The sequence below is a fragment of the Rattus norvegicus genome, chromosome 13 (genome assembly GCF_036323735.1).
Source record: "Rattus norvegicus strain BN/NHsdMcwi chromosome 13, GRCr8, whole genome shotgun sequence".
NCBI lineage: Eukaryota > Metazoa > Chordata > Mammalia > Rodentia > Muridae > Rattus > Rattus norvegicus.
The window spans coordinates 48034579-48104835 of record NC_086031.1 but is presented as its reverse complement, the minus strand read 5'-3'; the positions used below and the strand labels follow the sequence as shown (position 1 = coordinate 48104835).

Below are 70257 nucleotides of genomic sequence, written 5' to 3'. Positions count from 1 at the left end.
CAGAAATGTTTCTTAGATTTCCTATCTCCTGGTCCACTCAAAAGGATCATCTCCCTCATTGCTATTGATGAAGCGCTCATGTGACTTCACCATACACGGAGGTGAAAAAAAAAAAAAAAGCATGTTCTCTTCTTGCTGAACCAAGTTCAGAAGCTTCTGGGCCTCAGGAGCACCGGGGGTGTGGACTGATAAGCAGTGTGCCAGCTGCTTTTAGAGCAGACTGTGCTAGGCACACTTGCCCCCACTACTCCTTACGTGGAGAGCCCGGGCTAGGTACACTCCTGGTGAGAACGGACAGCTGGGACCTTTATGACTGGCTCCCTTCATCCTCCTCCCAAGAGTTTTCTGCGAAGCCCCACGGAGCTCGGGTCTCCAGGGCCTTCGGGACCGTTTTCCTGTGCTCATTACTGGCTGCCGGTGAATCCAAAATGACCTCTAATCACACAAGTAGTGAAACACACGCCCTCTATAGCTGGAGAGCAATTTGTCTTTGTGGTTCTATGTAATAGAACCTTTTTTACCCCCAAGAAACTGCTTGGCTGTGTGCCCTCTTCCAAACACACACCATTCAGTGCCGTAGGTTCTGCTGAGTTAGGGGAGAACAAAGAGGTGCTGGTTGCTCTCCCACATGCCTGGAGTGACAGGCTTATACCGTGCTGGGCAGGAGAGCCGTAGCATAAGAGAAGTGTGTAACCTGGGGCACACTTGAAGATACTTTTTGTGTCTTTCCCACTTTCCCCCCCTGCCCCCAGCAACAGATGGAAGTCAAATAAGTCAGCCCCAAAGAATCAGGCGGGCTCAGCTGCAGAGAAGGCCGGCTGGCCTTTACTGGTGTTGGGAGAGGTAGGGCCACCTGCAGGGATGGCAGCTGGTGGAGGCCCAGGGCTAGGAGAGGTGAGAGACATAGGAGCATGTGTGCCCACAGGGGCCTCCTGAGCACCTCATGTTTGGTTCGCACAGCCTCTCCATGGCCTCCCCACAACCACTCAGAAGACAGAGTTCACGGACATTTTCTGGTTGAAGAATCCGAAGCCCCCATCATTTCTGAGGGGTCAGGATCTCAGGGCTTCCCAGTGCATTCTCTTTATGTTCCTCCCAGTTGACTGTTGACCTGGGGAAGTCATGTACGACTCCTTGGGAGGGTCAGCCTTCCTCATAGACATCTGCAGTTTCTTTAGTATCCTTCTTCCCATTTGGGGGAAAGCCCCTAGGAGCCTAGTTATGGTGGAAAATGAGTGAATGCCTAGGGCTAGGCCAGTGGGCAAAGGCAGGTCAGAAGACTGGGGGAACCAGCAGGAGCCCAAGGCATTCAGGTGTGAGTGAAGTGGGTCACCTTGGGAGTAGACAGGGTCCACCCTTATGAGAGAGGGGTGGGTCTCAGGGCTGCCCTTGTGTGCCAGGAAAGCAGGATCTAAGCCTGTGGCTACCTGATTGCCAAAGTGTTTAGTTAGCTGAGGTAAGAGGGTGGTGAGAAGTTTCAATTGTAAGCCGTACCAGAGAGAGGATAGCTGCTGTTTCTGTGAGTTCTGCTGAAAAGAGAGGAGGTGGGGAGGAGGAGTGGGGGAGGGGCAGGTGAGTGTCCTAGCTAGGAGGAAGCCGACTTCTCCTCTCCCAAAGTCCCTTCTGTATAGGGCACCCACCTCCCTCTCAGGAAGAACACAGGTTGGGCTCTCTGCATGGCTTCTCAGAGGATTGTAAACCCAGCCAGGAAAGTCCTTCCTCTTCCCTTCTGCCCCCACCCCCACTCCCGTCCCCCAATGAGGGACAGAGTTTATTTCTCCAAATCCTTTGGGGGTCACTTCCTTCTGCCTTTGTCACTTGGGTTTACTGATAGACAAAAAGAAACTTCCTTGGATGGGGGGGTCCTACTAGGTGCCCTGCCCTGGGCTGGATGAACCGTGTCCTTCCACTACTGAGGCATCCTGCCTGGCGAATGCTCGACAAGGGAATGAGCATCACCTTCCAGGACTGGAGGGAAAGGGAAGGCTATCAACGAAGCCACGGACAAAGTGTGTAGAGCTGAGAAAGCACCAGGTCCTCTAGGAGCGGCTGCGGATGAAAAGGGAAATTTGAAATGGAGAAGGCCAGGGCCATTTGCAAAGTCCCTTCACCAACTTTAACCCTCCTAGCCCAGGGACCCCAGTCTGAAGGTGTTCTCCCCATTCCGTGGTGTGGGGAAACCAAGACTCAGAAGGGTTCCATGACACAGGCATGGCAGAGACAGGGTGTAACCCGCCTCGTCTTCTTACCATGGCTCCTCTTTCCGGGAAGCCAGGCTAGTGATGGCCTGCAGAGGGTGAAAGGGATGACAAAGGATCCTGGAAGGCTAAGAGGAAAGGACCCCCTAAGGCAGACCTTGGAGCACTCAGTGATTCTGTCTGAGTCCATGTGCTCTTCCCGGAACTCGTTCATTACCGTCTCTGCCGCTAACAGCTGTAACGGTTACTAGGAAGTGTTCCCTCCGAGCCAGGAGCGAAATAATGTAGAAAGAAGGAGCATATGTGCTACGCCCTCCCAGCCCCCCCCCCCCCCTTAGTCCTCAATGGAATCAATAAATCTAACATGTCCATTGCTATTTCTCAAATGAGGAAATCGGGATCCAGAGAAAATGGCCAAGACCTCACAGCGAGGGGCAGAACCAGCATCCTCGAAGTTTACACACAGCCACATGCATGAACATTAACACTATCCTACTGCCAGCCCCAGCCCCACCCACCCCCAACACTAGTCCCAAGACGTCTGGGAAGAAAGGCACTGCTCCTGACCTTTTATATATTGAGACTGTGTGTTCATAGCCAAGACAAACCAGCCACATTCTTGCTCATACTCTGTCAGGAGGAGCCACTACCTTCCTATAAACCTGGCTCCCCTCCGTCACTGTGCGAGGGTGGGGTGGGGTGTGGTGAGGTTTCCATACAGCTGATGTTCCGCCAGGCAGAACCTGAGTTTGAGGAAGTGGACAGAGGAAGTGGGTCTTAGCGGAGGGGGGTTGTGTGTGGGTAAGCAGTGTGGTAGGTATAGAGGACAGTTTTGGAAGGCACTGGGACTTTTCCTTCCCACAAGCCCCTCCCTTAGACAACCAAGTTCCCCAAGCCATCACGGGCTGAGCGCTCTGGTTAGGTCGTGCTCTTCCCACTTGCCTTCCGTGTATCTCCTATCCTGTCAGCAAAATATCCTTTTCTCTCCGCCTCTTGGAATCTTTTTACCACACACAGCTCCCACGGCCTTTCCACCCACGGCTTTCGGGTGCATGGCATAGGGACAGAGTTTGAACCGGATACTGTCATCGGTTTCTCTGGTGTTGGGACTGGCTACCCACGTTCTAGCAAGGCCTGGGTACCCTAGCTGCCCTCTCAGAAGTTTCTCTGGTTCTGCTCCCCCATACCCCTGTCTCACACCTCTCCTCTATCTGCCCATAGGCCAGGCCTTTCCACCTGACTTGGCTGGGGCAGGTGGGGAGGGAAGCCTGTCTTTACCCAGGGGAGGTGGCACCCTGTTGTTTTTGTTTGAGGACCGGGTTTCCACTGGTCGGTGGTTGTTTTAAAGACTCAGGAGCAAACGCCCCCAGCTCTCCGGTAAAACCACACTCCCAAGCCCACTTGGGACTGCGGTGAACTGCCTTGCCACCTGGAGGCAACACAGCCAAACCCGAGATGCTGTCCCACCGGTGCCAGGCTGCGAAGGGTGTCCGGCTAGGGAGGATGACGAGCTGGAGAGGGTGACCTGTTGGAGAGGGTACCGGGTTCAGGGGTGGGGGTGGGGTGCTCCCCGTCTGCTCCGGCCGCGTCACCGCGGTCTCTGCACCTCCCCCGCGCCGCTGACGTGGCGCCGCGCGTCACGCAATCCTCGGGGAAGCGCTGCCCTTATTTGGGTGCAGACCCGCTGCGGCGACGGCGGCGGGGCGGGGAAGCTGCGTAGCCCTGGCCGCCCTGCGCAGCCCCGCCTCCCTGTCCCAGCCAGGGCGGGGAGGGCGCGCAGCCAGCCACGTCTTGAGAAGGGACGCTGGCTCCGTGTCACCTCTGGGCCGGGAGGAGGGCAGACAGCCTTCCCAGGCGTTATCTCCCATCTCCAGGGTTTCTCATGAAATGTCAAAGCTAGGTGGAAACGCAGATGGCCAGTCACAGATGCCTTAATCCCCTGAGACCGGAAGGCTGGGACGCCAGGGCCATTGTGAGCTGGTGCAAAGGGCAGGCGCGCATTTAAACTAATCCCAGTGCCAACACTTCTCAGTTTCCTCCAAAAAGCAAAGCAGATATCATACTCAGTGTTTGTGAGGATATAGATGCCCCACCCGCCTTGGTGTTAAAAGTTTCCTAAGCTGTGCGTGCTGTTCAGTCTCCCAGTGGTCACTAGGCCATCGGGAGGAACCTGGCCTGGTACTCATCTTAAGGTAGAAGCCAGTGTTGACACCTACCTACCAATCTGTGTGTCTGGGGCCTTGTCCAGTTGCTCTGAGGATGACCTCATCGAAAGCTCAAACTTTGTCAACAATGTCATCTGGTGTTGGCCTCCTTTTTTCTCAGGGTTGTTTGGGGCTAGAGAGCAAGTGGTAAGCAAGCTTGTGACAACTCTTCCAGTTTAGCCAGGAAGAGGATGAGAGCTGTCATTGTCTCCAAGCAGTCATGGTGAACAACAGGCACTGTGTACCACACACCTGTGTTTTACTGCTAACTTCCAAATGCAACTCAAACTCTTAACCTAAGCCCTAACAAGCCTTTTCCTGTAGGACTCCAGCTGCTGTCGGCGCCCTCATTCCAACACCCTTGCTAGGTCTGAACTGTCTGCTCTAGGCTTTGCTGACCTTGTTCTGTCCAAGCACTGTCCCCTGTGTAGTGTGGCTCTCCCTTCTTGGGAATTTGGAGTGTCCAGAAGAGAAGACATTTCTTTCAAAATTAAAGCCCTCCACCTCCGGCCATGTTTAGAGGGGGGGGGGTTGCATCCTCTTTCCTTGATCCCTTTCATCTAAAACAGGGACAAAGGTGCTCAGATCACATGGACCAATGATTGATTTATGACCCAACTGCAAATGGCAATGAGTCACAGGGCCAGAGAGACAGAGCAGGGAGATCTCAGTCTCCTCCCCACACAAAGGATCTGTTGGGCGGCCAAGACAAAGACGGTACAGTGGACAAACAGGCACCTCCCTTTGGAGGTGGCTGTCCTCATTTAAAGAGAGGTCCTTGAGGATGACACCTAATCACATGTACTTAAAGGGTGAAGTATGTGTCAGGTCAGCTGTTCCTAAATACTGGGTGAGGTTGGCCTAATATCTCTTTCTAAACTGGATAGGAGAGTCCAGTACTACTCCTCAGGATAGTTCAAGTTCCCCACCCTGCCCCTGAGAGTGGAGCAGAGGGCAACACCAGTTGCCTCTGGCTGGAACTCCTGTTTTCCCCAAGGCAGCTCAGTTTAGGAGCATTGCTGCAGCTGTTCTGGAAGACAGGGCCTCACTAGCCTCTTCTCAAACTTTTGACCGTCCAACCTCAGCTTCCCGCCTGCTGTGATCCCAGGAGAACACCATTCTACCTGGACACTTGGTCATCTGCAGCACATCAGAACATAGCACCTTGGCGGGAGAGGCGGGGCGGTAGAAAGGTTGATTCAGCGAGGGTGCAAACACCTAGGGAAGGAGTGGTGGTGGGCTCCTGCGTTCTCAAAGCCTCCATCTTCCTCCTTGATATGTGGGCGGAGTAAAGTAGGTTCCTCTGGTTTTCACCTGCCTGGATTATGACTCTCACGAGACAACACCAAGTCTCCCTAAGGATCCATTGAGATGATCCAATGCTGCAAGGAATCGGTTCACAGGCAAAGAGCTCTTCTCCTGTGCAGGGCTGCCAGGAGGCTGGTGTGCAGGGTAAGGATGGGTATGGTCTTCCTCAGACTTAAAGTTACTTCTGCCTTTGGATTTGTAATGCTATCACCAAACCATGACCAAAGCAATTTGATGGAGAAAGGGCTTACACTTATTTGGCTTACACCTCCATGTCATAGTCCACCACTGAAGGGAGTCAGGACAGGAACTCACACAGGGCGGGAACTTGGAGGCAGGAGCTGATGCAGAGCCCGTGGAGGGATGCTGCTTACTGACTTGCTCCTCGTGGCTTGCTCAGCCTGCTCTCTTATGGAATCTAGGACCACCAGCCCAGGCATGGTATCATTCACAATGGGCTGAGCCCTCTCGCATCAATCACTAGTTAAGAAAATGCCTTAGAGCCATTAGAGTTCTTAGGCAGACATTTTCTCAATTGAGGTTCCTTCCTTGTGCATGACTCTAGCTTCTGTCGAGTCAGCACAAACACTTGGCTAGCGCACTTGCTGACAGTAGCCTTTACTTTGGATTCAGAAGCTGGGCAAAAAGAGACTCTTTCTAGGAGCTTACCTGTCCCCACCATGATCCTTACACACTTCAGACCTGGAGGCTCAGTGGAAACACTATAGGTGTCAGTCAAATGCTTCTGTCCGTTCAACTTAGCTATGTGTTTTCCCTTGCTTTGCCCATGTCTTTGGCTGGAAGAAAGCAGTTGCACACTTGGGGCACCAGGCTGTTGCCACCTCTTCCTGAGCCAAGAAGGAGGGAGGAGAACTCTGGGCTAGAAAAGTCCTCCAGAAGAGATGTTAGTTTATTACCCCAGCCATTGTCCTGATTCTGATTCCTCCTGACAGCATTACGGTCCCCATCAGTGGTTAAAGCCCAATTAAGGAGGACACCAAAAGCCAGCTGAGGGTGGCTTTAGATTCTTTTGCTCTGATATTCCAATCGGGGAAGAGAGTTGCACATGAATTCCTTTTGGGGTTTGGGTCCATGCAAGTCACAGTATATGTGTGAAGGTCTGAGGAAAACGTACAGGAGCGAGTTCTTTCCTTCTGCCATGTGGGTCCCAGGTATAGAACTCAGTTTATCGTGCTTGGTCGCAAGCACCTTCACCCCCACTGACCCAAGTAGTTTAAAGCTTTTTAGTTTTAGGGTGTGTGTGTGTGTGTGTGTGTGTGTGTGTGTGTGTGTGCAAATGATCAATGCCACCCAGCATAGGTGCTGTAAACTGAACTCTGGTCCTCTGGGAAAACAGCTGGCATTTTAACTGCTAAAACAATGCTTCAGCCTTGGCCTGGGTATTTTGACAGGCTAACTTGAATGTTTTCTGAGTGTTTCATAGCAAAGCTATATAATGAATATATTTCTCCTTGGACTTAGCTTCCTAGAAACCGAAAGATAGATTTAAGGGTTTAATACAAACAAATCATCAGGCACTTACTTCCTCTCTCACCTCACTAGTGTTAATTTCTATTGTTTAATATAAGCACATATATGTTTACATTACTATATTTTATATAATAGAAACATATCATATAATTACTCCTAGTTTCTATGTGATTCAGTATTTTAAGATGCTCCAAAGTCTTCTTAGGACAAATCAAAGCTCCCACCTTTGCTCTCAGCCCCTGGGAAGAGAAGCGTCTACAGACAGAAATTCTGCTGGCGGAGTCCATTGGCAATCAGACTTATGCTTAAAAAAGATCCACATCCCGCCCTAGCCCAGGCCGGCGCCGGCAGCCAGGCTGAGGAGGAGAGGCTCTTTGAGTTTAAGATCAGACTAGGATACCAGGTGAGACCCTTCTTAATGAAAGGGGGCTGAAGATATATGTGTTAGCAAAGTGCTTGCCTAGTCTGCAGAAGCCCTGGGTTTGGTCCTCAGTTCTGCACAAACTGGTTATGGCGGCAAATGCTTGCAATCGCAGTACTCAAGAGGTGAGACAGGAGAATCAGAAGTTCAAACACATTCTCAGTTATGTGGAGAGTTCCAAGCCAACCTAGACTACACGAGCCCCTGAATGAATGAATGAATGAAGAATGAATGAATGAATGAATGAATAAATAAATGAATGAATGAATGACATCATTAATGGTTAGCATGTCCTGACCCTTTCTCACCAATAAGCAAACAAATGACAAAAAGTGGGAACAGTGGTACGAACCAGCATGCAGGGCAGGACAAGCACCCTTACACAGTAAAGAAATAAATACGATTCTTTAAACCATTTTAAAAGTGAGGCTGGGCGTAGCCAAACATGCAGGCCAAGCACCCTTATACAGTAAAGAAATAAAATATTTTTAAAGTGAGGCTGGGCATAGTGTTGTGCACCTTTAATCCCAGCACTCAGGAGGCAGAGGCAGGTGGATCTCTGTGAGTTCGAAGTCAGCCTAATCTACAAAGCAAATACCAGGACAACCAGGGCTACACAGAGAAACCCTGTTTAGAAAACAAAAAAATTAAAGTGCTAATAGCATACGCTGATTAGTATGGGGTAGACAGTATTCTAGGCACTGTAAACTCATTTCCTCTGACCACGCTAAAGCGAGAGCCGTTGTTATTAGCCCCATTTAACAGATAAGCACACTAAGAACCTTGATAACTTGCTTGAGAGCACAGAGCTGGCACTTGGACCGGGCAGTGTGGCTCCAAGGCATGTGTGCCATTCTCTGTGGTGGAGTAAATGAACCACAGGTCCATCTGCTAACAAGCCACATTACAGTCCATCAGGGGCAGTGATCACAAAAACAAGATGGATGGACAACAGAGCAAGCAGTGCAGACTGCCTATTCTGAATCTAGAGACATATCACCACCAACAACCTGATTCTTCTCTTATAATCATTTTTTGAGGGCTGAGGGTTCAAGACTGGGTTTTTCTGTGTACCCCCTGGCTGTCCTGGAACTCACTCTGTAGACCAGGCTGGCCTTGAATTCAGACACACAACTGCCTCTTCCTCCCGGGTGATGGGATCAAAGGCGTGCGCTGCCACAACCCAGTTAACAATCTGGTTCTTGGTGGAGGGGATGGGAAAGTGGTACGAAGAACCCTCCCTCCTTTTCCCCGCCTTTATGGGCAGGATGAAGCATGTGGATGAGTGTATCATGCTATCAAAGTGCAAAGGGTATGTTTGAAAACACTCTGGGCTAGCCTATAAAGCCCTTAAAGACAAAACGAAGAGCTGAACTTTGACCCGTAGAGGAGCTCATGAAGGGATTCAAACAGGAAAGAGACAGGTTAGACTGGCAGTTTAGGATTCTGACTGAGGGAAGAGTAGACAGGGAGGGCTTCCCACAGGGATTCCTCAGTGAATGGCTACAGAGCCGGAGCCTTGCCCTGGATATCAGAGATCAGCTCAGGAAGTGGCCAGCAGAATATCTGTCCTGATGGGGAGATTTCTGTCTCTACAGCAAGGGGTCTCATATTCTGCTGGGGCCCAGGCATGGTCAGTGTGGACTGCAGATGGCAGATTAAAGCTGAGCTGGGGTCAGATCTCCTAGCCCAATCCTCTCTCCTTACAGATAAGGAGACTGAGGTGCGGGAGGAGTCCGCCAGTCCAGCCATCTCTCCCGGTCTCTGGACTCCTTCCTCTGACCCACATGGATCAGGTGCTTGGCCTTTCTTGGACCTGAGCCTGTGATGCTTCTGTAAAGAGATACCTTGGCCCAGAGCCAGGAGGCAGAAGGGGAGAAGCTGCTGCCGTAGTTTCCCTCCCTTCGTTCCTCCTGGCGTAGCTCTTTCAGGAGCCTTCCCTTCCACTCTCCTTCCCCTGCTCTCCTTCACAGCTGCTCATCCCAGACACTCAGGCCCCAGGAGGCCCAGCCAAGCAACATCTGGGCTCTCCTCACCAGTCTCAGGGCCTCTCTTCTTGTTTTCTGTCTGGAGACGAAGTGGGTCTGCCCTGGGCCCCCAGGAAGGAGGAGAGGGGCTTTACAAGGGGTCCGTCCTCTAAGTTTGCAAAGAGGCAATAAATTCAGCTTCAGATCCGCTGCTGTTTTCCCAAGTCCATGTGTTCCCTATTGAGTCTCCAGCACTTGCGGTCACACCTTCTTAAGACCATTGCAGAAGACCCATGGAGTGGAGGTGTGGGAGGTCCCATCTCGAGGTTTCTAGGATAACAGGCTTTTAGCAGACAGTTTCCCCCTTTTGTCCCTAGGTACATCTAGGGAGTCACAGGAGGAAAAACATACAGCTAGGACTTTTCCAGTCAATACTGGTCTGGCCATCTGTCTGTGTCTCTCCTTAGTTCCTGCTCACCCCCCCACCCAATTCCCCAGGTCTGCTTTCCTCCCCCGCCCCCAGGCATACCTCAGGAAAAGAATGTCCCCTCCCCCTAGGCACCAGTGAGGCACTGAGGCATAACAGTTGAGGAGTAACAGGGCAGCAGACACCTCTGAGAGCTGATACAGTCGTAGGTCTGCCGGGCCTAGCACTTAGTGACAGTGTGGACGAATTCGTGATACTTTCTAGTCTCTCTCTTCCAATGACGGAGCTACAGCTGTAAGAGCTAATACCACACAGCACTGGGGACCGGAGCAGGTCTGAAGAGCATGGACTGTTGGAAGAGCTTCAAGACATGGATGCTATCCAACAGTCATCGAGGCTCTGGCTGGCCCATGACAGTAAAAGTGGCTATTCCTTAAGAATTCTTTTCCTTTCTGTTTAGATACAGGCTCTTCTGTATCCCAAACTGGCCTTGAGCTTGCTTTGTAAGCTGAAGACGACCCTGAATGTCTATTCCTCCTGCCTCTCTACCTCCCAAATGCTGGAATTATATACCTACACTATCATTCCTGGTTATTACCATGCCCCTGTACTGCTGAGCATGAACAAGGACCTCCTGCATGCCAGACTGCTTGTCTACCGACCATGCTACAGCCCCAGAACTAGAGAGTTTATTTCTTGCCCTGTCTAACACTCTGAGTCTCACCTTTCAGTCCTGGTTATTTTCCCTGGGACCCTGGCTCAGTGTTCACTTCTGGAGCCTGGTTGGGACTCAACTGTTTCTATTGGTATGCCGGTCACTGTTTAAAGGGCAGATGCTTTGTCCTGGGCCATTGGGCATGTGTGCTGTCTGCCAGTCTCATTCCCATCCTCCATTGAACTAGAAACTCTTCCTAAACCCTCAGTACCTCCAAGTGTGTTGCTACCTCTTGGCGTTAGCTAGACTAGCTGTCATCTGAGGGCCATCTCAGAGGCAGGCTGATGGTTTTCTGTCACATCCCACACACAGATTCGGGTGGCAGAACTGTTTTTGTCACCGTAGGCCTTGTCCACTGTTCTCCGAGGTTCCCTTTTACCAGTATTGGCCCTCTTACCCTCCCTTTGCTTTGGAATGGAGAGCCAGTTCCCATGAGGCTCGTAGTCTTCCAACCTCAAGCTCTTCCTATGAGAGCCAAGGAAACTGGACACCCCCAAAAGACACTGAATTCATTCTCTCGTCGCTTTCTTGTTCCCTGACCCCCCGTGCCACGTGTTTATCTCTTGCACTCAGCTTCCAGTGCCCACCCACCTGGGTCCCCTGAATGCTGAGAATAATCCCCAAACCCAAATCACTACAAACCCAAGGCTCCCCAGTAAATAGCCCTCAAGTCAGTGGATGAATGAATGAGGCCAGAGCCACAAGGTGGGTATTGGGCCTGATGAAAAGAGTCTGAGACACTGGGGTTAGAGAATGACATTTTAGTAGCAACCTTGCCAACAAGCAGCCATATGACACTGGCCACCCCTCCCCACACACACATTTTAAGGCCTCCTTTTCATCCAAACTTTTTATAAAAGGAAAAAAATGTGTCATTTCCAGAGAGACTTTATTAGAGCCCATACCATTAAGAACTTTGGTTTATTGAGCATTCACGATCGGAAAGTCCTGTGCTAGATGCCCTCTGTCTATTACCTCTGGCCTACCCAGCACTCCAGAAGCCCCTCTTTTAAGATGACAAAACTGAGGAACAGAGATTGAAGACATTCCTTGTCACAGAAAGGATGGGCACCGACTGCAGCTCAGCCTCAGGCTGGCTTTTTGTAATCTTTGTGTGTGAACTCGTGGGCGAGCGGGAGGACCAGTTGGGTCGAGCCAGAAAACCGTGCCATAAAGAGCTATGGCCTTTCTGGACTCACATTTTTGCCTGAGTCTCAGCAAGGCTCCCAGGCTGTGACAGCAGTGGTAGCAATAACAGCCACATCTATTCCTACTCGGCATCCGGGAACCCTACGGGCAGCAGCCAGGCTTGACACTTTGCAGCTTTTTTGGTCACTTTGAAGATGAACTCTCGGCCTTTACCTGGCCATGCTCTGTGGCTGAATTCTGTCTCTTATGTACAGGTGCCCTGTTGTGAGAGTGCCTGAGTCCCATTGGAGCAGGCGTCCCCTTCAGCAACACCCCAGGACAGTGGCTTTCCTTCCCGGAAGCTGCCTGGCTTAAGCATTTTCCTACAGGTGGCTGCTTCCTCAGCATCTGTCTTCAGAACAAATAAGGGAACAGGTTGCTCTCTATCTTCCAGACTCTTCCCAGCCTTCAACACATGGTCAGAAACGGCTCTCTAGGGTTTACAACGTGTCACAGTCCCCACTTGACAAAGCTCTTGTCTGCATTCATTTCCTATAGTCGGATGGGCAGTGTTCTGTTTACTCCTGTGCCCAATCCTCTGAGCTCTGCTTGTGTCTGTCCCCACTCTCAGTTCATTTTTGGATCAGGGAAGAAGTCAAAAGACGGGCTTTCCAATCAGAGCTCCCTCTCCCCAGTTCTGTTTCCCCTGAGCAGGCTTCGGTGACAAAGATATTTTCTTCTGTTCTTAATTCCTGTTTCTGAATGTCAAGGATAACTTCCAGAGTGGTGGCTTAGAACTGACCTCGGGTTCAGCTTTTGAGAAGAGGACAAGAGCCCCCTTTGCAGAGATGTGTGGAAGGATTCATCAGTACTTCCGGTCTGCTTAGGGAGGGGTGAAGAGGCAGCTGGTCCACCCTGTCGATGTGTCTTATCAACTCTGGGCAGCATAGCAAGGTACTAGCGGTGTCAGGAAAAGTAAGATCAAATTAGCATCTGCAGCAGCTACACACAGGCAAACCCAGCACCCCCACCTCAAGGCCGGTCCCTTTCAGAAAGCAGGCTTCACCAGACACGAGGACGCAGCAGCCCCGTACTCCCTCACCCTGCCAACTCGAGCTCACGCATACACTTTAATACGTACACTCGCTCAAATATATATACCACCCTCCTGCCCACACTGATACACATAGAGACCAACAGAATCACACATAGTGCTGTGTGGGAGGGAGCTGAAGTCATTTTCCCAGAATAGCTCAGCCTGGCCTCTGCCAGCAGAGCCACCGAGCTTGCCTCAGGTTTCCACATGTGGTCAGAACCCAGAGGTAACCTTGACAACCAAGCCAAGGCCCCAAGGCCCCCCACAGAAGTACATACCACTAGTGGCTTCTAACTAGAAAATAGAGAGGAGAAGCTATGTGATTTCCTCACAGACAAGGCCGGGACAGAAGGACTGAGTCCCTTGGTCTAAGGAGGGCAGTTTGGAATGCCACATCATTCTCCAATGATCCGCCTAGGTAGGCCAGACAAACGGATGGGATGGAGAGGAAAAGAAGGTCTGGGGTCACATGGCACTGAAGTTTCTGGTGCAGATAAAGCGTAGGCCCAAGGCCATCCTCACCCCTGCCATCACCAAGGGAACAGTGACCTGGACTGTGGAGTTACAGTCAGTGGAGTGTCAGTCAGCGTTTATGCTTACCATCCAACCACAGGAGCAGGTAGAAGAAATAAAAGAACAGGGAAGAAGAAAGGAGCAAGAACAGCAGGAGGCAGAGAGGGTGAGGTGGAACAGGAGCCATTCTCCTTATCACAGTGTCCCAAAACACTCTGAGGACAAGAGACACTGGAGAGGGAGAGGGAAGAGGAATAGCGCCTTTACTTTGAAGCTTCCACCAGCTCCCTTCACCTCAGGCCTCTTTCCCCACTTTGTTTTGTTCTTGTTGATGTTTGAGAGCAGATCTCACTATGTAGCCATAGGTGGTGCAAAACCTTCTATATAGACCAAGCTGGCCTTGAACTCACAGACATCTGCCTGCCTCTGCTTCCCCCAGCGCTAGGGCCAAAGGTGCATGCCACCACACCCTGGTGCTATCATCAACCTAAAGGCAGTTCAAAGAAATTTCCTAAAAAATTAGGACTCGTGTAATGAATTTGAGGCTATCGGAAATCAGTCCTAAGGCTGGATGTGGTAACAAACACCTTCAACTCCAATACTCAGAGAGGCAGAGGCCAGCCTGGTCTACCTATGGAGTTCCAGGCCAGCCAGTGCTACATAGTGGGAACATGTTTCAAAGCAAACAAAACAACGAGTAAATAATTCTAGAGCCTAAATCCTGATTTGGGTTGCTGCTGCTTTATGGTGAGTCAGGAATGTTGAATGTGAGGCAGTGAAGCTCTTCTGTAGGCTTAGGAGTAGAAGAGAAGCTGGGGGGCGGGGGGAGATCTGCCCATTGGTTCTTAGCGAGCACGATGCTGTAGTAGTGGGTAATATCTGAGATGCTGTGGTGTCTCTGCAGAAACCTGGCCAGGAAAACACCATGCAGAGGCATGGTCTTGGGATCAGGATTTTAAGTTCTATAATTGTTTGTTTTGAAACATGGTTTCATTCTGTAGCTCTGGCTCGCCTAGAACTCTGCAGGAGACAAGGCTGACCCCTGCCTCTCTGAGAGCTCTGTGATTAGAGGTGCTTGCTATCACACCCAGCCTTAGAATTGACTTCAGGGTTGGGGACTCCTTACCTGTGTGACCGAGCAGCAGTATCCCAGGAACTGGGGTGGGGGGTTGGGGGTTGGGGGGTGGTAATGAAAAGAACATTGTTTGTAATCTGCAAGCTATGCCCTGTCTTGACTCGACCCAGAGGTCACTGCATAAACTTCAGAGAGATGTGAACATTTACATAGGGTCAAGTTTGAGGTAAAGAAAAACAAGGCTGGTGCTTTGGTTTGCAGAAAGCCTTTTCCCCATTAACCTGGTTATAGGATGTTAGGCCCAGAACACCAGACCCGAACCGAAGACCCTGGGAGATGGTCATAAGAGTATCAAGTTCAGGCACTGCACAAACCAGTCAGTACAGGCCTGTTTGCTTTGACCCTATTCTGCTGACTTTCTTGGTGGCTAGCCTTGGTCAATTCTGGCCTTGTTGACACCTGGCCTCCTTGGTTCACTGCATCTAGGTTACCTTTCTACAAAGTCAGGCCTGTTTCTTGTTTTAAAAAAACGAATAATTGGGGTTGGGGATTTGGCTCAGTGGTAGAGCGCTTGCCTAGCAACCACAAGGCCCTGGGTTCGGTTCCCAGCTCCAAAAAAAAAGGAAAAAAAAAACGAATAATTTCCCTCAATAAGCAGCAATAATCATCCTGTCTTTCCTACCCCAGCCCCAGAGGAGTAGCAGTAAAGAAGCCATCCAAGGGGTACATTTAATACCAGAGCACTAGAATCCCAGGACATTTAGATTTACCCCTTGAAACAGAAGGGAAGAACATTCGAAATGAGACATGTCTGGGAAAGGTGAGGTATACAAACATAGTAGTCCATTCCCAAGTAACTTGTAAACTGATGCTGGGCCCGGGGAGGGGGTCTGCCTTGTGAGGCTGATACAGAAGGATCCCTAGTTTGAGATGAGCTAAGTGACCTCAGGGGAGACATTAATTCAGCTCTGGGAAGGATGGTCAGCACGTATTTTCCAGGTGAGGTTTCAGGAATCTGCTGGAGTAGGAATTGGTGGCCAAGTGGTAGTGAGCTACTCCAAGTACACAGCCACAGTACACCAGGCAGGGCCAGGTGTGTGACGAAAGGGCCATATGAGCGGTGGGAGAAATCCTGTGACCCAGGTGACAGAACTGTCATGACATTTAGAAGGCAGTGAAGAAAGGGACCCTATAGTACAAAGAAAGTGGTAGAAACCTATAAAGGTACAGTGTTCATAGAAAATGATGAAATGTCTTACTGGTCAGGCAAATAAGGTCAGGCAGCCGAGCATGGATGGTTTGAGCAAGGGTAGAGTAAACAAATAGTTACTTTAGGAAAAAGACTCTACTCATGGCAGGAAGGTAGGTGCTTTGGGGGTGCAGGGGAAGGAGCCTACTGAGATTATTAGGGATAAAGAAGCCAACAGTCTTGGGACCAGGTCTGAGTGAAAAGAGGGTCTTGGTGCTATAGAGACAGATGGATAGCTTTGTCTGAAAGGGGGTAACAGGGAGGGAGGTGGCTTTAGAGGAAGCGCTAAACATCCAAAGGGAGGGACAGAGCATGTGGAAGTCCACCGAGGAAAAACAAACAGCAAAACAGACAGCTCGAGGATAGACAGTGGAGAGAAAAGGGAAGAGGGGCATGGGGTAGGAACTGGCACCAAGGACCCAGGCAGGGAAGCTGGTGGCTCAGGTCGAGGAACAGGTAGAGAAGCCTGGCTTAGACCTCATGGAAAACAAGATTTTACACAAGCTATGGCGCTAAATCCAGGCCCGATCCTGTGCAGGGCTCAGAGGTGTGGGTGACAAGTTGACCCACTCAGTAGTCTGCCTAGCTTCCTGGCACCAGTCCCTGAGCCCCTGCGTGTTGACAAGCCAGAACTGAAGTCTTTCCTCTGGGGAGCTAGTGTTTACAAAAGCCTCAGTCCACAAAAAGGAAGGAAAACAATCAGGGAAGAGGGAGGGGCAGGGAAGTGATGGAAAACTTTGTACAGTTCACACCAGATTACAGAGAGAGAGAGAGAGAGAGAGAGAGAGAGAGAGAGAGAGAGAGAGAGAGAGAGAGAGAGAGAGAGATTTTAGGCAATTACAGAAGAGGAATAATCTTCTGTGAGATTATTATGGAAGCGAAAAGAATACAGTCCCCATTGCTGCAAACATGAGGAAGCCGTTCTGATCAGCTGGGAGAGAGTGGCAGAGGTGACCAGGTGGGGGGGGTGGTGATTAATATCGGTAACACCGGTGAGGGCATCCTGGAAGAGGCAGCAGGCAACCTGGATCTTGGCACCGTGCAGAGGCGACGTCCGGGCATGCCCGGTGTAGCGCGCTTCCTCTACTCAGGTCCAAGGCCCTCTCTCGTCCGCCTCTCACCGCACGGGAGTCCGGTGCTGGTTCCCAATAATGACGTCAGTGAGCGATGACCTCAGCGCCCGGGAGGCGCGGGCGAGCGGGAGGGCGGGGCGGGGGGCGGGCGCAGGCAGAGGGGGAGAGGCGAGACAGAGGGGGACACGCCCCCATCCGCCAGCTTCGGCCAATGGGTGCCGCCGAGGGCTCCCCGCCTCTCTGAGGGGTATGAAAAGCGCAGCCCGGGGAAAGTCCGGGCAGAGCCCGTGAGGCGGCCGGACCATCATCGTCCTGCTAATACAGCTACTTCCTCAACCACCGGTATGAGCCACGGGAAGAGAACCGACATGCTCCCGGAGATCGCCGCCGCCGTAGGTTTCCTCACCAGTCTCCTGAGGACTCGGGGCTGCGTGAGCGAGCAGAGACTCAAGGTTTTCAGTAGGGCGCTCCAGGACGCACTGACCGGTGAGCACACGTTGTGGTTCTGGAACCACCGGGGCGCGGCCACTCCTTGCCTGGGGTGTCTTTCCTCACTGTTTCTGGGACGGGGACCCCTACGCGAATAACTCCGGGGCTCGGGTGTCTTGCTCTAATTAATCTCCGAGGCCGTTGATGGTCCTCTGTCCCTCCGGTTAGGTCTCCGTCTCCCCGCCCTCTGGTCCCCGCCTCGCTCCGGAGGCTCTGACCCTCTTCCTGAGTACATTCTGAGGCCCTGACCACACCACGAGAAAAGTCAGTGTGTGTGTTCAGAGTACTAGTTCACCTTTAACTCTGAATCTTGGAGACCTCCAGACCCTCAGGGGATGCTATGGGCCACGAAGCCAGGCCAACTATGGGACTTCATGCGCAATTGAACTTTCTGGACAACTCTGAGTCCTAGTCACTGTTGCCATATAGTCCTGAGCCTGCCATCGTACTGGCCTATTCTGCCGCTTGTTTACCCGCTGGAGTTGTAATCTGGGCTCCCTTTGTATTTTTTCTTTTTTGGTCCCTCGTCACCATCTGCCACCTATTGTAGTACAGAAAAGAGGCTGGTAGCCTAGCCAACTGCGGGAGGGTGGGGGTACGTGTTATGGAGGCAGAGTGTGAGGGAAAGAGGTGGAGTGATAAGCCGCCCTTTAGCCTCTGTCCCCAGCTGTTATAGCTGGTTGGTTTCCTTGGGCGGCAGCGATAGCATCTCTCAATGCGTTGGCACAGATCTGAGGAGCCAACAGCTGTTTCGTCAAAACAAAACCATTTTTTTAAATCCCCTTACCTTTACTAAAGATCTCAAAACTTCTGGTGGAGAAGGGAGGAGAGGCCTGGTGACTTGTTGGGCAACCAACAACATTGGCCGCTTACTGGCTTTGAAATTCCAGTGCCCGGGTCTTCAGAGGCCCTGCCCCTTCATGCTAGCCCTTCCTTCCTTAAACAGGATTGTGCCAAAAATATCCTTGACCACCAGAGAGCACCTACCTGAGAGCTCTGAGGCTGCCTTCCAATGTACACGCACTTGGAGAAGACCCAGGAATCTAAGTGGCAGGGGTGGGGGAGTTTCAGGAGAGGCTCTTAAACACTGTCACTGAGAAGAGGAAGTGTTCTCCCCAGCCCTGTGCCCACATAAACATCAGAGACTGCCTTCTAACAGTGTATCTCTCTCTCTCTCTCTCTCTCTCTCTCTCTCTCTCTCTCTCTCTCTCTCTCTCTCTCTCTTGTTTCCTCCACAGATCATTACAAACACCACTGGTTTCCAGAAAAGCCATCCAAGGGCTCCGGCTATCGCTGTATCCGCATCAACCACAAGATGGACCCCATCATCAGCAAGGTGGCCAGCCAGATCGGACTCAGCCAGCCCCAGCTGCACCAGCTCCTGCCCAGCGAGCTGACCCTGTGGGTCGATCCCTACGAAGTGTCCTACCGCATCGGGGAAGATGGATCCATCTGCGTGCTGTATGAGGAGGCGCCGGTGGCCACCTCCTACGGGCTCCTCACCTGCAAGAACCAGATGATGCTGGGCAGGAGCAGTCCATCGAAGAACTACGTGATGACTGTCTCCAGCTAGAGAGGAGCCGCCCCGCCCTGGCACTCTACTGTTCTCATGCTGCCCTGACAACAGGCCACCGTATACCTCAACCTGGGGAACTGTATTTTTAAAGTGAAGAGCTATTTATACATGTTATTTTTTTTTTTTAAGAAAAGAGGAGGAAAAAACCAAAAGTTTTTTTTTAAAAAAACAAAAAAGAAAAAACAATTCGTTAACGGGAGCTGCTTGGAAGTGGTCTCCCCAGGTGCCTTTGGAGAGAACTGTTCTTGATTGAGTCTATGAGCCAGTGTTTGCCTAGGGGAGTGGGTTGGGGATTGGCCTAGCCAAGGTAAAAGGGGATTCTTGGCTGATCCCCCAGGAGGTGGTGGAAGGGAGCAAGGTTAGCAACTGTGAACGAGAGGGGTCAGGGTCTGCTCTGGGTTACCGTCCCCGCTGGGATGCCTGTATTCCTGGTCCCTCTCTTACTCAGGGGCATTCAAGCCTGGTCTCAAATAATACTACATTGCCTAATCTTCTCTTTTGTTTTTCTGCTGAGATCCTGGGCACACGGAAAGGCCTCTCCTGTCCCTTCCGTCTGAGCAGAGTTTCTTGAAACTGTGTCTCGTTTCTGATCCTACCCTCGGGGTCCTGAAGAGGTGGTTTCCCGGCCTGGAATCTATCTAAACGTTTTTGGAGGGTGGGCTATAAGGCAGATATAATGGAGGGGAACCGCACAAACCCTTTGCTTTGCTCTGTGCTGCTTTGTATGGATGGATGGTTAATAACTTAGGGATGATTTGCAATGGAATTTTGGGACCCAAAGAGTATCCAATGGGGGTGGGTGTTTTGGACCTAAGCCCTCCTTTTGGGAACCACGTGACAGTCTGAATGCTGCTACCATTATTCCTTTGAGAGGTGGCTCAAAGCTCCAGGGAACTCCAGGTCCTTTCTTACTGCCTTCTCTTCAAGAGCAACCTCCCCCATTTCTTTTCCCTCTTTCCTGCGGTTGGGTCCTGGAGGGCCCCATTTCCTAGGACAAGAGTTCTCAATCACTGTGCAATAGTCCCAGGAAGCTCTGGAACTGGGCCTCCCAGCCCCTCCTGATTCCTGGTGGGTTTTAGGACCCCGCCTTCCCCGTTCTTCTGACTGGCTGGTGGGCCTTGAGGAGATCTCCCTCGGCTGCAGGGAGGGCACCTGTGCACTGCAGGACTACCTGGTACTCCTGTGGGGCTGCCACGGAGAGCCAAACCTTAGGCATAGCTTTGTCTCCTCGGTGCTCAGAGCACCTGCAGGGGGAGGTTGCCCCCCTCAGTAAAAATCCAAATTTATTTGTAGATGTGTGCAATATTTACTGTTCTGGGTTGGAGAAAATCGGGAAACACTGGGAAGAAGTGGCCTTCCTTCAGGTTCAGTGACACTGATGAGGGCTTCTCAGAAGGCCTCGAGTCTCTCAAACCAAAGGACAGAGCTAGAGCCAGCCAGTCACCCTTAGTGAGGATCCCCTTCCCCATGTCTCTCCACTGCCGTGGCATCCCATGTCCTGGATTTCTCAATTCCTCAGTTTCTACTCAAAGGTGCTACTTACCAAACACTCTGCCCGTCCCGCTCTCCCCAGCTTCGCACAGCCGTCCCAGGTGGCTTCGTCTCTCCTGCTTTAAAGTTAACTTTGGGCCCACAGACCCGAGAGCTGTGGGTTGAAGCAAAGCTGTGAATCGCTCCAGATGGTCCCTGTGTTCTGTCCACACACAGGTCCCCGCCTTTTTAGAAGCAGCCTCCTGGTCTCATGCTTAAATCTGTTCCTCACTGCCCGTGTTCACTTTAGAAATGGCAGAACCACAGAGCTGGACTGTTGAGCAGGCCTGTCTCTCTCATTAAATAAAAATAAGTAAGTTTGTAAGCTATTCCGACAGAAGAGACAAAGGTTACTGATTGTACAATAGCGCTTTTATATGGAAGACTGTACAGCTTTATGGACAAATGTAAAACTTTTTTGTTTTTAATAAAAATGTAGCAGACCATGTATTGTGTAGAGAAGGTGACATTTTGTAGCGCTGACTGACATCTCCCTCTAAGATCCACACCCTCTCCGTGTGGTGTCTCGTGTGTTTCATCCGTTGTCCCAGGCTCCATTGGCAGACTGCAGATGCTATAAAAGATTACCTAGGTTTGTGGTGAGTTCACGGCCACACATCCCCTCTCCCTAGGAGGTGACTCCACACTTCTGTCCTTTTTGTGACTATTGTCACAGGTCTCTTAAAAAAACGTCATCTGAACACTCTGCAGCCCATTCCATGGTTTCGTCCTTGGTCATCCCGCATACTTGTAAAGCTGGCCTGCTGTGTCCACATCTGTTCAAGCAACCAACCACGACTGGAAATGACATAAAGAAAAAAAAAACCATTCAGGAAGTACCAAAAAAACCCCCAAAATTGGGGCTGGGGATTTAGCTCAGTGGTAGAGCGCTTACCTAGGAATCGCAAGGCCCTGGGTTCGGTCCCCAGCTCCGAAAAAAAAAAAAAAAAAAAAAAACCCCAAAATTTTGGCTTGGCACACACTAAGCAGTCCACTCGATGTGCCTGCAGTTATGCATAAGCACACCCTGATGTCCCTCCTAGCACCCCACAGGTCACCCGTGAGGTCCACAATTGAGCATGGTTTGTTACATGTCCAGTTCACTCATGGCAGCCTCAGGCCTATACTGACAGCGTCGTGTGCAGACTTTCCCTTGCCATTCTGGAAACGGTCTAGTTTAACAACTATTGCCCATGCATTGGGCATGGCAGACAACCTTAGGATTTAAAGTACGTGGGGGAGGGGGAGATACTCAAGTAAAAAACTGTTAAGCCGTTTTATAAAGGAGACTTTAGCATCTACAAGGCTCATGGAACCAACCCCCACCCCGCCATGCAGATACCCAGTGACTTGACTATATCGTCAGTGAATATTAAAAGTAGTGAAAAGACACACTGCTCTTCACAGGCCACTGGTGGTAAGCAAAAGATGACCCTTTTCACAGGTTGAGGCAAGACGACCTGCCCTTCCTAGAATAGAGAGGCTCTTGTCACCTCAGCCACCATTTGTCACCTGCCATTCTTCTTGCCTTGTTAGACAAGAGCAGTTGGGTTTCAGGGTCTGTACACTGGGGCACATGTGGCAGAATGCCAGTGGCACGAGTTAGCTAGAGAGCAGCTATGTCTGAGCTTACATGACCCCCATGGCTTGTTATCCATGCCTAACCACCTTTGACCACATGGAGAGGGTCTACGCAAGAATACTGTTCATCACGGTTGACTTGGGGGTTCTTTCCTAGAGTTTGATGCACACTCAACCCCTCACTGAAGTTGAGGTTTGTGTTTGACCTATGGTGGATATTTTTCTTGGCTAAAAGTGAACTGCTCTGTAATTTTCTACTCTCCTTATTTCTGTTCGCTCTCCACGACTTTGCACACAGATGTGCAGCTTGTCCTGGGCGTTCTTGGTCAGAGTTAAGTCAGGGAAGCTCTGTGTGCAGATCTGAATTCTGTGCCTGGGCTGGGAAGTCAAGACATCTGTGTCATGAATAGAATTGGGCTGTCCCAGGAATTAGAACCATTTTCATTTGTCCATCTCTGGATGCCAGGACAGGGTGAGGGTCTACAAATGCTTGCCCTCCTTGGAGTTCTTTTACGTTATTCCCGTCAAAGCTAGCATCTGTCTTCTTGTTTCCTAAAGGGCAGTCCGACGTTTAGTTGAAGGCTGAATGAAATTCAGGAAAGGTTGTTTGGAGGTCAAGGAGAGGTCAGCCCCATCTTTGTCAGAGAAACCAAGGACGGTGGGTTTATCTTGAGTTTGCTTTTGGTTCTTGGTAGGCTAATAATGTCTGCTCCATTTGAAGAGAGAGTTCTGTGATCCAGGAAGATGTTGCTATTTTTAGACCTGGCCAATATCAGTAGGAGTACCTACCGGCTCAGGGTTTTGGGGTTCTGGGTGGAGTAACAGGCTTTCCTGGGCTCAGAAGCTAGGCTTTCAGCTTCCCTGTGGCTTGGTTGGAAGCCATGGTGGCCTAGGGTCCTGTGTGTGGTCAGCTGTTTGGGTATGATAACGTCCCTCCCCAGAGAGTCTGGGCAAGGCGCTCTAGATTAAGAGCCTATCCTGGCTTCTGATAAGGTTTGGGTGGAGGAGTCCTTGATGCTGCCAAAAAACAAGCCCCAAGAGGAAGAAACCACTTCTGTGGCTCTGGCATTGGCTGCTGTAACAGCCTTGAGTAAGAAAGGCTATTGAGGACTCAAGAGCCTTGGTTTCCAGGTCAGCACCAGAAGCATCCCTGGCCCCATGAAAGTTTTGCAATAGAGTTTATAGTTGAGAGGGTGAATGTGTGCGTTGCAGTCCTGGTTCTTTTCTGGGAGTAGCTGAGAAAGGTGCCTTATGCTTCTAATCCTAGCCCTTGGAGTGCCGAGGCAGAAGGATAACTGTGACTTTGAGGCTAGCCTAGGCAACGGAGTAAGATTCTGTCTCAGAAAGGAAAAGCGATAGAGAGGGGAGGAGGGGGAGAGAGGGGGCAGGGAGAGAGGTAGAGAGATCGAGGAGGGAAGAGGAGAGTACGGAGAGTGTGTGGGGATTAAATGTCTCCTATGCACCCCTGTCCTTGCCCTTACTCTAAGTCATCCCCACCACTGGCAAACACTGGAGGCCAAATGAGAGCATTGCTATGGTTGAACGGAGAGGTCGTTTGGGTGGGCACGGAGTCAGGAGTTCATTTCTAGTTTGCATCAGACTCCTGCTTGTAAGGTTTTAATTTCCAAAGATAGTGAGTTGGACATCCAAGGAAGTGGAGAATGAAGACATAAGTGCCCAGTGTCCTGGGGACATCCACCTTCAGGGCTCCCTGTGCCCTGAGTGGGTTACCTGGGACTAGTGGCCAACATGGCTTTAGCTCTCCCAGGTATGGAGTGGGATTTCAAATGCAAACCATTTCAACAAAATCCCAAAGTGGTTTAGATTAGTTCCAACACTCAGTGCATAAGCATTGCCATTACTAATGGAAATTAATCTCATCTTTTCCAGGCCCCTGGATTGGTCTTGAGGTCAGTATCAAAGTAATAGAATCTGGTAGTATCTTCAGGAATGGTTGTGGTTTGATAAAGTCCTGGGGTCTCTCCCCTCAATCCTTTGTTTAAAAGTTCTCCTACTCCTAGAGCCCGTGTGAGGGTCATATGAAAACAGGCACACTGACTGAATGACCTCTGTCATTCTTGTGGAAAATACATGGTGTCCTTGTTACTGTCTAGGCCCCTGACCGTGTTGGCTCTGAGGACCTGCTTGTGGATTAATACCAAACCAGCTACGTGCTGATTCACACACAGAGTGGGTGGGGAAGGGGTTCTCCAATAGTGGCTTTGCCAGTCTTAGACTCACACCCACATGCTGTCCCTTCCCAGAAAAGAAATGAATGGGGAAACTGAGAAGGGCAAACCTGGGCTCACTGGCTTTGTTTCCACACTCTTTCTTTGCAGATCTGGCAGAGAGACCATTTCAGTTCCGTCTAAGAGGCCGCCAGGCCTCAAGATAATGATCTCTAGCAGGACTTTGCCCTGAATGCACAGCCTTTCCCCTGCTTCCACAGCTTGGTTCCCCAGAAGCTCCAAGTTGTTTTGCTCCAGCAGAAACCTGGCCCTACCACTTGCCACCCTCCATCCCACAAACGAGGGCGGGCCTTGGCTCAACCCTTGTCCAGTAAGCCGGACAGGCTGTCTGGAGTACATCAGATAAGAGGCGGTAACAGCTGGGTGGGTTAGAATAAATGCTGCTTTATTTACCAGCGCCCAGGGAGAGGGCATTTACTCTCTGATGGACGTCAGGCAGTAAATGACTGAGGACAGCTGGGTAGAGGCTGGACGGAGCCCAGAGAGTGAGCTCAAGCCTTGTCAGAAGAAGGACCTCCAGTCCCTGATTCTAGTCCACTGTCATTATGCACAAGAGACTGTGATACAAGATACTCTAGCTCTGCCTGTCTGTCTGTCTGTCTGTCCAGACAGGGCCTCAGGTATCCCTGGCTGGCCTAGAGTTGGCTATGCACCCAAGGGTGAACTTGAACTCCAGATGCTCCCATTCGTGTCTCCTAAGTACTGGGATTATAGAGTTAATGCTGGGGATTAAACCCAGCACTTTGTTTATGCTAGGCAAGTACTCTGCTGCCTAAGCTACATCCACCCAGGCCATAGTCATCATCGTTGTTGTTATTGTTGTTGTTGTTGTTTGATAATATCTATATGCATAGAGCCCTGGGGTGTGACCTCTGATGAATCCAGAAATGAAGAGGTGGCGTTCCTCCTTCAGCCCTCACAGGGGGAGGAAGCTTCTGAGGTAAAGACTGATAGGCTCCCATCTCTAGGAAGACACATTCTGCTATGTCCCTAATGTAACTAGAGCTACCCAGGGGCCTGCCTCTGCTTCCTCCAGGAAGCAGGAAGCCGCTTCCTCCATGCTCAGCTGGCGCTCATCCTGCATAAGGGGCTGTTGGTCTCTGCATCTTAGCCCAAGGAATGCTTTGCCCTCTTCTGCCCACCCTCTGCTTCCCGGTGAACTCATAGCCTCGAGCTCTCAGACCTCCAGGCAACTCCTCAGTGGCGGCTCCTTCCCAGGCTGTGTGGCCTTCTTCCCTCTCCCCGTGGTCAGTTCTCTGCCTTGCTCTTTGCAATTCTAAATCCACACTAAGCTAGATTGTGGGCCAGGCTCTTGCCTGAATGGTGTCTGGTCCTTAGTAGGTGCCAGTGAAGGCTTACACCCCCCCCTCGCCGTGAGGGAAAGAGGGTGGTGACCAGGGCAGAAAAAGGGAGATGAAAAGAATTCAACGATCTTGAAACACAAAATTAAGTCCACTCAGGAATGTTCATTAAGAGTGCCTTACAGCTCAAAATATCTGCGACTGGCTGGCCACATTGTTTTAAGAAAATTTAGGTCTTTGAATCTTGCCAACTCTTAGGAATTGAGAACCTGACATTATTGAAACATCATAACAAGACTTAGTTACCTATTAACTCCCGGCATACATTCACACAGTAATCACCCAAGGCTGGGCGGTTCCCGGGAAAGACTCTGACTGGCTGCGGAAGCTGAATAAGTCATGGATGTAGAGCCCCCAGCCAGTCGCCAACAGCATCCTTTCCTGGCAGATCTGGGCTAACTGCTAGGTGTAGCACTGGGACAGGAGGAGCTCAGCTTCGGGGCTTGCAGTGGCTGGCCGATGCTGATGAGGTCCTGGACCCTGTGATTTCCCTGCTGTATCATTTGTTCTCAATTTTATGACAAGATGCGGTAAGTCATCTCTCACAACTGACTTTCTGTTCCCAGATGAAATCTGGGAAAGGTCCCTGAAAGTTGTCCCGCTCCCTATAGCACAGAGCCCAGATCTCACCCCTGTTGCCCACAAGCACGCTAATAGCCTCTCTTGCCCGCCTAGTGCTCACTTTCTGCCTGGCCAGCATCTTGGGACAAGCGCAGATTCTATCGCACAGTGTGATTTATTCTTTCCATTCCAATCCCATAAAATGGAAATAAGTCCAAAGCCAGAACCCCTTACCTCGTCACAGTCTTTCCTGCTCATGTTCCCCTAAAGCAGTGGCTCTCGGCCTTCCTCATGCTGTCACCCTTTAATACAGTTCCTCACGTTGGGGTGACCCTCAACCCTAAAATTATTATTATTGCTACATCATAACTATAATTTTGCTATGTTATGAATGTCACAATGTAAATATTTTGGGGGACAGTGGTCTGACAAAGGGATCTTGACGACCCACAGTTTGAGAACTGCCGCTGTCCTAAAGCCCTGACCGTGAGTGTAAGGTTTTCTGCTTTGTCGGTGTGTGTGTGACACAGAAGTCCTTTCTTTGGGGTTTGATACCTCCCCAGGCACTCAGCCTAACAATACCACAGTTTCAAGCTCACTGAGGTACGGTAGTCTTGACACAGAGGAAGGAAACAAAGCCACCATGACCAGAAGGGGAGGGTGGACATGGTCTTAAAGCAGAATATATGTGCCAGACAGTGGTGGCTCACACCTTTCATTAGGAGGCAGAGGCAGGCAGATCTCTGTGAGTTCGAGGCCAGCTTGGTCTACTGGACGAGTTCCAGGAAAAGAGACCCTGTCTTGAAAAATCGAAACACAAAGACAAAAAAATAAACAAAACAAAACAAAAAATCCTGCAAACAAACGAAAGAACAAAAACTAAAACAAAACCGGAATGTATGCTCCACCCCCACCCTTCCTGCCTCTTCTGACCAAATGACTCCACCGTCCGTATATGTTCTTACCTCAGGGCTTAGGAAAGCCGTCCCTACTTCAGAACACAGCCTTGTTCCAGTCTTTATGACAGGCGCACATTTTACTGCTGCTTAAACTTATAATAATAAATGCAATTAGTATATTCTCTTTTTTCCTCATACTGCCCTGCCTGGCTTTGAACCCATTATGTTCCGGGCAATGACCCTGGGCTTGTTTTTATTCTCTTGTGTCTACCGTCTGAATGCTCGATCACATGTGTGGGTCACCCACCGCTCCCAGTTTTTGTAATAAGGATCAAACCCAGCGCTTTGTTCACGTTGCCCATTGAGTAGTCTACCAACTGAGCTACACTACCAGCTTCGAGGAGCTGTTCCTATAGTCTCCTGTTGATGTCTGCTGGATCTACAGGCTTGGGTCCCGTTTCTAACAGCCGCCACAAGCATCTCCACCCAGGGGACCTCAAGTCTTTTATTTCCCTTTATGGCTTGTGTGTTTCTCCACCACTTTGGGCAAAGCAGGCCTAAGGACACCAGTGGTCGAATGAAAAGACACAGCCGCTTATGAAAAGTCACAGGCAGCTGCAAGGCTTGCTCTTGTCCCCTCTCCTCCCTTTCTGGAGCTAAAAGAGACACGTGCACTTGGAGTACGCAATCTCCATGCTAACCGACATCTTCTGGGTGGACAATGGTGGTAGAATCCCTTTGATTTTCTAGTGAAGATGGCTCCACCCTGAAGCACAGCCTGAGATAATATATAGCAAGTAGGCATATACAGGTAGACACCTAGAGGAATATACTTCCAAATAATGGGACATGAGCTTCCAGAAGATGCTTTCATAAACACGGGTTCATACATCTGTCTTCATGCTTGGACCTGTGATTCAAAATTATTCGATTTAAAAAGGCTCAAAGTCAGAGGCTGGGGGCAAACAGATGAAAACCCCTCCAAGGAGACTTTCTGGATGACTGCTTTGGTCCTGGCACTGTGAAAGCCAGGACCAGAGGGTCGATCGAGTGTGTGTGTGTGTGTGTGTGTGTGTGTGTGTGTGTGTGTGTGTGTGTGTGTCAGGGTGGGGGTAGGGTAGGGACAACAGCACTTGAGCTGTTCAGCTGTCAGTTCTCAGCAGCTGGTGGATACCAAGAACAGTGCGATTAAGCACTTGGCCCCTCCCCCAGCCCTACACCCCCAAAGCCTTTCTTTTCCTCAGCGGCGGGGCTCCCTTGCCAGCTGCCCTCTCCTCCAGGTGTTTCCTGTGCCCTCTCTATTTGCTGGCTGGAGCGGGGAGGGAGTCCATGCTGGTTTCTTGTTAGCCAATGGCATCGGGCGTGGGAGGTCTGTGCTCCTGTATCTGAGGAGAATAGACCGCAAACAGCAGCTGCCTCTTGACACCTGACTTTAAGAAAAGTGTGTAAACAGTGATGGATAAGGAGGAAGGGCAGGGCAGGGCTGCCGGTGAGTCACGCAGAAGGGAGCGGTGTGTAAGAACTGTGCTCACATCGCTTCTTGGCCTTTTGGCTAAGATCAAGTGAAGAACTGTGCTCACATCTCTGATCCCAATCCCCCTCTAGAGGGAAAGGAAGACTCAGGGCTTAAAGTGAGGGCTAGCGCCCCCCCCCCCCACGCACAGCTCACCCCTTGACCGTGATTAAGTCAAACCCCTATGTAAGAAACTCAGATCATAGCAGGTCACCCTCTTCATCTCCCTGCCGTGAACCAGATGGAACGTTCTGCAGGAGATCCTGGGAAAGTCTTGATGTCCTCAGGTCATGCTTTGAAACCCCTGAAGGCTTCCTATCTTGATTCCAGCTTTCAAATCCCAGCCACAGGCAGCTTGGGGCAAAACCAAGAAGTTTGGGGTTTTCCCCCAGCCACTCACCCAGGTAGGCAGGGTGATGGGTTTGGTCCCATTTTCTTCATCTGAGTTGAAATGACACACATACATCTCCACATGATAGCTTTATTTCTCTCTCTTCCCCTGCTAGGCTGTTAACTCTAAGAGGTCAGGGCTCTCTGGGATTGGATCCCATGTTGTGTCTGTAGCGTTTGCAACGGGACTGGCACATAGTAGGGCCTCAGCGATGCTGTAACTGGATGCATGGGGGTGTTACTGTTTTTCTCCTTTGCTGTGGTTATGTTTGTGATGGGCTGTCAAAGCCCATACTAATGAATGACATTAGTGAGGTGTACACATCATCTCATTAAACCCTCGCCACAGCTCTGTGGGGTTGACATTGTTAGACTATCAGTCAGAAAACGCAGGCTTGGGTTAAGCAAACTGTCCACAGGTACACTGTTACTGAATGGCAGGAAACTCAAATATAGGACTGCCTAAATAAACAGAAGCAGCACTGGAGGAGGAGAAGGGGGGAGGGGAAGGGGGAAGGAGAGGGGGAGGGGGAGGGAGGGGAAAAGGGAAGGGGGAGTGAAGTGGAAGGGAGGGAAAGGGGGAGGGGAGGGAGGGGAAAAGGGAAGGGGGAGTGAAGTGGAAGGGAGGGAAAGGGGGAAGGGAGGGAGGGGAAAAGGGAAGGGGGAGTGAAGTGGAAGGGAGGAAAAGGGGGAGAGGGAGGGAAAGGGGGAGAGGGAAGGAGGGGAAGAGGGAGGGGAAGGAGGGGAAGAGGGAGGGGAAGGAGGGAGAGGAGGAGGAGGAGGAGGGTATAGAGGTTAAGATGAAATATCACTATCATCTTTGGTATCGTCAAGGCCATGCTGAACCCAGGCTTTCTCCCATGTCTCCCTGCGGCCGTCCACCTTCCAGTCTGAATGGCAGGGACCTTTATACCACCCCACAGTTTATTCTCTGCAGGTAGTGTACACAGTCTGGTTTACACAGAAGGTAAACAGTCTGGAATCCAAACCTGACGCATCTCTTATGCCCAGGCTTAGACTGCTTACTTCTCCCTGGACCATTGTGACCCTTTCTATAGTGGTTTTTATCTTGGTGGTGGTGGCGGCGATCGAACCCAGGGCCTCGCCTCTTGAATGCTAGGCAAGCACTCTACCACTCATCTACATTTCCCATGCCTCTGTGCGTGTGTGTGTGTGTGTGTGTGTGTGTGTGTGTGTGTGTGTGTGTGTGTGAATCCTGAAATTTTTGCTGTCTTTCTTCGTTTCTTTCTTTTCATTTCTTTTTTGAGTCAAGGTCTCTAAGCTTAGGCTTGCCTCAAACCTGCAGCAGTTCTCCTGCTTCTTGAGGGCTGGGGTTACACCATGCCTGGCTTTGCCTTTGGTTGTGGTAGTGTGTGTTTGTGTATGAGTGAATGTGCGTGTGTGTGCGTGCGTGCGTGTGTGTGTGTGTGTGTGTGTGTGTCGCACACACGTTCTCCATAGTGTTGTTTTTGTTTGTCTGTCATAATTGACCCTGGACAGAAGGACCGTGAGATCAGCTCCGACATTGCTCAATACCCTCCCCAGTGTCTGTGCTGCAGAGCACACAGCAGAACAGGAAGCTGGAACAAGGACTGTAGGCTGTGAGGAGCAGCCTCGGTCCTAGGCTTGTACTAGAGTCTCTGTTGACCTTTGACCCGTTCTAGTCGGGGAAAAATCCTAGTCTAATACAGTCCAACCAGCTGGACGGATTGATTGCTTCACCTCAGTCAGGCGTTCCAGTCCCTGACTTCCCAGCCCTAATGCAAATACAGAAACTCCTGTGTTCGTTGTGACCCACTTCCTTTCTTACCGGTCCTGCTCAGGGTGGAGGCTTAGGACTGAGTGGCTTCTCTTGTTTTTGCAAAAGGCAAATAGCCTCCCTGTCACAGCTACTGCTTGGTCAATAGGCCTTCCTGTTGGCACCACCCAGGGGGGAAAAATGGGGCAATGCTTATGTCCTAGGATGTTATTCAAAGATACCCAGAAGGCTTCAACAGGATGTAAACACGCTTGTTAAGATCACGATCACGGTGTTGGGGTTGGGGATTTAGCTCAGTGGTAGAGCGCTTGCCTAGCAAGCACAAGGCCCTGGGTTCGGTCCCCAGCTCCGAAAAAAAGAAAAGAAAAGAAAAAAAAATCACGATGCTATGCAAATTTGAGGGTTGATGAGGGTTACTGTCAGCCTCGGCATGCAGGGCCATACATATAGGGTCTACACACGGCTGGGCACACATGGCAACTCAAAAGACCGTGTATATGGTTTCAGTCCTTTATCTGACAGGCAAAGGGTGTCACTGGATGAGAGCCTCCTATGTAGAGAGATGGACTTTTGCATAGAGTTTGGAGTTTGCAGGGGACAGGGGACAAGGATTGTCCTCAGGATGTCACCAGTCAGCAGGAGGTAGCAGGGTAATTACACATAAAAGTACTGTACCCAAGATGCTGACTCTTCAGGATTAAATGCAAGCTAAGGGACTAACCCAGATTGATGCATTCTATCCAAATGCTGCCGTCATCGCTGGACAAGGGGGTGATCAGACACGGGTGAGGTTAGCTTGAGCGAGGGTTCGGAAAGAGATGTTTTGAGAAGTGCGTTCGCAGGAAATACACCTTTACTGTCTTAAGGCTGAAGGCTAGAAACCCAGACCAGCTGGAGTCCCTGCATCTTGGCCAAAGCGAACAACAGGAGGTTAGAGTGGGCAGAAGAACAAGACACAATGGTGACACAGAGGAGAGCTTTGGTGGCAGTTTGCGTGGGTCCCCAGTGTGCCCTCTGCAGTGACCCCTCCCACACCCAGCTCAGACCCTCTGCAGAAAGAGCAGCGAGGGTATCCGGGCTAGAAGCCAAGGACCTCAGGATGATACCTTGGACACGCTTTGGCCGTGAAACAGCTTTGTCTCCTTAACGATCCTCATTGTTAACGATCTACTTTGGGGACTGTTGCACATATCCGGATATGTACCCCTGACTGTGGTAGACCCATGTTTGAAGACAGACAAAGACAGAACGATGGGTCTGGGATTCAGGAGCCTGGTGCAAGGCTCTATCTGTGCTCTCAGACATTTGGGTCACTTTTCTTCTCTGCTGTCTCAGTCACTTCACAAAACAACTAGGGAAGGATTCCGAAAAACGGTTTAAAGCGCCGTACCTACTCCGAGATAGTGCAAATGTGTGGACACAGAGACTGGCTAGCACAGCAGCTGTCTCCATCTTGCTGGGAGGTGCCAGCGGTGGGTGTTGTTACCCCAATTTGCAGAGGAAATTGCAACTCAGACAGCCTCGTGATGACTGGTCCAGAATTATGCAGCAAGCAGAGGATGAACTGAGAAAGGGAGCCTTCTACTCCTGGCCTACTAGCCCATCCCCAACGACCTACTCTGTTAGTTAACCAGAGTTCAGCTCCCCAGCTGCCCCTCGGGGGGCTTGGATTTTTCCATTTAACCTATTTCTGAAGAGGAAAAACAATGCAGGTCAAGGGATTTTCCCTCAGTGACAGCCTGAGAACACAAAGCCCAAGGATTGCGGCTTAGTGAGCTGCCCCAGACCGCGGGTCTCTCTTCCCAGAGGCCCTGGCTCTGCTTAAGGCTGGCCAGAAGCCGAGGAGGAGCGTGGGGGCAGAGCTCCCCAGAGGCGCACAGATGGGCAGGCTGGGCCGGTAGCCGGCCTTTCAGCAACCTTTTTGTTTGGCAGCCAAACAGCCAGCGTCAGCTCGCCTGCCTCTCACCTCCTGGGCCTCGCCCTTCCCCCCAAGGAGGTGGGGGAAGCTGATGATCTCCTGAGCCACCCGGCCTTCCTCCTTTATGGGGGGTTGGAGAATGAAAGAAGGCCTGCAACTGGTGTGGGGCAACTGTTGCCATCTGTCTAGTGGGACGTCACTAGGCAGGGTCTCGCCCATTCACTCTTCACGCACCGCTGGGCCCCGGCCTTTTGTCGCTGGGGCCGGGTGGCTGCGGGAGGGAGGGCAGCAGGAGGAGGACGCACAGTTTCTTTGTGTCTAGACTAAACTTTCAGCTACTCACCAGGGTTATTTGCATGAGTGAGGAGGCTGACCAAGCCCCACACCGCTCAGGTGATTGACAACTCCTAGTCTCACTTTGGCTTAACGGAGTTGAAAGCAATGGCGCTCTCTCCTCCACCGAGGCTGGTCTTCCGTCTGGTCCCTCTGTGAGTGCATAGTGGATCTGATGGCTTTCTCCCTACTACTCCTCACCCCCAAACCCCGGACTGTGCTTGGCAGACAAGGAGGCAAAAGCAGGAGCAAAGCTCTATCTGCCAGAGCCCGGCAGCTGAGCCAGGGAAAGAAAAGCTGAAGAGAGGCGGTGGGGTTGGCAGCTCTCCAGCCCAGCTCCTGGGCTTTGAATAACACCCCAGGCCCGGGGCTGGGATCAATGCGGGGGAAGCTTTGGGGCATTTAATTATTTAAAGGTCTCAATAAAGGACCTAAGTCCCGGAGGAAGGGGGGGGGCAGACAGATGGTGTGCTCCCTCCATGAGCTGGGAAAGGGTGCAGGCTGGGGGTGGGGGTGACAGAGAAGGGGAGGGAAAGAGAGAAGGAATTGCTTGTAAAATCGGACTGCCTGCCAAGTTCTCAGGCACTCCTGTACCTCTGCCTGTCACTCCTTAACTTCCAAGTTGGCGTCTGCCCTATTTTGGAAATAGACCATAAAGCTCTGAAGTTTGGGGGAGCATCTCTGACACTTGAAGATGCTCTACACTGGTTCAGTTAACCAGGACTGGACACGTGGGTGAGAAGATTGTCTTTGGACTTCTTCTTTTCTCCTCCTCCCCCTCCTCCCCCTCTTCCTCCTCCTCTTCCTCTCCTCTTCCTCCTCTCCTCTTCCTCCTCTCCCCCCTCCTCTTCCTCCTCCTCTTCCTCCTCTCCCCCTCCTCCTCCTCTTCCTCTCCTCTTCCTCCTCTCCTCTCCTCCTCTCCCCCTCCTCCTCTTCCTCCTCCTCTTCCTCCCCTCTTCCTCCTCTCCCCCCTCCTCCTCTTCCTCTCCTCTTCCTCCTCTCCCCCTCCTCCTCCTCTTCCTCCCCTCTTCCTCCTCTCCTCCCCTCTTCCTCCTCTCCTCCCCTTCCTCCCCTTCCTCCTCTCCTCCTCCTCCTCTTCTGCTCCTCCTCCTCTTCTTCTCCTCCTCCCCCCTCCTCCCCCTCCTTCTCGCCCTCCTCCTTTTCTGGTCCTCCTCCTCCTCCTCTCCTCCTCTTCTTAAATTGGGGTAAAATTCACTAAAATGAAACATTCTCGTTTTCTCTAGCCCTCCCCCATTCCCTCCTAACTCTGAGGGGGGCTGGACCTAGCCCCCCTATGATCTGCCTCCTGGGCACTAGGACTTAAGGCCTGGGTGCCACCACACCTGGCTGAGCCACCACTTTCTTGGCAACACTGGAGGAAGGGCTGCTTTGCAGGGAGGAGGACAAAGATTCACTAAGTCATCCAGACTGGCCTCAAAGTCATGGTCCTCCTGCCTCAGCCAACCAAGTACTAGTGTTACAAGAGCACACCTGGCAGGAAGATTACAACTTGATGATCAAGACTGGGAGGGATCCCAGGGGAAGACATATTACCTATGTGCACCTCCTGCTGTTCTGCTGACAGCCCTGTGACCGCAGGGGTTATGCAGCTTCTCAATGGCTTTGACGTGATGATAAACGTTCCTCTGCTCAGTTCTGCTGTGGGATTGGCTGATAGAAGCCCCCTGAGCAGTGCTGGTTCATACTAAGTTCACAGTAGCTGTTATTAAATATTGATAGTATTATCATCTCCCGGTCAGTGTGCATGCATATAAGGCTATGCAAATGGAGACTAAACCAGGGATTTGGGGGATTGGGTGTGGGGGCAGAAGAGTAGTTTGCAAAGGTGTAGATTCGCCTCGGTCTTCCCTTCTGTTAGGGACTGAGCTGCGGCTGACCCCACGTTCTTAGAAAGTCCTGTTCAGTAGGCCCGGTTCTCAAGGGCACCCTTCTTCACTTGCACTAGGTCTTTTCTGGGTCTCTTGGCTCAGATTCTTGTTTTGTAGCAACCTGGGCACTGCTGGCTAGATTTTCAGATGGATGGTCAGTTTAAGCCTCCTATTTCCTGAGACCTTTAGCCCAACCAGTCCTGCCTACAGGAGACAGGACTGTCTGCATTTCCTAGGGCGGCCCTAAGGCCCTAAACGTTTGAGTTGGTGGTGTCAGCACCTCCTCCCCGAGGCAGTTCCGTCTTGCCCGAGGGACAGCCGGACAGCCGAGCACCTGGCGTCCCACCACCGGTTGCTTTGAATCAGATCTGCCCATCAAGGGGGAGCAGAGGGGAGGAGAGCGAGGGCCAGGGCGACGAGGGCAGGCAGGTGTCTGCTCCCTTCCTCTAGGCTATGTAACTAGGGTGGAGCCCTCGGCCACCCCACCACCCCCAACCCCCTTCGTCCTTCAACCCCACGGTAGCTTCTGGCTAGGATTTAAACCACGAAACAAGCTCTGCAAAGCAGCTTTCCTTGCTCCGCAACAACAGTGGGGATGAAGCCTCCGCCCGGTCCGGGGGAAGCTCCACCTTGGTAACAAGCTTCTGACTGGCTGGCCTAGGGAAAGAGCGGGCCAATCAAAGCTCGAAGGGGAGTTGGGTGGGGTCCCTAGGTTTGAGAGCCGGGTTCCTCGCTCAGCACTTACCGCCGAGCAGAGCACAACAGGGCCTTTCAGGAAGGGCGGTGGCTGTGGTGCTTTCGGTGCCTCCCCACCTCCCCACCTGCTGCTCCAGTGGCTAAGTCCCTGCAGCTTCGGACTTTTCCAAAGTTTCTGAGTTTCCTTGAAGGTGATAGACGGCCGGCTCCGCCCTTTGTGAGCAACCTGGAAGCTCTGGCATCTAGAACCTGTAACACTTTCCAGACCCTCTTCCAGAGTGCCCCTGGCCTTGGCGTTGCTTTCCTAGGCTCCTTCTCGGGCCCGTTCGGTTGTCTTGTACATCGGTGGTGTTGGTGGTCACCCAAGCAACCCTCTCCTTACTGTAGGCCACCCACTAACCCACTTAAGGAACTCTGCAGCTGTGGGAAACAGCTGGGATCCTCTGACAGTGTGGGTGGTTTCTGAGGACATAGATGGGCACGTTTGTAAAACGAAGTATCTTTTCCTGGTTCCTCTTTTACCAGGACCTACCAACACCTGCTGCCTTTGCTCCCAAACCAGGAGGAAAGTGGACCAGGTCGTCTCTGGTGCACTAGACAGCCTGGACTTCCACACCAGGACATCAGCCTCACACCCAGCTCTGCATCAGAGTGGCCTTTGTGTGACATCTGACGAAGCCTGCTCAGACACTCCTATGAGCCATATTCCATCAGACTGCAGGGGTTGGGCTGGAGAAGGAGAGGTAGTGCTGATCCTGAGACCAGGAGTCTTGCTTGAGTCAGGCCACCTCTGAGGTAGATCCTGTCACCATAAGGACTCAACAGAAGCTTTGGATTTGGGCAGATAGTTCTGCCTGCTGGTCTCTCATCTGGAATGAAAGTCAAAACACTACATGGAATCTTCAGTTGTGCTGTAATGTTTTCAGTAAACTTGGGATAGGACAACAACAATATCCTGTGTGTTCCCTAACCCCATCATACAAAAACACATACACACCCATAAACTCAGCGTTTAGCACCATAGCGTCCAGATAAAGGTTTGAGAAATAGGTGACCAGGTCTGCCACTCATTGACTGATTATCACCCAGAGTAACAATTACCCGTTCTGAGCCTTCGTTTCCCTCTGTGTAAAATACTAGTAAGGACACCTACCTTCTAGTATTGTTGTGACCGGAGACCTGATACACAGTGGCCACATGCAGAAAGATCTCACCATAGCTGATTAAAAAATAAAGGGGCCTCTTTGCTTTCTCATATGTAGTCAGCCTTCTGTTGAGGTTTAGATGCTAGGGATGAGACTAAATTCTAGGGATGTTAAAAATCTCTACTAATAGCGTAATATAAGGTCCAGGACAAAGTATAGCAAAATCTATAGTCTAGTAAAATCTATAGTAAAATCTGTAAGTCTAGGACAGATCCTGCTTTGAGTGTTTCTTGGCAAAACAGGGTTCTTCTTTTTCTGAAAAGTCTTTTTTTTTTGTTTTTTCGCCTCAAATTGTTCCCTCTGAAGCATTTTAGAACAACAGCACCTAACAACTAATTCTTCTCCACCCCTCCTCCTTGCCAGTTTCCAATGTGTTGCGTGGACTAGCCTTGAACTTAAGCTCTTTCTGTCTCAGCCTCCCAAGTGCAGACACTAAAGGTATCTGTCAGGCAGTAGCTTGTTTAATAGAATTTAACATCCTCCTTTTATTATGGACTCTTATAGTGTCCTTCCCGAGCTCTTGGTGTGTGTGTGTTTTGTGTGTGTGTGTGTGTGTGTGTGTTGTGTGTGCGTGCGTGTGTGTGTGTGTGTGTGTGCGTGTGTGTGTGTGTGTGTGGTGTTTATGCCGGCATCAACATATGCTGGGACACCTGCTCGGAGTCCTTCCTCACCTGGAGACTTACCCAGTATGTTCTTTTGTCTGTTCTGAAGCAGTACACAGACGTCCCTCAGTGAACACAGAGATTGGCCAGTCACAGCTCACAGATCACTGGCAGTGATCCAGGGCTGTTACCTGCCAGGCTGTGCTGACGTCAGAGGTGAACCTCTGTGGATGTTTTGTGTTATTCAGAACAAAAGCCCGGATGTATCTGGGCCACTCGGTAAGACTAGGTGACTGGGGACAGGAAGGAAAACAAGGAGCAACACAGCATTAGGACAGAGTTCCCAGGAAGCCGGGGGATCTGGGTTTCAGAGTTCAGTCTGTCTTCAGGTGCAAGTCAGTCAAACCTAGTAGGTGTCAATGACTGCTTCTGTAGAGTGAATGGACCTATTTCCTTACCACACTTTAGGGAGGAAACGGGCCATAGAACTGAACTGAAAACATGTTTTATATTCATTTTGTATGAGAGAGAGAGAGAGAGAGAGAGAGAGAGAGAGAGAGAGAGAGAGAAACAGACAGATGGGCTAGTAGATCCATTCACTATTCATCATTCTTTTCATAAGACCCAAGAATATGATCCCATCGGTGCTATTAAAAACTCATGAACACAGCTCTGTGCTACCTGCTGGGGGAGCATTTGGAGGACTCATATGACATGATTCCTCCCTTTAAAGAATTTACAATCCAAGTCGCTCAACTGACACATGAAACATTCATGTGTGTGGCATTGACTGTGACTCTAAACAATGGCTCTCCAACACAGTCCGTTCCATTCTCCAATGAGAGGCTGGATCATCAGGCCATGAGACCATGGAGCCTCAGAGGGGACAGGCCCCACTCTAAGCATCACAGTCCTCTGCCTCTCTGTCAGCTGAGCATGGGCTCACCTGTGAGTCTGCCCTCTTTCTGTGACAATGCAGATACCTGTTTCCAGTGTTGGCTCATCTGCACCTGCCTGTCCCCCGCTGTCCACTAACGCTGTCATGATCATTGCAGTTGCTCTCAGGTGGCCCTGGGTTGGACACTAGGGTGCTACTGTCCCTCTCCCAGTGTCAAAGAAGGGTCATCACTTCTCCCTTCCACAAAAGAAAGAGTGTTGACGTGCCCTTCTAATTGTACACCCCTCAAGGACAGGTCACTAGAAAAGGTGCAAGCCACTGAGCTTTCCTCACAGCACAGAGAAGGAGGCGTGGCTTTCTCGGTGGGTGGGAGCAAGTCTTGGCTGGGGTAGAGGAGCTGTTTGGTTGACCAGTGCTCTGTTGGGCACCGGCTTTGGCAACCCCAGAGAGAGGCGGAATAGCAAAGACTTCACATCAGTGATGAGGATACACTAGGGTGATTTTTTTTAAATGAAAGATGAGACGTTTTAAGTAAAAGAAAAATTAATACCAACTCACACCCATCTTGGCAACGATGGGCAACCCATTGTTTTGAAGCAGCATTTGACATTGGGAAGATGTCCAGACAGGGCGTTCCCAGGGACTCTTACTTTATCCCCAGGGTCTTTTTTCCCCCTTTTTCAGAGCTGGGGACCGAACCCAGGGCCTTGCACCCGCTAGGCAAGCGCTCTACCGCTGAGCTAAATTCCCAACCCCCCGGGACTCTTACTTTAAAGAGAGCACCACTTACTTTAAAGCAGCAAGCACTGCCTTCCTCCCAGCTGTAGACGTCTTAACTAGTGCCTTTGCCTTCCAAGGAACATTTGGCAACTCAAGATACTTTGATGGTGTTCACTGGGTCGGGAGGGGGATACCCTGGAGGGACCCAAACCCAAGGACAAACAGTAATGCACTGAGAACAGCTGCCCTTCAATAAGACAGCAGACAGATAAGGATACAGTGGTTAGGAGGGAGGAATAGGAGCTTCAAGCATCGATGTGGATAAACCTTGACCACATATTGTTCTGTGGGGAGAAGTCAATTACAGACATTGTGTGAAGCCATTGTACAGTTTAAAGACACAACCTGGGTAGCCAATTAGATCGGCCGTTTAGACTCTGGTGCTAATCGGCACGAACAACTCTAGCCAGTTTGAGATCTATAAATATGCAATAAAAGCCCGGGCCCTCATTGGCTGATGATACAACCCAACCTAATAAACCAGCCAGAAGTTGAAAGCTCAATGGACCTAAGGCTTCCTGGCTCAGAGCACAGCGAGCGTCCTGCATGTCATGGCTGGGAAAAGATAGAAAGTTCTAAAGTGCGCTATCTACGGACAGTGCACTGCTCTCTCACTATCATAAAGTTAAACTAGAAGGCAAAGGTGGACTAGAGAGACCTTGCCTCCCGAGAGGGTGGAGAGCAGGAGACTTCAGGTGCAGTTCCATTTAGAGGAAGCAACTTCGAAGTGATGTTCGCATGCACTAAACCTGAATGGTGGATTCATGGTGCTGGTTACATTGATCGCCAGGCTTCAGTGTATGTTTTGGGGAAATATATCATTAATGAAAAGAGAAGGATGTAGGTTCAAGGACATGTGCTCATCCTCCGTTCACACGAACCCAGAAGGGGGCTTTCGGTTATATAATGTTCATTTTAACTATCTTTTGTTGTCACCCAGCAGAAGGTTGCCTGAGTTTTTGTGGAACATATGCATAAAATCCCCCTCGAAGATCTTTCAGCCCTCCTTAGGAAAGCTCTTGTTGGATGGTGTCATGGGATGCATACCACCTGACTCCGTGTCCACGGTCACCCAGACCATTAGAGCGTGAGCTCATCTGGAGGCATTCTCTTCGCAAATGTAATTACCAAAAGTCTAGGATGAGAGCATACTGAATCAGGGAGGTCCTTAAAGCTATGCCCCATGTCTTAGAAGAGATTACCAGAGGGACCAATAGAAGACACCAGATGGACATGGGGACAGCAGAGAGATGGAAGTGACAGGGCTGCAAACCAAGCACTGTCGGGACCTGCCAGGAACCAGAAGAGGCAAGCAAGATGGTTTCTAAGACCTTCAGAAAAAAGCAGAGCTCTGAAAGCACATTGTGTACTTTTGGCCTCCCGAATAAACAAGAGAATAATAGATTCTAAAAATTGCCAGACCGCCGCATTTGTTGAGGCTTTGTCAGGCCAGCCGTGGGAGATGAACAGTGATGAGCGTTTGAAATCAGCCTCAAAGCAGGGCACAGCTCCCACCAGAAGCCATTACTTTTGCACTACAAGGAGGCAGGAATTTGTAGGTGACAGTCCCCGTTCCCATAAGGATTCTCTACATCCTGGTGGTGTCTCTTACTCAGCCCTTGGGGTGGTACCTCACAACCCCCATTCCACAGATTTCCTGAAAAAATAAACTCTGCCGTGTGGTGTGTTTGACCGCTCAGAGCCGTTTCTTTATTATGGAGACTTCCCACCATGAGAGACAGAGCCGGCTCTAAGTGAGATCAGCAGCTGCTAACTTTGCGATCTCGGTTGCTTCTGGAGAACCAGCATGGGAGTCCGTCTTGCTAGGCTGATCTAGACTTCAGAGTTGGTGACGTGAGAGAGCAAAGGCCTCATGGAACCTGTGCTGGTGAGGTGGAGAGTAGAGGCAGCGGTAGCTGGACTCCATGCGGAAGCAGCGCACAGTTCTCTGCAGTGTCGATCCAGCGTGAGGGCCTCGGCGTTGGGGGCGGGGTGGGGGAGGGGGGTTGGAGGGCTGCACCGTGATCTTCATGGACATGACTTTGTGGCTGCTTCCGGGTTGCACTGGTTCCACTTCTATGTTGTCCAAAGTCCTCTGCTCCTGACATACCTTTATTACTAGGCATGGAGCTGTGTGCCCTGGAGCCTTGTTATGTCCAGTTCTGTTGGGGGAGCTTGGGCTTTCTGGATCTTTCTATGCAACAACCTTAGTCACACCCTCTGAGTATCTGGCTATGGTTGGCTATTATCTCTTCCTAAAACTGCGGGCTAAGCCTGAAGCCCGTGGCACTCCCCTGTTGTCTCATCCTGTCTCCAGAGCCTAATCTCATCAAGACCCAAGGCTCAGTGCGAGACACCTGGGAAGGAGGGGCGGGGTTTGTTGGGATAGACTGGAGTCAAGGCTGCTGCTAATTCTTGTCGACTTATGAAGATTCAGGGTTTGCCGTTCAGGTTTCCTCCTTGCTCAGTCAGGGACTCTGACCCATTTTCTAGTCTCCAGTGGAATCGTGCCCTTTGTTCGTACAGTGTGCCCAACAGCAGCCCAGACTTGGGTGGAAACAGATCATTTGTCGTCAGCGTTTGCAATTCCTGTTGGGGCCCAGTGTGGCTGGGTGTGGCTGCTGGGCCCTTTGTCCTTCCTAGCCATTTGCCTGTAGGTTCTCCCTTCCTCTGCTCTCAGGGCTGTGCTTCAGTAAAGCCTGGCTTCCGTCAGCAAGGCAGCCCTACTTGCTTCTGGTGTAGGCTTTGACCTTAGGGCATGAGCTGGTTTTCAGGAGTCAAAGCTTGTGCAACTGCATAATTGAGCAAGTGTTGGGTTCCCGTGAGCACAACTTGGGGACTTGAGATACCCAGGGTCTCAACTGGCTGCTGAAGTCACGTTTATTAGCTCCCGCCTGTATGACTGAGGTGGAACCTTCTGGGAAAGTCTGAGGTCCACATGGGACCATTAGTTTCCTGATGGCACTTTAGCGGTGGAGTCAGTGCCTGGGAGCATAGTAGAGTGGCTTAGTCACAAAATAAAGGAGAACATTCAGGCCACTCCTGCTGCTTCCTTAGTCACACTGGTCCTCCTCCTCCTGGATGATGAGGAGGAGGGGGAGGAGGAAGAAGAGGAGGAAGAAGAGGAGGAAGAAGAGGAGGAAGAAGAGGAGGAAGAAGAGGAGGAAGAGGAGGAGGAAGAGGAGGGGAAGGGGAGGGGGAGAAAGGAGAAATAATATTTGGTACTTTATTTGGTGTTTTTATCAAACTGCCTTGTGAGTTTCAGAATGAGCAGTATCTTTTACATTGTTAAGACGAAAATGAGTCTGAGTCCCTACCTACCTCTACAAAGACCCTGAGAGCTTCACGGCTCCTTCCCCAGCAGCCTTGCTCAGGAGCTGGCTGTGACTGAGCTGTGCCCCCAGAGAGGGACGATCCATGCCTGGTGCTTCCTTCTAGCATTCTTCCTGTGCTCTGACCTGTCTTTTCCTGAACCCCCTAGATAATCAGGTCTGTGCATTTGCACCAGAAGACAGATCTTCCGTTGGCGTGCGGCTAACCAAAATTCACCACCGCCTTCACTTCCGAAGGCCACAGACACGGCAGCCCTCGAGGCTCCTTCCATTTCCCCCTGAAGTCCTAGATTTCAGTTTTGTTATTTTGAGACTGGGCCTCTTGTAGCCCAGGTTGGCCTTGATCTGATCATCATGGTCTATCTTCCAAGTGCTTGGCCTATGGGTGTACGTCGCAATACTTGGCTTGAGAGCATAGATGTTTTTATATTACGTTGCATTTATTGAAAAGACCTCAACATGCCTTTTGCATTAGCAACACTTTGAATTAACTTTAGTCAATAAGCCTCTAGAGGGATTTCGTTAATTGTAGTAATGAAGAAATATATACATGATATATAAATTTTATGTTTTACATTTTCGTATCACAGTAACTTGTTTAATTACTGAACTAGCCTGGGCTGCATGTGAGATGCTGTTCAAATCAGACAGCCAAGCCAGCAGTCTGAAAAGCTGAGCATAGTGGTCCCTGTAATCCTACCTACTCAGGATGGTGAGGCAAGAGGGTTATTTAAGCCAGGAGTTCAAGGCGGGTCTGGGAAGCATAGCAAGACTGTTTCAAAACAAAGCAATACACAAACAGAACAAGATTCTGAGCAGGGTCCCATAGGCCTCACCTGCTTTGGCCAGCACAAAAGGCACCTGGTGTCACTGGGTCTTCTGGTGACAGTGGTTCTCCACCTTAATGTTGTGACCCTTTAATACAGTTCCTCATGTTGTGGTGACTTCCAACCCTCACATTATTTTCGGTGCTACCTCACTACAAATTAGCAGCTGTCATTTTGCTACTATTAAGGAGCGGAATGGAGAACGGCTGGATTAGAAGAACACTTGGAGAAATCTAGCTGTCATGGTAGCCTTTGAAAGGCTCTGGAGTCTGACCATGTGATGAGAGACACTGCCCCCTTGTGGCCAAAGACAAAACAGCGAGACTATAGAGCCGCTGCCCTTAGTAGGGTGGTAGTTAAGAGTCTGGCTACTCAAGTCTGAAAGAGAGAATTCCGGCAGTGTAGGTGTATTTGTTTTTAGTCTATTTTATTGTTTTTTATATCTATCATCCTTCTCCACTCCAATCCCTTCCAAAGGCTCAACAGCAGGTAGGTTAGAGGGGAAGGGGACTTAGGTCTCTTTATACTATTTCCTGCTGAGTAGGGGCATAGTTCCTTAGAGCAATCCAAATCTTCATCCTGTCAGGATATCTCAAACTTCTTGTTAAATTGCGACAACAGCAACCAGGAGCAGCAGGGACCACCACCACCAGCGGCAGCAGCAGCAGCAACTCCCTCCCCCTCCTCCCCCATCTCTTCTTCAGAGCCCCTCTCCTGACTCGGGCGTTTATACCCTCTCCAGAGTCCCCAGAATTAAAGAATCTACAGCTAGCAGTAATTCTACCCTTGCTGGAGCAAACAGTCTGCTGCTGGGGACACTCTGAAGCAGCCTCTCATATCTCACAGCTGGGATTAAAACAAAGACAAGTTCACATAACATAACTGAGTTCTTAAAGAAACCAGAACTCTCACTCTAGGTGATTTGATTCCTATGTAGCATCCTGCCTCGCTGCTTTAAATGCTGTCTGTGGTCCAGCCATTTTTTGATGCCTAACGTATCTGATGTTCCTTCCATATTTGGGTGTTATCTATGGCCAGATCATCTCCCCTCTTGTCTAGATTACTGTGTCCCACTCCAAAGCCTTCAACATCAGGCTCTTGACATCTCCCCGCAGACCTATGGTCATTTTGCCAGCTCTTTCTCAGTTTGTAACGCCTGGCCCTCCTTGGGCTGTTGATTCTGTTGTTATCCAATGAACGCCTCAGTAAGAAAGCCCCGCCCTTCATCTGTAAGAAAGCCCCGCCCCTCATCTGTAAGAAAGCCCCGCCCCTCACCTGTTGTTTACTAGGGAAGAGGGAATTTTAATTGAAAAACCACAGCCATAAAGGCTGGCAGGATGGACTGAGTCATCCTCCAGTTGCATCAGTCTTTTCTATCCTTCATCCCCTGGATTCTCAGCTCTGCAGAAGCACTGACAGACTGAAGAGAAAGGTGGTCAGCATCGTGGCCTACATGCTTCCCTGGTGGGTGTGGCTAGCATCACATGGACTACATGCTTCCCTGGTGGGTGGCCCAAGGTCTGTGTGTGTCTTAGTCCTTGTGTATAAAAACAACATATAGTATCTAGTGAAAACAGTAACAGCTGTGGCAGTGTGCACAAGCAGTAGCAAACGAGGTGATACAAGTTAAGTTCTGTGCTGACTTGAATGAGGATAGCCCCCATAGGCTCACATGTTTGAATACTTAGTCCCCAGTTGGTGAGACAATTTGTGAAGGATGTGGAGGTGTGACCTTGTTGGAGGAGGTGTGTCACTGGAGGTGGGCTCTGAGATTCAGAAAACTTAGCTCTCTCTGCCTCCTGCTTGTGAGTCAAGATGGCGCTCTAGCTGTTTGCTCCACCATCATGGACTCTAGTCTCTGGAACTGTAAACCCCACTAAATGCTCTCTTTTATCTGTTACCTGGGTCATGGTGTCTTGTCACCCCAGAAAAGTAGTCAGAGTAAGTCCTTACCAACTGGTAGCATGATGAAAAATGGTGCCCGAGTCTGAGGGACAACCTCTTTCTTGTGTCTCTCATGTGAGACATTTAGAAATGAGACTTAGAACTGAGGCGAATGCATGCATGGCTTTCTTTGTTTCCTTTACCTGGGTTGGTTGCTGTTACATTCTAAATCTGAAATGGCCCCCATGGACTCATGCCTTAGATACTTAACCCTTGTCTGGTGCTGCTATTCTGGGAGGCTTGTGGAACCTTTAGAAGGGACCCGCTAGCTGGTGGAGGCAGGTCATTTAGGGTGGAACTTTGAAGGTTATACAAAGCACCTGATTCCTACCCTGCCCTCTGCTCCTCCGTCTGCTGCGCTGTGAACAGCAACTCCCGTACACTCCCATTGCTGTGAACGGATGGATCGGAACCCTGAGCCCAGATAAATCATTCTTTTCCTAACTTGTCTGTCAGGGGCCAACCCAGCAAGGGAAGGTCGCTAATCCTGCATATTGGTGTCAGGGAATGGGGACACTGTTATGATTAAGTCTGCCCATGTGGCTCTTAGACCTTTCAAACTGGTTTGTAGGGAACATTTGCAGAGGTTTGGAGACGCAGGTTAAAGAACCCCTAATGATACAAGAAGACCCTGGTGGGTGATGCTGGTGGGGGTCAACAGATCTCCACCCCATCCCCACCCCGTGCTAATGCAAGCACAAACAGTGAGGTCTGGCTCGTGAGGCTGGCTTGTTTGTTTGTTGTTGTTGTTGTTGTTGGTTTTTTGTTTCTGTTTTTTGTTTTTTGACAGAGTCTCTCTCTATAGCCCCCTGGTTGTTCTGGAATTTACTATGTAGACAAGGCTGGTCTGGAACTCAAAGGCGCATGTCACCATACTCAGCTCTCTCTCTTTTTTTCCTTTTCTTTTCTTTTAGATCTTTTTTTGTTTTCAGACACAAGATGGAAGTGTATGCTGTTCCCCGGAGCTGGGGACCGAACCCAGGGCCTTGCGCTCGCTAGGCAAGCGCTCTACCGCTGAGCTAAATCCCCAACCCCCATACTCAGCTCTCTTGAGGTTTTAAATGTGAACAAGGACTTAAGGAATTGGGACTAGAAGCCATTTGTGTTATAGAATGGCAAAGACCTTACATATGCATTCCCCATGTTCTGACCTTTTAAGTGAGGCTAAGTTGAAATGGAATGGATAATTCGGTGGAGGAAATACGGAGATAGCGTTCGGGCTGTGGCATGGCTATTGCTACTGCCTCAGGGCCGGTTTACAGTGAAAAAATGAGGATTAAAAAATATTTTTCAGATCAGAAGGATGCAAGAAGCGAACAGTTTGGCCAGGAAAGGGAGCTATGTAAAGTCACAGATAAAGATGCCGTGTTAAGGATGACAGCAGACGCTGAGTCCTTTGTATTAAGACGATAGGAAGGCTCTTCAGGTGCTGCAGGATTAGTGAGACTTCAGTCACACAGGTTTCAGGGTGTAAAACTGCAAACTCATTTGAAAGACTTCTCTAAAGAGAGCATGCCAATCGGGTGCCCGCCTCACAAGGAGATACCCAAGGGCAGCTTTACCTGGGTTCAGCTGCCGAGAGCACTCAGAGGCCTCGGTAGCTATAATCCAAGGAAGCCCAGCTGCCACTCAGGGTGGCATTGTTTCCACCGTGCTAGCTTTCCAGGTGTGGAGAGTGCAAGAGTTCTGGGGTCATGGAGGTTTCCTGCAAGATTCCAGAGAAAGGCCAGAGTAGCCAGGCGAAGCAGTAGAGGAGGTCTGGAAGGCCATGCACGAAGCATGGAGAGAAAGCCTGAGCTGCAATGGAGACCCTGTGATGCTGTAGGCGCCAGGAACATGAGCGTTCTAAGGAGCATGACCCAAACAAAGAGAGCGTGTGCACTGCAAACATTATGAGGGCCAGGGCAGCTGAAGTCCATTGGAAGTCACACCATGCTGTCCCAAATGCTGGACATGCAGCTATGGGAGTTCACGTTCACCCTGCTGGTATCTGGTTTTGCTTTACTTCCAGTCCTCCCCCCTCTTATCCCCATTCGTCCTTTAGGAATATGATGCTCACCCTGGACTATAGACTGAGACCAGGCTACTTATAGGGCCTCGTGGCTAGAAGGTTGTCTTGAGTCCCAGAAGAGCCTTTGAACTTTGGTCTTCTGAAAGGTCTTAGGATTTGTTAAGGCTCTTGAAGTTCGAGTTGAGCAGGGGTGGCGCACCTTTTTATCTCGGCACTCGGGGGGGTGGCAGAGCCAGGTGGCTCTCTGAGCTCAAGGCCAGCCTGGTCTACAGAGCAAGTGCCAGGACAGTCAGGGCTACAAAGAGAGTGTATAAGTTGTGTGTGTGTGTGTGTGTGTGTGTGTGTGTGTGTGTGTGTGTGTAAATATATACATATATTTAAATAATAAACACACACACAGCTTTTGAAGTTGGGTTAAACACACTGTGAGGTGCGCTATGATGGTTGGGCTCTTGAATGTCTCTCTCAGGCTCATTTTGAATGCTTGTTCTGTAGCTGGTGGTGCTACTTTGGGAGGCTATGGGACCAGTAGGAGGTAGAAGAAGCAGGTCGCTTGGAGTGTACCTTCGAACCTTATATCCATATCTTGGTTCCTGCTTTGCTCCCTGCTTCTTTGTCTGCTGTGATATAAACAGCCTTTTGTCACACACTCCGTGCCATGAACTGAGTTTTCTCTCCCGTGCTAGAGTGAGATCCCATGTAACCAAGAGTTACCCTCTGTGCCAGATCTTTGAGGCTCTCATATTCCCCACATTCTATCGTGAAACCCACTCCGGGGCATCATCAGTTCGGTTTGGAGTTGGGGCAGTCAGAATCTGGCATATATTCATCCTCAGTCACTTCCCCTCCTCCCTCCTTACTTCAGGACAATGTTAAGTGCTTAGCCTGGCCCCTGGCACCCGATGGGTTTCAAGAGACGCACAATGAGAGGACTAAGAGTAGGTAGGCAGCTTAGATTTGGTTCTTCCAGAACCTGGTGGGACCGCGCTCAGTTCCCAGAAGATGCCACTAGAGGGCAGCAACCATTAAGGCAATAATACACGAGCTCAGCCAGGTTCAGAATTACTAGGTTGACAAGAGTGGAGAAAGAAAAGCATTTAGAATGCGTGTGTGTGTGTGTGTGTGTGTGTGTGTGTGTGTGTGTGTGTGTGTGTGTGTGTGTGTGTGTGTGTTGGGGGGGCGATGACAATAACAGAAATAAAACAAACAAAAAACCCTCAAACAGTTTTTCTTTCTCTTGGGAGACAAATGAGTGTGTAAATAATGAGACTAAAACTAGGAACTTTCATAACACAACACTTGCTAACTTGAGAGTTTAAATAGGCTACTTTTTTTTAAAAGCACTTATAAAAGAAAGAGTTGATACCGTTCAAGGTCTGTGTGACTGACTAGATGCCCCAAGGCAACACCAAGGGCTGCCACCAACGAATCCATTCTTGCAGATGCACTTATAAAATAACTTTATTGGTCAGGTTGGCCACCACTCATGCTTGCTTCTTGCTGAGGACCCTTTATAGAGGCCAGATGGTATCTGCATGCAGGTGCTTCTCAAGAGCTCTGGGCAGGGCAGCCTTGCTCCACATGTGGCACTCCCTGGTTCAAACAAGCTGGTTTGGCTTTTGTGGATTTCAGGATCTGGAACCCATGGCACAGTCTAAGCACCCCACCCCACCCTGTCCTTTTCAGGGAAGCTTGCTCCTAAGTGCACACAGAGTCATGGGTCTAAGGCATCTGGGAAGGGACCTACCTCAGGCTAACATCTCACAACTGGTTCTTGCCACTGGCTACCCGTGGCTCTTTCCCAGTGAGTCTAGAGAACCCGATGGCTGTACCTAGGCAACATCACCTTTAAAAAGGAGAAGACAGGGTTGCTCTCAGACAAGCTACACGTCACAGGCACCATCAGTATAAGGTGTGGTCCCACAGTGTGGAAGCAGAGGAAACTATGTCTAGTGTAGGTAAGCCTTGGGCCTGGCTAGGGCTTCCTGTACCCCAGTGACCATCTCCAGAAGAGCTGGTACCTTAAACTCTAGCTTTAGGGACAAACCAGTTATGGAGATCACACCCTTGTCTGGGTTAGTGGGTGGGTCCACGGCTGGCACAGTCTGCCTCTGCCTCTGTGTAACAAACCTCCATACCTGGATCCAAGGATGGGCAGAGGCTCTTTCTCATGGTTTGGAAACCACACTGGCCCCTTTGATACTAAAAGCCCAAGAAGGGGCACAGATCATGTTGGTCAGGTGAAGCTGGAAGGGGGGCTGCCCCTTCAGTCCTGCCATTCTGAGGTGTGACTCTTCCCCATCTTATTGTGGATCCTAAAAATGAGCATTTGACCCTTCTCTCCTCTGATGGATCCTCCATTATAGGGCTGGTTATCCCCTTGTAATTAAGTCATGACTATCAGTCACCATTATACTGTTCAATACGCTGACTTTAAACAGGTGACGTTGTGTGTGTGTGTGTGTGTGTGTGTGTGTGTGTGTGTGTGTGTGATGGTTTTAGATATCCTTTTAACCTCAGATAATAATGTGTGGTCTTCCTCCACAGGTTGTTGGACAGCTCCCCACCAACCTTGGGGTGTGGGTGTCTCCTGATTGTCTAAGACCTTAGAAGAGGCCTCAATGAAAGAGGGCAGAGGGGATGAGCTGGGCCTAGAGGAAGTGGCTGGGCAGGAAGTACGTTTTGATGTTTTGAGGAGCAAGGAGTAGGAGCCCAGAGCGACTGCAGAAGCAACTGGCCAAGCCATTGAGTGAGCACAGCTGAAGTCAGATTGTCTGGTTATATGCTATTATCCAAGCAAGGGGATGGTCTGCCAGACTAGGTCATGGGGAAGGGTTGAGGGATAGTAAGATTTGGGGGCTAGACTCTGCGGCCATTTCTTTTACCACCACTTTCATCCCCTGCAGAAACTGGCCTGGCCCCTGATCCCACCTAACTTTGCCTATCGGAAGGAGACTGAATAAGATCCTGTGGACTTCTGTCACGTGCTTGTCCCAGACCATCCAGCAAAAGCCAAACCAGACCTTCAAGCTGAGTGTAGCAGGTGGCAGGGCATATGCCGGGACCCCGGTGCCCGGTACCCGATGCCTGGAGCCCGGAGTCCAGTGCCCGGAGCCCGGAGCCCGGAGCCCTGAGCCCCGATCTCCGATCCCAAGGCGGAGCCCGGAGTCCAAGGCGGAGCCCCGAGCCCAAGGCGAAGCCCCTCAGATCTCGATGAGGCTGGCAAGGCGCAGGCAGAGTGGGGCGTCCACCGGCATAGCGCTGCGCTTGATCTCGTTCCCATCCAGGCGTAGCACCTGCAGCTTGGAGAAGTTCATGACGTCCACCACCGTGCAGAAACTGCTGATGGAGAACTCTGGTGGGACAAGAAGGGTGGAAGAAGCCCGGCTTAGGAAGCAGATACAAAATGAGCCACAGAGGGCCTCTTTGAATCTGCTGAAATAAAGAATAAAGACTGGAGTGGGGGTGTGGGGCAGAAGAGTTGAGACGGGGGGCTACAGTATTCTAGAATTGGCGTCAGACGGATTAGCACTGTTGGGGGCTGTGCCGGGAACAGAGCCTGTCCTGTGTGAGCTTCCCCAGTTCAACCTCCTACTCCCCCACTCTCTCCCAGGTCCTGGGTGTCCTTCCCACTAGACCTTGTTTTTTCCTGTCTGTAGGCAGCAGGGGGAAGCAGAGGGTAGGTGGAGCTCACAGAGTCCCCAAAGGCTTGGCTGTTTCTGGAAAAAACGGCTTTGCCCCATGCTGGCCCACTAAAAGAAGGCCGCTCCAGGAACGGCACACCATTCTTGAACATTTCCTGTCATTTTGCAGGTACAGGAAGTAGTAGGAAGTGAAGGAGAGAAATGCTGGTCTTAGAGACAAATGTCTGGGTGCCAGAGCTTCAGGGGGCTGGAAGGAGAGGGCAAGCTGGAAATGCCAAAAATCAAATAAACAGGCAGGCGTCTGGCACAAACCCTTTATCCCAGCACTAGGCAGGCAGAGGCAAGCAGATCTCTGTGAGTTCGAGGCCAACCTGAACTACACAGTGAATTCCAGGACAGCCAGGGCTACACAGAGACCCTGTATCAAAAAAAAAAAAAAAATCCCCTGCCTCCTTGTACAATTACATAGACCGTTTTTACTTTGGGAGACAGGGTCTCATATAGTCCAGACCTCTCTCAAACTTACTAGTAGCTAAGCATAGCCCTCAGACTCCAGATTCTCCTGTGTCACCTCCTGAGTGTGTGGGTTGTCACAGCATGTACCTTATAGGTCTGCCTCTTCCTAGTTTTTTCCTTTTCAGTTTTCATGTGTGTGTGTGTGTGTGTGTGTGTGTGTGTGTGTGTAGTGCTCACATTTGTGTGTTATGTTTGTGTGTGTGCACACACGTGTGGGAGGCCCAGGGCTTATGTCAGGGACCCTCATCAACTGCTTACCCTCCCTGAGGGAAGGTCATTCGATCAAACCCAGACCTTGCCGGTGTCTCTACTCTTGGTAAGTAGCTGTCTTGCTTTAGGGATCATCTGTCTTCTGATGTTAGAATTACAAGTAAGCTGTCACCACCACTAGGAGAATGTTCCAGTTTCTGCAGCCCTGCCCCCATGACTCCCCACCCACTTCGAGGGCCCTGAGTGTCCTTAGGTGTCCTTCCCACAAGACCTAGTAGGTTCTGAGGATCTGAACTTTGGACTGGTGGCTGGGGATGGGGACAGAGCCATCCCCTTAGGCAATGGACTCTCTTTACTCTCAGAAATCTCTGGGGACTCTTTTCTAGAGGAGTCCCCCTAAGCCACAAAACATATATCCTAGTTCTGGGTCTGTCTCAACCCAGAGATTCCCACAGCTGTCTCTGATGTCCTCTCGGATGAGACCGCAGTGTACTGTGAGTAACCTGAAAGGAGGATAATCAAACTTTAAAGGAGACAGCGAAGTCCTCACTGGAAGCCATGAAGCATCAGGGCTGCTTTCCTTGCACTAGGCTCCCCAGAAGGCCACTCTTGTCATTTTCTGTGAAATGGTTCAGAATGAGGTCAGGGTGGGGATGGGTTGGAGGTGGGGCAGGGGTGTGGTGTGACCTTCCTTCACAGCTGCTGGCAGCTTCATTCATTGCAGATGCTGGTAGCTGCGAGGTGGGTGCAGAGGTGGGTGCAGAGCGGGGCTGGCTTTGGCCCATGGGAGACTTCCCTTATCTTGCAAAGGTGTCTGGAACTCTAATCAGAATTGATCATTTTAGAGACAATGGGGGTTCCCCCTGGGGGGAGGTGAGGAGTGTGAAAATGAAGGTTCCCAAGAAAGATGGTGCAGAAGGCTGAGGCTGAAGAGGAACGTGGTTTTGAACTGACACCAACGGTTGTTTGTAGCTTCCATTGAGAACTGACACACAGTTGGTGTGCTGTAACAAACCACATTGCACTGCATGCAGAATTCAGACCCGGAGAAGAAATAGGTCCCCGGAAGAGTGGAACTATGAAGCACACTTTGAGGAGGAGCAGAAGATCTGCAATGGTTTTTGGTGTTTTCCTTCTGGTTCTTGGGAATAGATTTAGTGGGTATAGTGCAGGCGGGGCCTGGGTCTGTTACCTGTGTACGGGGACAGGGGGGACATGAAGTGGTTGAGCTTCATCCTATTTGGACTGAGCTCGAGGTCCAGACATGGAGCCTGCAGGCTGTGCTAACATCCAAGCTCCCAGCTGTGGGCACATAAATGTGGGCTATACTTGTGAGCCACTAGACACAGCACTGAGCTCAGATATTCATGGGGCCTCTAAGAGCACCCCTTCCTCAAGCCCACAGTAGGTCAGGGCTTCTGTCAGGAGGCCCTGGTAGACATTTTTCCAGCCCCGATTAAATACTGACATGAGTCTTTCCAAATTCCAATCCTGCCCCACTCCACTGGATCTCCCACGGCTTCCAAATAACATTCCATGGCTCTGTCTGCTCCACCATCCCCCTCCTGCCAGGTTGGAAAAACTGAGGGAGGCATTGGAGGGAGAGGTGTGTGTGTGTGTGTGTGTGTGTGTGTGTGTGTGTGTGTGTGTGTGTGTGTGTGTTGTCTAGTCTCCAGAAGGCCTGGAGCTCCTGTTCTATTGGGTCTCCCTTACCACACCTTCACCCCAACATGGTCACCACTCTAAAAAGGCATCAAGAAGGCAAGCTGACACTGTGTTACCAGTGATTGACTGGGAAACTGTGCACAGGGCCCTCTGGATCATGCCCTTGCTAATGTGAGAACGATAAGGCATGGACAGGGGGGGGGGCTTTGCTTGTTAAAGAGAAGCTGGGAGAGAGACTTGGCGATGGATAACCAGGAAGGAAGGAATTAGGTCCAAACCTGGCACGCAGGGATTTGGGGTAGGTGCTGACATTTCCAGGGGTTTGAACAGAGAGCTTTCTTGCAGGGCCTCGGGACAACTCATTGAATAATTTACTTTCCAATCAGCTTTTGGGAGAGGGATTGCCTTTTATCTGACGGGATGTTTCTGCCTAAAGACAGAAGGGTGACTTTACGCTGTGACAAAGTCTATCCTTGCCGCCTCTCTCTGATTGGAGAGTCAGGCATTGGCTCATGCTCTCTTTCCAGACTGCCTTCCTGCCACATGCTCAGAGTTACACTTGGATGAGGTACAGCATACAGTGTGACATTTCTGACAGGATAGCTCTTCTGGATTCAGAGTAGGTGGCAGGTGACTGCAGGGTGGGACGTAAAGCTGTGAGAAAACGCCAAGCTCAGGCGTTGTGTGATATCTTTTTTTTTTCTTTTGGTGTGTGATATCTTTAAGGTAGAGTAAATGACTCCCACTGTCACCTTGGGACTTACAGGACTCCTCCCCTCTAAGCCAGCCTCGGCTGTCCGTACATTGCCTTGCCGTTCAAATGAAAGGACCAGACAGATAGCTTTTGACTTCAGAGCCCCATTGCGACCTCCCTAATCCCCCTGAGGAAGGCTGTCTGGCTGCTAACATCTTGTTAAATGACTGATCTGCCTCCTGAGAAGAGAGAGGGAGCAGGAGAGGCCAGGACAGGGACTCAACTGCTGTTCCTTGGCTCATTCCTTCTCAGCAGGCTGAAAGAACTTCAAAGCCCGTGCCTGGCCATTCCAGGCCTCCCTTCCCCAGAGCAGAGGACTGAGCCACAGGGGGAAGGAGGCTAAATGCTGGCCCGGTGCTTTCGAGCTGAGAGCAAGACATCAAAAGCCACTGGGGTAATGCAAGCATACTTTGAGCATGAGAACCTAACAGAAAGAGGCTGAAAGGCCACTAGGCAATCAGAAATTCATTTTTTATCTCAGTCTCAGAGAGGTAGTCCTGCCTGTGCAGGGAAATTCTTATAAAACACCCAGTCCTGTGCTCTCCCCAAGGCTTCTGGGAGGTTGCCTCAGGGAGGATCTTTGCCCTGCCTCCAGGGGCTCCTTGGACTCCAGGGAGAACTGCCAAGAAGTCCCACATTCAGTTCTGGGAGGCTGCCCATTTTCCTTCATCAACTGGTAAGTTTAAAAAACAAACATCAAGTCAGGGGACTAGCTGTGCAGGCAGGAGTCACAGGTGTGCGTGCGTGCGTGCGTGCGTGTGTGTGTGTGTGTGTGTGTGTGTGTGTGAGTGTATGTGTATGAATGTGTGTATGAGTGTGTGTATGTGTGTATAAATGTGTGTATGAGTGTGTGTGTGAGTGTATGTGTATGAATGTATGTGTGCGTGTGTGCGTGCGTGCGTGCGTGCGTGTGTGCGTGTGTGACAGTCTGCATCCTCAGGTGGCTGTAAGGATGCTCAGTGGCCTTGGTATTACCAGTCTAACCGCTCCCTAAGGGTCCCAGAAGATAACATCAAGTCTCCTCCGTGAATATCCCCTGGAACAATCCTTCCCAACCTTCCTAACGCTGTGACCCTTTAATACAGCTCCTCATGCCGTGGTGATTCCCCAACCATACAATTATTCTCATTATCACTTCATAACTGTGATCCTGCTACTGTTATGAACCATAATCAGATGTGCAGGATATCTGATACGCGACTCTTGTGAAAGGGTCATTCAACACCCTAGGGGTCGCGACCCACAGGTTGAGAACTGCTGCTCTAAAATTTCTTTAAACTTTTTCTCCGTGCTCCTAAACCATTGCATCCTCAGCTGTCCCCTATCTGTGACTTGTTAAGTGGACAGTTCTTTCCACCAATTCCCCATGCTAATTGTCTTCATCCCGCCTTTCCCCAGACCATGTGCTCACCTTGAAAGCCTTAGTCCAAATCTTGCTTCTCCTAGGATGTGGTCCTTGGCGCCAACCAACTTTGTAGTCAGCTCTCTTACCTCTCGGGAGGACCAGTGTGCACCAAGCTGACTACAGGGCTTTGGTGGTCAGCGTACGTGATCGTTCGTTCGTTTGGTTCCCTAAGCTTATTTTTTTGGTGTTCCCATCAGCATCCAAGGAGCCCCCTCCCTCCCCCAGATCTCACCATTGATCCTGTTGCCTTGGAGGTAAAGATTCTCCAGGTTGGTGTTGACGGGAGGGATCTTCTGCAGCTGGTTGTAGGACAAGTCTAGCTCCAGAAGGCTGCTGGAATTGAAGGTGTTGGTAGCAAGGCCATTGTTAGTGAGACTGTTGTGAGACAGCCGGACATACAGCAGCTTGGGTGAGCCCCGGAAGTAGCTGTCAGGGACGGTGTAGACGTTGTTGTGTTCTAGGTACAGCTGCTCCAGGGCTGAGGGCAGACCGTCGGGAACCCTTCGAAGGTGGTTATAACTCAGGTCTAGTAGGATCAGGGACCGGAGGCCCCTCATGGAACTTCCCACTTCTTGGATCTCATTGTGATGGAGATATAATGCTGTGAGGTTCTCCAGGCCCTCCAGAGCGTTGTTGGGGACCCGAGAGATCTGGTTGTGGTCCAGGTGGAGCTCTCTCAGGGACCGAGGCAGTGGTCCGGGCATCCGGGTCAGGTTGTTGTGGTCCAGGTACAGCCTCTCCAAGTGCCTCAGCTTGGAGAAGACCTTCCTGCCTATCTTGTCACTGGTAATCTGGTTGCCATGCAGAGCAATCCAGAGGAGGCCGGTGGCATTGTCAAAGACACCTTCCTGGATGGCAGCGATCTGGTTGTTCTGGAAGTAGACGTACTTCATGCGGGAGGGCACAAAGGGCAGGTACTTGAGGTTGCGGTTGTCACAGTACATGGCTGTGGGGAAGTTGGGGGGACAGTCGCATTCTTGGGGACAATCACGGGGCTCTGGTGGAGGTGGGGCACCATAGGCATAGGCTGGGCCCTCCTCTACTTCATAGGGGTAAGGGTCGGAGGTCTCGTAGGGGTAAGTGTCGTAGGGGTCGTAGTAGGTGGACTGCTGGTTTCGGAGGTATTGGAGCCACCAGTGAGAGTCTTCTTCATACTGGCCCTGGGAAAGCGAGCAGAGCCCGGCCAGCAGCAGGATGGAGGCCCACTGCATGTTGTCCCTGCAGAAAGGGAGACAACAGAGCAGGGGGGGGCATGAGTGAAAGTAGAAGAGGGCAGTTGGGTGGCTCACAGTGGCCATAGGCTCTGAGCCATGCAGACTGTGACTCAAGTCACACACTGGAGGGTAGGAGCTGCACTCCCCCACCCCCAGCACCCCAGGTGCCCCCTCCTACTGGTTCTGTATACCTGGGGAGCTGGGCCTGGGTGTCCAGGGAAGGTCAGTGTTTTAGCTTCTGGTCTTGAAGCAATAAAAAGAGCCCAAGATTAGAGAAGAACCTGAGAGGTGTGGGCTACAGTTTTGGGAAGGGCAGGTTCTTGTCATCCTCCAGCACCCAGAGGTTTTGTTGTTGAAGCTGAGAACCTCGCAGAGTCTCTCTGTTTCTCTCTCCCCCACCCCCAATTATATACCTTCCTGTATATGCTGGGATACTTTGAGGAATTTTTTTCTGAGAATCCAAGGGCAAGAGTCTCCCGGTTCTTCCCATGCCCAGGGAGCCTCCAGGAAGGACTGAGACTTCAAAGGGAAATAGTTAGCTACTTCCTGAAGATCCTGAGGGTCTTGTGGGTAGCCTGGGGGGTTTGTGGTCCTGAGTGTGTGGGAGGGTGTGGCTCTCCTGTGGCCACCACAGGGTCTGGGATATTCTCCAAAGTGCCATCGCCCGTGAGTCTTCTGGGCGAGAAAAACGCACTGGTTAGCAGCTTGTGGGTAAGTGTGTAGCCAGACTTCAGTCTTTCCAGACTGGAATCCCAGTATGGCTCTAATGATTGTCTTCTGGGCTGACCGAACTGTGTCTGGCCTGGTCTGCTTCTCTCTTCTGTGGGCCTGAAGACAGAAGGACTTCACACTCCTCTCACTCACCATGGGGATCGCAAGAGCCATGTGAGGGGCAGTGGAAATGAATTAGGGACACTGAGAACTGCAGTAGGAATGGTAGAGAAGGAGGGGGATTTGGACCCCTTTTTTGAGACAAGGGTCTCCCTACACAGCCTTGGCTGTCCTGGAACACACTATATAAACCAGGCTGGCCTCAAACTCCCAGAGATCCACCATTCTCTGCCTCCTGAGTGCTAGAGTTAAAGGCATGTGCCACATGAGGTGCACCCCTTCTCTTCTAAGCTACCTCCTTCAAGTGATGTCACCTGTCTTTCCAGGCTCAGTTAGCACCTACTCTGTTGAAGAGTCTGCTGCATTCGAGCTTGCTAGCAAGACAAGCAAGGCATGCCGGGGCTTCCAGGAGGGAATCTGCAGATATAGATGGTGGGGAGCCAGGGGTGTTGTATCATCCCTGTGAGCAGGGGGCCCTCCCAGGACACAACTCTTAAAACACAATACTTAGAACTCTTCCTGGTGCTCTCTCCATCAGGCTGTGCTGGGGTTGGCAGCTGTGGACAGGACAGTCCCATGAACTGATGAGAGGAGCCCTGACTATGATAGTCCAACTACCCCATTTTGGGGAAGCATCCCTGTCAGGCCCCTCTGTTCCCTGAACACAGTTCCCTTATGACTTTTCATGCCACCATTCCCTGGATGGCTCAGGATGGGAACCCTGGCTCATCCCTGGGCAGCCACAGTCCCTGAACAAAGAGACGCAGTGTTTCTGAGGAGCAGACTCAACTGCCCACTGGCTGGTCCCTGACTTGGGCCAGGAGAGAAGACGGATGGAGCGGCCCATTGCCAAGAGAGCATTTTTCCATGCTCAGTCCTGGCCTGCTGCAGGACCGACCAAGGTGGCTGTTTAGAGAGGGCTGGCACACTAAGCCTCTGTCCATTTCTCCCACTTCCAGACAAGGCACTTTGGCAGAAGGGGACTTACCTTCCTCTTCAAAGCTCAGCTTTCTGTGAGGCTTCATGCCCAGCCACAGTGGCCTCCCCTCAGAGGTATGGCTGCCGGGAAGGCTTAGTAGGAATGCAGGCCTGTCCTTACCTCACCCGATCTAGAATGTAGATTCAGGGTCGCACACCCTTACATTGTTTCTTGTTGCACTGGAGACCCTCTCTTCAGTGTGAGGGTTCCAGGAGTGGTTCTCTCAGACATGGAGACCCTGACTCAGGAGCTACGAATGTACTATTTTGTCTCTTCACTCTGAGGAAACTCTCTCCTATCAGAGCTGAGGTCAAACTAAAAACCATCTACTGGTCTGAGTGGTCCACCACTCCATCCATGACTCCTTGGATCAATTCTTTAGTCTCTCCCTTTTACCCCAATAACACACAAATTACACAAAGCTTGCCTTCTAACATTTAGGCACTATGCCCCTCTCTAAGAGATTTCTGGGACATTCAGAGATGATTCTCCCAAAGACCTGGAGTCCCAGCATGTTGGGACTCATGGGTAGCAACAGAGAGGCTTTGCAATTTTCTTCACGTTTTCATGTCAGTGAAATAGAGGCCCCCAAGACCTGCAGGTAGCTATAGGAGACAGGTAACATGCCGGAGCCCGTGCCTGCTGCTGCTGCCTCTCTTCAGCATCCCTGGGAGGCATGGACCAGGTGGGAGGAAACTCATCTCTGCCCACTCTTCTCCCCACCTTGTCCTCCCACCCTTTGTTTCTCTTTGTAGAACTGCAAGGGACCAAACCTAAAGAAAAAGGACCACACTTACCTTGGGTTGAACCGTTCAGAGTGACCACGTCCTTCTGTTTGGCCTCCTTGGGTTGGAGAATGTGGGAGAGGAAAGAGAGGAGTGAGTGCCTACGGAGAGTGTGCAAGTCTGTGCCAGGCCAGGGCCCGCCCCCGAATTCCTAATCAAATATCTTGAAGAGGGGCTGAGAAGCCTAAGCTAGCTTTTTCAGTCCTGTAAGGGGAGGAGCTCACACTCAGCTCTGCAAAATTCCGTCTGACCGGGGCTGTAAAAACCACCTTCTTTCCACTGGGTTATCTTCCCTGAAGCATTGGCAGCCTGAGGTCTTGCTGCCGAATGAGTTAGCGATGCCCCAGAAGTTATTTCTGCAGTCTCTTGTGCAGTGCCTGGATTTCTCATTAAACCCCTAAAGCAGGCACAGAGAGGGAGGGCCAAGGTTGGAGAAAGAACCTTTTAACTCTCTCAGCAATCCTGGTCCCTAGGGAGCCTGTACTTATCTTTCTTGCTCAAGCACCCCTTGTAGCCAGATGTTAGACTAGTGTGTGGGAGAGCATGATGGCTGGTGGTCTTGCTCTGCCCCCGGCTGATGGTGACCACTGAGACCTTTCTGCCATGGGAACACATGGAAAATCAGGGACTCTAATTATTACTGTTATACTGATGTGGAATACCTAAGCCAGGAAGATGAAGCTAGAGGGACTGGCTGGCTCTGGATAGTGAGGAGCTTTTAAGAGAACAGAAGAGATTTTAGCCTAAATATTTAAAACTGTGTTTTAGGAAGGAGACTCACTAGGATTTGATTTACCTTCTGACAAGGTTTTATTTTATGTGTATGAGGAGTGTTTTGTCTCCGTGCCACATGCAGGCAGTGCCCATATGCACCAGAAGAGGGCGTCAGATCTCCTGGAGCTGGAGTCAGAGATGATTGTGAGCTGCTATGTGGGTGCTGGGAATTGAATCGGGGTCTTCCAGAATAGTAGCCAGTGCTCTTACCTGCTGAGTTAGAGAAAGTCAAATATGAATTTTAATTCAGCCCTTGGGTGGACAGAAGCACCATTGCACAACGTGGAAAGAGGCGGAAGGCTGAGAAATCTAAGTTACACTTCGGATATGCAAAGTTAGATGCCACTTAGACATTCCAGTGAAGAGGCAGACAGGCCGCTGGGTCTGAAACTGAACTCGGAATTGAGAGACTAGGGGAAACCCCTGAGAACCACGAGACTGTGGCTTACGCTGAGTCTAGTTAGATGAGCCAGGGTCTAAATGCTCTTTCCTCAAATTCCTGGCTCATAGCCACACTCAAGAAACACCCTTTAATTTAAAGAAATATAAAATGGGAAACTCTCAGCGGGTCTGAGTTTGGAAAGTTTAGAAGGGCTTCCAGTCGAGCGGTTGCTGAGTTAGAGCAAGGCTGCCTGGAAGGGGAGTGTCCCCCTACTCTAAAGGGTTGGCTCCGAAGTTGAGAGTGCATGCCTGCTCTTCCAGAGGTCCTGAGTTCAATTCCCGGCAACCACATGGTGGCTCACAAGCATCTGTAATGGGGTCCGATGCCCTCTTCTGGTGTGTGTGAAGACAGCAACAGGTGGTCATATAAATAAATCTTTTCTTTTTAAACGAGTCTGTTGGGCTGGAGAGATGGCTCAGTGGTTAAGAGCACCGACTGCTCTTCCAGAGGTCCTGAGTTCAATTCCCAGCAACCACATGGTGGCTCACAACCATCTGTAAAGAGATCTGATGCCCTCTTCTGGTGTATCTGAAGACAGCTACAGTGTACTTATCTATAATAAATGAATAAATAAATAAATCTTAAAAAAAAGAGTCTGTTTTACATTGGTCATCTCCTTTAATGACCATTGTACCATTTGGCCCTGGAAACAGGACTCCTGATGCAGGGTGACTGACAGGGAAGAGGAACAGAGAATAAGGTTATCAAGTCAGTCTACTGACTTCAAAGCACACACTCTTCTATAGCTCTAGACCAGCAGGTCAGCAGGGTAGAGGGGTGACAGGCATTCTGTTGTCGCTGTGCTGAAGCCAGGGTGTGTAGGGATAAGGGATGCTGAGGGATGGGTTCCAGGGTGTGTAGGGATAAGGGGGATACTGAGGGATGGGTCCCAGGGTGTGTAGGGATAAGGGATGCTGAGGGGTGGGTTCCAGGGTGTATATGGATAAGGGATACTGAGGGGTGGGTTCCAGGGTGTATATGGATAAGGGATGCTGAAGGATGGGTTCCAGGGTGTGTAGGGATAAGGGATGCTGAAGGATGGGTTCCAGGGTGTGTAGGGATAAGGGATGCTGAGGGATGGGTTCCAGGGTGTGTAGGGATAAGGGATGCTGAAGGATGGGTTCCAGGGTGTGTAGGGATAAGGGATGCTGAGGGATGGGCTCCAGGGTGTGTAGGGATAAGGGATGCTGAGGGATGGGCTCCAGGGTGTGTAGGGATAAGGGATGCTGAGGGATGGGCTCCAGGGTGTATATGGATAAGGGATGCTGAGGGATGGGCTCCAGGGTGTATATGGATAAGGGATGCTGAGGGATGGGCTCCAGGGTGTATATGGATAAGGGATGCTGAGGGATGGGCTCCAGGGTGTATATGGATAAGGGATGCTGAGGGATGGGCTCCAGGGTGTATATGGATAAGGGATGCTGAGGGGTGGGTTCCAGGGTGTATATGGATAAGGGATGCTGAGGGATGGGCTCCAGGGTGTATATGGATAAGGGATGCTGAGGGGTGGATTCCAGGGTGTGTAGGGATAAGGGATGCTGAGGGATGGGCTCCAGGGTGTATATGGATAAGGGATGCTGAGGGGTGGATTCCAGGGTGTGTAGGGATAAGGGATGCTGAGGGATGGGTTCCTATGTACTTTATTTACACTTAGTAAGGAGGAACATCCATCCTGGGTCAGACGTGGTCCTAAGTGATGAGGACACAGAAGGCTTCGGTGTAATGCGTGTTCCCAATAAAAACATGTCTGATCTTGTCGGTAAGACAGAATGCCATCAGGAGTTGGAAGGATAGTTCAGAGGTTAACAGCACTGTTAACCTCTTGCAGAGGATCTCGGTTCAGTTCCCAGCACCCACTGGCAGCTCACTGCTGTAACATCAGTTCCAGGAGACCTAATACCTCCTTTTAGCCTCTGTGGGCACTACACATACATGCACAGCTCACACACAGACATGCACACATAGACAAAGACAAGAAGATGGAATGGCTTCAATGTGAGGAGAAAAATGAACAATTTTCTAATCAATGAGAACTTCTCAGCAGTGGACATTGGTCTTTCTGACTGGACTTAGTTGACACTTACCTCCTCCCCTTCTTTTTTGAGACAGGGTTTCTCTCTGGAAGCCCTGGCTCTTCTGGAACTCACTTTGTAAACCAAGCTGGCCTCGAACTCAAAGATCCACCTGCCTCTGCCTCCCAAGTGCTGGGATTAAAGGTGTTGCCAAAATGCCCAGCCAGTTGACACTTCTTAGATGGGCCCAGATAGCTCTGTAAACTCAACCTATGAACTACAAATGTTTATTTCGTAAAATCCCAGCATCCCAGCAGATCAGTGAGGGACCAAACATCAACAGGAATCCTTCCCACACGAGCTCTGTTAAAGAAGCATCTGAGCAGTGAGCTTTGCCCGTGGTCTTCATTCCCCCATCACCTAGGTGGCCTGTAGGAAGCCCGGAGATGATTGTGAGGCAGAATTCCCTAGGAGCATGCACTATTAAAGGTGCCTTGTTTAGGCTCCAAGAGGAGGCTCTAACCTCTACTTTAACTGACACTCTCTTGTTCTGGTTCTGAGATGTAGGACCTCAGAGCTTGCCTTCTACATGGGAAGCCAAATACAGCATACAGATGTCCCCTGGAATGGAGAGAGACTTCACATATGAGTCGTCCATGGTAGGCACAAGTGTTATCTTGAAGGTGTTGAGTCAACACAGTCCAGTTCTGCAAACTAAAAAGACGGCCATAACATTCACTCAGTGTCCCCTTCCCTTAGCTGGCTGTACAAGGGACTTGATAGACATTCAGTGATTCAGAACTGAGTTTTGGGCTACCCACGAGTGTCTTCAGTAGTCAGTCCTGGGTGGAGTAGCCACTACTGACTGGGCCAGGAAAACTCACATCCTTCAAGCCAATTAGATTTTCCAGGGGTGCAGGGGCCCACTGTCATTTCCTCCCTCCCCAGAAAAGGTCAGGTTAAACCACAAGCCACAGGCACAACTGATTGCTTCTGATGTTGGACCAACCCGTCTAGGAGGGATGAAGTTACTTGTGACTCAGATCTCATCAGTAAAGAGATGTCGGCTTCAAACCCTTGTCTCTACTCCCCAAGGGACCTACGTTAATGACCTAGCCTTTGATCCCAGACAGCCCAGCCATGGAGGAAAGACCAAAAGTCTACGCAAGAGAGATTTTTGACTAGACTTAAAGAGGTCAGTAGAAGACGGCCATGCTAACACAATCCAGGCCTTCTGGCCTATCCCCGAAGTCTCCTGACGCCATGGAGGGAATTTAACTAGTCTGATATTTCAATGGAAAGTCTCAGTTTCACTGGTACAAACAATAGTGCCCCAAAAGTTTCCAGGAGAGATGTTTTCCCTATCCGTTTGGCACTGAGGGCTCATTAAGAGCCTTCAGACAGTCTGCTCTTCCCAGAAGGAAGAGGCCATTATGATCTGAGCTGTGGAAAGACTTGTGTTCCTTCATCTGCAAGAGGAGCAAGACCTAAGTCTAAGTTCTAAACCCTAGGAGATGCACTGAGGGTTCCAGAAATCGTTCTGCCAGTCTGCTAAGATGATAGAGAGGGCCTTGGGCGGAGACACCAGGGGTCACTGAGATGCCCTGAGCTTCCTTGTGCTCCCACCACACTGTTGGTATGGCAGAGTTGCTTGTAAGGTATGGCGGTAGGCCCCAGGGAGGAGAGCAATGGATGCCTGGCCAGGTCCCCCTGCTGCTCCTCCCTGGCCAAGGTGAGCAAGTGATAGGCATGGGTCATGAGAACATCTGCACGCTCTCTGACCTCAGCAAAACCACCTACTGAGCTGTGGGCTAGCTAGGACCTGTTGGAGCTGAGCCTGCCTGGCTGCCAGAAGATCAGACAGATACCCTATCATCTTTGTGGCTCACTGGCTGCCACTTAGAAACTCCATTCCCAGAGGCTCACAGCACCTTGTGAGGTCATGAGGAGTTAAGTTCTTTGCTCCTGGTTTCAGTGTGGGAGGATGTGAAGTCTTAGTGTTTGCAGAGTGAGGGAATTTCCTGAAGGTCTTTATGCAACAAGTGTCTAAGCTAGGGCCATACGAGAAGCATCTAAGACTGCCCTCAGGAGGATGTTGTCCTCCTTGGCCGGTGTCAGTCCAAGTTCACCATTACTTGCTTGGGAACCCAAGAACATTGCAATTCTTTGGCATGGAGACCCTTGTGTGTGAGGAACCTAACTGTCCTCTTCCTGACTATAGGGTGATTTCAGGACATTTCGGAGCTCTGCAGTTTTTCCGGAGGAATTTCTCTAAGTATCATGTCAGATGCACCAGGATGCTGCCAGTGAGTTGGTGGCATCCATGCACGCTTCATGGAACTTATTTTGGAATCCCAAGTTCTAGAGATGATTGACACGGAAGCCTCTGGATGCTGTTCAGTCCCCATCAACAGGAGTAACCCCATGTGGAAGCTTCTAGGGAAGTAGGTGGTCTCCCAGATGAAGTAGGAGCATCCTAGATGATGCGTACCATACATGAGAGACAAAAGAATGCCCAGCTTCAAGCACACTTGAGCTGGACCCCGGGCAGCAGCCAAGAAGCATCTTGCATTGCTATAACCAGTAGGCTTGGAGGTCCTACAGCCACATTAAAGTGATCCAGGCCAGTGGGGATCCATACTTGTACCTTAGGGTCTCTGCTGTGACTGAGGGGCTTAGGTGACATGTCCCCAGAGGGACCCAGAGGAAAGGCAGTGGTGATGACTGCCGCCCCTCTTCCCAGACTCATCTTTTTGAAATAAAGGATATCAGAGAAGTACTTTCGGTGTCACAGGAGCATGGAGAATGTCTCTGTCCATGACTCAGGGTGCCTCTCCCCTTTGGCAAAATGTTGGCCCCTGGAGGATGCAACACTTCCATATGTGTTATCTGAAGAACTGGCCCACTCTCTTTGGCCAACATATACTCCTCAACAAGACTGGGACAGTCTGGCCTAGACGAGCCTTGTGCCTGCCTTGGCAGTGCTGTGGTCACGATGCCTGGCCTCTCAGGTAGGGCATATACCTTGCAGCCTACTAGATGCCTTAGGCCAAAATGTTAGCTCCTTCACCTCTGAATCTGAAAAGCTTTAGGAACAGATGGGACTTGAAACTCCTCCCCTTAATCATGAGCTGGCAATTCAAGTCCCATGTTCCTTATATAACCAAGAAGTACAGACTGAGTGACTGCTGTGTGCCCCAGAGAGGGTAGATGCTGCCTTGGCAAAGAGGGCCCTGGAGATAGGGGTGTGAGGGGTATGAGGATGCCCAGGCTGTGAACCTCCTCATAGGCTTCACGTTGACATTGAGGTCTCTGTCAAAAGTCTGGTATATTCTAGTCTTCTCTCAGCAAGAGTGACCTCTGCTCTGGAAGAGGAGGAGCTAAGCAAGGCTTTCCTCATAGCACACAGCACCTTGCGTGAGTCTTAAATATGAGCCGTTCCAATGGGAGGTAGAGAACAGCTGTGGTGGATGGCCTTGGTTGTCGGTTTGACTGGATTGACAGACAAGGACTTGTGAGGCTTATGTGTCTGTGGGAGCAGTTCCCGAGAACTGACATATTGAAGAGTGATGGGGTACTAGGGGGAAGACCCCCTGTCAGTGTGAGGGATACCTTTAATCGGAAATCTGGATGAAAAAAATCTGCATGGATTCGTATTTTTTTCACAATGGTGGGTCTATTGCTGCTGTTGACGGTGATGATGATGGTGATGACTGTGGTGGTGATGGTGGTGGTGATGATGGTGGGGGTGATGATGGTGGTGGTAACAGTGTTGACGGAGGTGGTATAAGATCCTCAGTGACATCGGACTCCAGTCTCTTTGTCCTCTTGGTAGCAGCAACTCTCCAGAAAGCTTCCAGGCTTTCAGCATCACATTGGCATTGCTGAGCTTTCAGGCTAGGGGAATTACTCCGTTCTGTTTTTCCAGGATGCACATAGCTTTACTGGCTTTCCACAATTACCTCTAGCCTCTTTGTGCCCATCCCCACCATTTATTTTATTATTTTATCTTATTTTTTTTGCAACAGAGCCTCCACTATGCATCTCAAGATTGCCTGAGACACAGTGTAGCCCAGACATCTATTGTGTAAGTCAATTCAATAAATCCCCCACATTCTTTAAAAACCTTTTAGTGGGAGTATCTGTGTGTGCATGTGTGCATGTGTGCATGTGTGCATGTATTCTGTCCCTCAAGAAAACCTTGCCTAATATGCTGGTGGCTTTGCTCTTTGACTGAATGTCACTTAATACTTTCACAGTACATTCCCCACATGTTACATGTGATTAGCATGATGATGACAAGATGAACCACAGAGGAGGACCTTCTAGAGTGTGTATTTGGTTTAGGAAATGGGGCTGTTCAAAGAACGAGGTCTCAGTAAGGAAGAAGGCAGACCTGAAGCCTAGCCGGCCTGCCATTCAGTGATTCCGTACACGAGAGTCATCTTTGCTCTGCACAGAAGCTAAGAGCTAAGGCCGGAGGGAACCCCAAGGCAGAGAAGTCTGTAGGATGGTACCAAGCACAGAGATTGTTGCAGGTGAGAGTGGGCATGTAGAGCAGCCTTTAACCCAGATACCACATCTGAGGGTCTTACCACAACCTTAGTAGACAGGCACCACTCTACCTTCGTCTTACAGGTGAGCAGGAACTCAAAGGCACAGACCTGGAGGCAGAAAACGAAGCAGAGGCCAGGAGAGAATGCTGCCCACTGGCTTCCTTCCTCATAACCCCGGGAGCACCAGTCCAGGGGTGTCAATACCCACAGAAGTTGGCCTCTCCCTCATCAATCATCCAAGACTTACATAGAGGCCGATCTGATGGAGGCATTTTCGGAGTTGAGGTTTGCTCTTTTCAGACGATCCTAGCTTGAGTCAAGTTGGCAAAGCTTCACCAGCACAGGGAGGGACAATAAATGACACTAATCTTGTGAGCTACTGGGTTTTCATACCGTCTGAAAGCGAAGCATTCTCATAAGCTTATGTTTTGAACACTTGGTCCCCAGGGAGTGGCGTTGTATTTGGAGGCTGTGGGAGCTTCAAGAGAGAGACTGGCTGGCTAGTTACTAGGGTGGGCCTTTGGAGGCTAGCTGTACCCATGCGAGATTCTGACACGAGTCTCTTTTTCTTGTTTCATCAAAACCAGTAACAGTTACCCCACATCCATCTAAAGGTCTGAGGATGGGGAGTTAGCTTCATTAGGGCTCAATAAAGATCAGAAAGAATGACTCTCAAGTAACTGTAATTCCTTCTATTGCCTAGTCTCTCTGTTGGAACCTGCAGTGAAGCAACAGTTGACTGACTGACTGACTGACTGACTGACTGACTGACTGACTGACTGAGTGACTAAAGAAAACCCCTTTTAGACGAGGATCCAGGAAGGCAATGCCATTGTCTTGAAAAGAAATGGAATTTTGAGTCAGGCAGGATGTAGCTCAGTGGTAGGGGGCCTGCCTGGCACACACAGATCTGGGTTCAATTCCCATCCCAGGAAGATAATTGCCAGCACAGGCTCTGTGTGTGTTAGGTGCTTAGAAAATGTCTACCTTGTGTGTTCTGATACTGAGTAGATGGAGGATCTGTCTTAAATCTGTAGAGAGACAGGGGCGGGGGGGGGGACTGGTTTTAGTCAGGATATTGGTGGTTTTGGGAAAAGCAACATAGATCATATCTGTCTTCAATGGGGCAGGGGGAATGAACAACAGAATTGGAGATTTAGTCAGACCAAAGGGTCTAGGCTCTGACTACCCAGTGCTCCATGGTAGAGGGCTGTTCCCAGCCCTGGGTGAGCACTGGAACCAGTGCACTAGCTCTGGGAAAGATCCACACCCAGGCCCACTCCAGTCACTGCAACTGTGCAGAGGGCCTCCTACCCATCTCCTGATTCATTCAGCGAGTGGCCGGACACAGAGTCTCATTTGGAATGGGCATGATGACCTAAAATCTTCACTTAACAGTGACCTCCAAAAGGAGTCATTTAAGCAGTCGGAAAGGGAAGGAGAATGGCTCCCTGATCTAGGGGCACAGCCCAAAGCAGCCCCTCAAATCCAGATCTCACACTTGGTGTTAAAAATCTTGCCTCGCAGAACATTCATGTTTACTTCAGTAGGATTCTACACTTCCTTGATGAAAATCTTCTGGAATAAAATTGGTGTTTCAGACACGCTGTGCTTCTCTGGGGGTTTGGTAAGCCCCTAGGAGCCCCAGAGGTGGGCAGCACAGTTTTAGGGCATGCACCCCAGCTGGACAGCTGCTCATGTGCTGCCCTACCCCAGCTCAAGAGGACCTGAGCTGTGGGGAAGTGAGGGCGGGAACCACAAGCCAGCTCCTCCTGTCCGTTGCTGCAGTGTCATGAGGGCCATTCTTGTTTCTTCCATGACTTTCCTGTGGGAACCCTGCCAGTTGGCTCCAAGCCAGGCTGCCTGGCAGGCTTTGAGAAGAGATACATTCCATTCCTAGTCCCCAAGAGGCTACATTTCTAAGGGAATTTGCAGGAATAGACGTTGTTTTGATCTTCGATCAAGATACAGATAGATTCGCTCCCTCGCCACCTCCCACCTCTTAGATCGTCAACCGCGTCGGGAAATGCATCCTTGTGGGAGAACTTGCTTTCTCCCACGCCCCTGACAGTAGTTAGCGGCAAACTTCACCACCCCGAGACATTTCTGTCTGGCCTCCTAGGTTTCCTTTGGCCCCGTCCTCTCTCTCAATGTGTTGCTTCCGTTCTCCAGCTCCTGCTGCATCAACTGCTTCAAGAGAGACCTCAACAGTGCTGTCAAGGGTCAGAGAGACCGCTCTAGAGGATGATACAGGGAAGAAAGGGATTTAAAGAACTGTTATATTTATTGCTCACACACATGCATGCGTGTGTGTGTGCATGTGTAGTGTATGCACTATGGTCCATGTGTGAAGGTCAGAGGACAAGTTGTAGAAGTTGGCTCTATTTTTTTCTACCTGTGCATCCTGGGGATCGAACTTGGGTCACAGGACTTGGTAGCAAGTGTACTTTCCCACTGAGCCATTCTCCAGCCTAAATTGATACTTTAAAAGTCCCAGGCTCTGTCCTCTACACATAATTTCATTCAGTGTTTATAAAGCCCTGCAACACAACTGCTATTTTTTTCATTTTATTTCATGTGTGTATATGTTTTGCCTATGTTTTTGTCTTTATGACACACGTATGCAGTACCCGTGGAGGCCAGAAGAGAGTGTTGGACTTCCTGGAACTGGAGTTACAGATGGTTGCAGCTATGTTGTTGGTGTGGGGAATTGAACTACAAGAGCAGCCAGTGCCCTTAACCGCGGAGCCATCTCTCTAGCCCGGACGCAGCTACCTGTGTAACGCAGACCATAAATTGAAGTTTTAAGAAGTGAACTGGGATTTAAACAGAAGCCCAACATCAGGCACTGAGTACAAACTGACAACTGAATTCATGAATGAATGAAGAAAGCTGAAGTGGAACTCAGGTTCCTTTGAGCACACTGCCTGCCCAGAGCCATTGCTGTCCATGATTCACCTCTGGGAAGGCCCGAGATTTTCCTCGGGTTCTCCCAGGCACTTCCAGTCCTTCTCCATTCCTGTTTCTCTTGCTGTTGAGTTTCTGGTCTCATCAAAGGTTGAAAAGGCATGATAACCCACTGTAATCCACAATGACCCATGATGACCCGCGATGACCCACGCATACACAGAGGCTCCGCCTGGTTTGAGACCGCCTGATGGAAAACGCTGTAAGAGCACTGAAACTCCACAAGATGTGCTCAGGTGGTGGTGAGGCTCCGCCCCTTGCTGTCGGAGGAGTCACTTGACCATTGAGGTCCTTG

General features: G+C 50.5%; 2 protein-coding genes and 1 long non-coding RNA gene across 3 annotated transcripts; 2 read left to right on the top strand and 1 right to left on the bottom strand.

The window, feature by feature from the left end:
- Positions 1-17145: 17145 nt before the first annotated feature.
- Btg2 (BTG anti-proliferation factor 2) lies at positions 17146-20905 on the top strand. The gene is made up of 2 exons (NM_017259.2): positions 17146-17351; positions 18593-20905. Exons 1-2 carry the CDS (start codon positions 17210-17212, stop codon positions 18925-18927), a joined length of 477 nt encoding a protein of 158 aa, NP_058955.1. The 5' UTR covers positions 17146-17209; the 3' UTR covers positions 18928-20905.
- Positions 20906-29691: 8786 nt separating this feature from the next.
- LOC120096251 (uncharacterized) lies at positions 29692-49714 on the top strand. The gene is made up of 2 exons (XR_005492457.2): positions 29692-33179; positions 36135-49714. It is a non-coding gene; the product is annotated as an uncharacterized LOC120096251 (long non-coding RNA).
- On the bottom strand, positions 48652-59269 carry Fmod (fibromodulin). The gene is given in 3 exon segments (NM_080698.1): positions 48652-50563; positions 55635-56620; positions 59224-59269. Coding segments are annotated over 2 exon segments (1131 nt in total). The 5' UTR covers positions 56614-56620; positions 59224-59269; the 3' UTR covers positions 48652-50411.
- Between the last annotated feature and the right edge of the window lie 10988 nt (positions 59270-70257).

Coding starts and splice junctions, on each gene's coding strand:
- Btg2 (NM_017259.2), top strand. CDS start 17,210: ATGAGCCACGGGAAGAGAACCGACATGCTCCCGGAGATCGCCGCCGCC. Junction 17,352..18,592: donor GCTCCAGGACGCACTGACCG/GTGAGCACACGT, acceptor TTTCCTCCACAG/ATCATTACAAACACCACTGG.